The sequence below is a fragment of the Erpetoichthys calabaricus genome, chromosome 5, assembly GCF_900747795.2.
Source record: "Erpetoichthys calabaricus chromosome 5, fErpCal1.3, whole genome shotgun sequence".
Classification (NCBI taxonomy): domain Eukaryota; kingdom Metazoa; phylum Chordata; class Cladistia; order Polypteriformes; family Polypteridae; genus Erpetoichthys; species Erpetoichthys calabaricus.
This window is the reverse complement of record NC_041398.2, coordinates 31,898,877-31,970,965: the sequence shown is the minus strand read 5'-3', so window position 1 is coordinate 31,970,965 and position 72,089 is coordinate 31,898,877. Positions and strand designations below refer to the sequence as shown.

The 72,089-nt window shown below is 39.7% G+C and overlaps 1 protein-coding gene across 1 annotated transcript; it reads left to right on the top strand.

The window, feature by feature from the left end:
- Window positions 1-20,727: 20,727 nt before the first annotated feature.
- LOC114644665 (sodium- and chloride-dependent GABA transporter 2-like) lies at window positions 20,728-67,966 on the top strand. The gene is made up of 13 exons (XM_051928519.1): window positions 20,728-20,854; window positions 32,696-32,836; window positions 38,695-38,782; window positions 40,569-40,701; window positions 40,862-40,996; window positions 44,229-44,332; window positions 45,292-45,416; window positions 45,571-45,683; window positions 45,766-45,903; window positions 52,380-52,482; window positions 66,490-66,590; window positions 67,336-67,506; window positions 67,595-67,966. The coding sequence occupies exons 1-13, from the start codon at window positions 20,728-20,730 to the stop codon at window positions 67,799-67,801; spliced, it is 1,686 nt and encodes a 561-aa protein (XP_051784479.1). The 3' UTR covers window positions 67,802-67,966.
- The last annotated feature ends 4,123 nt before the right edge of the window (window positions 67,967-72,089 follow it).

The following is a 72,089-nucleotide window of genomic DNA, read 5'->3' as shown; positions in this document are numbered from 1 at the left end:
TAAGTGCCACTACAAAACACAACTTAAATGCCTTAATCGCTCAGAGCGCATTCATTTAACTAAGATTTGAACACCGGTGTGGACAGGGCCTAAAGAAAAACAAAAACATATACGGTAGGGTAAATGCCAACCGGATGACTTTTGAATATAAAGGGCAATGTAGCATCTTTAGAAATCAAAGATGTACAGTATTTACAAAATTGGAAAAAAATAGCAAAATAATCCAAAAAAAGGCAAAAAGGATTTGACTAACAACACAAGTTCAAAGGGACCTTCCAGAAGAGAAATCTAAGAATAATTAAAAAAAGATGGAAACAATTAAAAAAAAATCAAACAGAAAAAGTAATATTTACAGGATTCCACAATAAACGAACAATCTCCAGCTGCGGGGCCTTCTCAGCTGACTTAAATAGCCAAGGAGAGCACTTAGGAGGAGTCAGACAATCTGTGGCCTTTCCATCACCACTGACGTACTGCCTGTGTATGTTCTACCGCATCCTGCAAGGAGTTCCACAAGACCAAGCTTTTTCAACAACAGGAAGTGTTGTGATGTGAGATTTTACATATAATTTGATGAATATTTTGGTATGTCTTTATTTGATTTTTAGGCAAAGCAATGCAATTTAGTGTTACTTTGGTGAGAGGCATTCGTGTTTGCTCCCCGTTTTACGGCTGAGCCTCTTTGAATTTTACGACAGGATTTGGGGGAAGATGTGCCTTAAACCGGTTTGGTTAGTGTTTTTGCTTAATTCATTTCTACCCCCGCAAGAAAGACTTAAAGACATATGGTCTTGGGGGTGGCAGGTATTAAGATGTTCTATTCCCCCATTGGTCTGAGGTATGGCTGTTTGGAATTGGCTTGTCTCAGAGGCCTTTAAGTACCATGATGTCCTATTGGCTCTCGGGGTTGGACAGAACATTTATAAATGTATGCGTTTAACCTCAGTATCTCTCTCTTACCAACCAACATATGATGAAGAAGCATCTCTCTTGCTAACCTGTGATGATGAAGAGAACACAATGAACAGCACAGCTCAGCAGCCATTTTGAACAGACATGTGGCTGAAAGCTGAGCACCAATGATGCCTTTACTAGAGACATTTAAGTAACCAGAAGACTGTGTGCCGCCTGAACTACATATCACCATTTAATCAGGTTGTATGGTTGCCAATATTCAAATGTACTTTGCATTTTGTTATTATTTATGAATATTATCAATAATACTAATACATTGTTTAAACTGTAACTTAACCTGCTTGTCTTTTACTATATCTAATTGCCTAAGGTTATAGATATAGAAGGGAAGGTGGGGATAAGTTATATACAATAATACCTTATAAACAGTGGTAAGTCTGTGAGATTAGGCATTCTAAGGCTACATATTAATAATACAATAAGGGAAAGTAGAGCAATATATATTACTCTACCAAGACAAAACAGGAAGAAACTGAAAAATGAAGGCCCTAAAGTCCTACTATTCTATGTGTCTGTGGTTCTTTCTGTGAAGAACTTCCTTCTAACATCTGTGCGAAATCTGCCCTTAATAAGTGTCCAACCATTTTTATACTGAAGACTATAATGACTGGAATTCACTGGACCTGTTCCTTTAAAAATATTAAACAATTCAGTCCTATCACCACCTAATCTCTGCTTAAACCAAAAAAGTTCAACTTCTTAAATCTCACCTCATAGCTCATATCTCTTAGTCCTGGAATCCACCAAGTCACTCATTTCTGGGCTTTCTCTATGTGTTTTTTGTAATTTGGAGACCAAAACTGTACACATTACTCCAAGTGAGGCCTCACCAGTGAGTATATAACCTAAGCCTAACCTCCTTGACCTGAACTCAACCCGAACTGTCACCTAAACTCCTATCAGCTGTCTTGATTGCTTCTGTACACAGCCTGGAAGTATACAGAGATAAGTTGGTGAGGTCCTTCTCATAAGGGATACTTTCAGGTTTCAGACAATCCATTGTGTATTCAAATCTAGAACCAACGAAGTGGAATGAACATGGCACAAAAAAAACACTGCAAAGATTGCTGTAGCCCTCCAAAACTGATGATAAAACATAAAGTAAACTTAGAAGAGAAGGCGGCCCGGGAACAAACACAAGCCTTAAAGGATCTGCAGGAATGTGTCCCATTAATTGTTCACCACATGTATATCACAACCAAGACTGAAGTCACTTCTGATTCAAAAAATCGCGAGTGGTCTCCCCTCGACTTTCTCATATACTCAGATATGGGGATCAATATTTGAGGAGTAAACCGCAAGACAATGATTATAGTTTTAAGTTATGTACATTAAAGAACAATAAAAAACAAATCAAATTAATAATATATTGAACAATTATTATAAAAGTAAAGTTAAATAAATCAAACTCTGCTGCTAAATGAATAAAAGATAAAGTATCACTTTCGGTTAATGGAAATAGGCCAGAGGTTGATAGAAATCTACTGTTTTCACCTAATACTTGTATACAAAATTTGGTTGACCTAAGTGAAACTGTACTCAAGATATCGTGTTTATAAACACACACACACTCACACACACACACACACACACACACACACACACACACACACACAGACACAGACACAAAGACATAATTCCAAAAATGGTATTTTCGGGACTCAGGCAGGTCTAAAACATCAAGATTCACCAAAGTTTTGAAACTGAAAGTCAGGGAGGTCTAAAACGCTGAGATTCATCAAAATCTCGACATTGAATCTTTGGATGACTACAATACTTTCCCTATACTACGTATATAAGAAAGTTAAAAAAATTATATCAGAGCTCATATAAATATTGCAAGTAGGTGAGCTCAGTCTTCCAAAATCATGAGAGAAAATGTGGATTAGTCTTTTGAGAAGTAGGAAAAAAAAACTATTTGATTGTAATTCTGAAAGACCTAACTGAAGAAACCTAAAGATGTTTCCGCCAAGTATGTTGTACTCACAGTTATGCAAATGAAGTATGCATACTTTCTTAACTTAAAAAAAAAAAACAAATTAACTGAAATATATTACTGATTTCAATATCTTATTGATAAGGAGTAAAAATGTCCGACATGAGCTGTCTTAAACAAAACATTCAGTTTCAATAACAGTGTGAAGATTTCTGATATCCACCACATAATGGCAGTGCAGAGCAACAAAGTGCCAACATCCTACAGAAAAAGGAGGTGTGAGAAGCGGATCAAAATTCTGCTCTGATGGAAAATTCCTGGATATTCGGAAGGTTTCAGGCTGGGAAAATACCTGAGCATGCTTTGCATAATATTTGCATAACTTGTGCGTGCAGCTCTTAGGAAACACACATCCAGGTACACCATGTGCTGAGTACGTTGCACCAAACTAAAAACAAGAGCTGTATTTGTATCCAAATCTTTGGCTCATACCAGAAAGAAGGTGAAATAGTCCAAAGCCCTTTATTTTATATTACCTGTACAGATTATTTAGCATTGCACAGCCACATATTTCTCATCTAGTAACACAAACAACAAGGAGAGTACAGGCTACTTTTGAAATGTTTCTTGGTTTGTTGGTGAGCACCATCTTGTGGATTTGAGGAGTACAACACTTACTCCACCTAAAAGAATTTACTTGAAATGAAAATTTAGGAAATGCCTCAAACTTTTGAAACACATAATATCTTCAAACCTGCTTAGTCCAGTTTGGGGTCATGGATACCTGGTAGTATGGGGCACAAAACAGGAGCCAACCCCAGACAGAGCACCAGTAGACTTCTGGGTTGACTCACCCATGTATACTGTACACCCAGACTCCTACAAGGACTAGGAGAAATTGCAAATTACAATACCTGAAACAGTTGTCCCAACTTGCATCTGTTTAGATTTTAATTTTCAACATTTTTTAACATACTTGATGAACTTGACTCACTGACACTTTTCTGGGGCTTTTGTCAGTGGTGCAGTAAGTAGGACAATGGCTTGTTTTACACTTATACAGTCAAAGGTTCTAATCCCTACTTCCAGCCCTGGTGATTCTGAACTCGATGGAAAGTTGATGTTTCCTATTGTTATGACTTACTGCAGTGTCATTTATATATAAAGTGTGTGCCGACATTTGAAGCTAAAGGGCTTTACTGTAGCCAGAACGGATACTTCAAACAGCTATTTTACTTTATCAACATCATAAAATTTTACTTTAAAAAATAACTAATGCTTTTAATAATAATAATGACTCTTTGAGGTAGCTTTGTGCTGCTGCCCAAGTGGGAATTCAAATGTGACAATGACAGGCTTGCCCTTTTTACAGGCTCCTCAATAGATAGATAGATAGATAGATAGATAGATAGATAGATAGATAGATAGATAGATAGATAGATAGATAGATAGATAGATAGATAGATAGATAGATAGATAGATAGATAGATAGATAGATAGATAGATAGATATGAAAGGCACTATATGATAGATAGATAGATAGATAGATAGATAGATAGATAGATAGATAGATAGATAGATAGATAGATAGATAGATAGATAGAACCATGCCACCAGACTGGACTGGACCAGACTGGACCCCCTCCCCTACCCGGCTGTCTATGAAAATCATTAACAGAACATTAGAACACTCTTGATGAGAACAGGGCATTCAGCCCAACAAGGCTCGCCAGTCCTATCCACTTAATTCTTCTAAACAAACATCAAGTCAGGTTTTGAAAGTTCCTAAAGGCCCTCTGTCTACCACACTACTTGGTAGCTTATTCCGTGTTTCTCTGGTTCTCTGTGTGAAGTAAAACTTCCTAATGTTTCTGTGAAATTTTCCCTTAACAAGTTTCCAACTGTGTCCTCATGTTTTTAATGAACTCGTTTTAAAATAACAGTCTCGATCCACCGGACTAATTCCCTTCATAATTTTGAACACTTCAATCACGTCACCTCTTAATCTTCATTTGCTTAAACTGAACAGGATGGGAGACAAAGCACAGCCCTAGCGGGTTTCCACACCCACTGGAAATGGTGCTGATGTTTTTCTAAGAATGTGGACACAGTTCTCACTGTGATCATATGGGGACTGAATAGTCCTTATTTGGGGCCCTGGAACCCCAAATTCTCCCAGCACCACACAGAGTATACCTCGAGGAACATGGTCATACGCCTTCTCTATGTCCAGAAAAAAAAACATATAGATCGATACTCCCATGGCCCCTTCAAAATCCACATAAGGTTAAAGAGCTGGTCCACCATTCCATGGCCTGGACAGAATCCACATTGCTCCTCCTGGATCTGCAGTTCCACTACTCGGTGGAGTCTCCTTTCTGGTACCCTGTCATAAGCTTTTTCAGGGAGGCTGAGGAGTGTGATCCCCAGATAGTTGGACCACACCCTCCTGTCCCCCCTTTTAAAAATGTGGAACACCACCCCAGTCTGCTATTCCAAAGGCACAACTTTCGATGACTGCGCAATACTGAAAAGGCATGTCAGCCCAACAGTGTTCAGAGTCTTCATCATTTCTAGGCAGATCTCATCCACCCCCAGACCTTTGCCACTGCAGAGTTGCTTAAATACCTCAGTGTGCCCCTTCAAATAACAACAACAACAGCATTTATTTATATAGCACATTTACATACAAATAATGTAGCTCAAAGTGCTTTACATGATGAAGAAAAGAAAAATAAAAGACAAAATAAGAATTAAAATAAGACAACACTAATCAACAATAATAAGAGTAAGGTCCGATGGCCAGGGAGGACACAAAAAATGAAAAAAACTCCAGATGGCTGGAGAGAAAAATATATAATCTGCAGGGGTTCCAGACCACGAGACCACCCAGTCCCCTCTGGGCATTCTACCTAACATAAATGAAATAGTCCTCATTGTATTCAGGGTTCTCATGGATGGACTTGATGATGATGGCACATGGACTTCTGGCCTTTACTCCATCAATGTAGGAACATCACGATGCTTTGATTAGATGGTGGTGGTGCAGGTCGCCACCACAAAAAACTGGGAAAAGAAACAGAACAGAGAGCCACCATGAATAGTTATTATAATGAATTGAATATACAGAGTGTCAGGATTAAATTACAGTGAAGTTATGAGAAGGCCATGTTAAAGTAATGTGTTTTTAGCAGTTTTTTAAAGTGCTCCACTGTATTAGCCTGGCGAATTCCTACTGGCAGGCTATTCCAGATTTTAGGTGCATAACAGCAGAAGGCCGCCTCACCACTTCTTTTAAGTTTTGCTCTTGGAATTCTAAGCAGACACTCATTTGAAGACCTAAGGTTACGATTTAGAATATAAGATGTCAGACATTCCGATGTATAAGATGGAGTGAGATTATTTAAGGCTTTATAAACCATAAGCAGTATTTTAAATTCAATTCTGAATGACACAGGTAACCAGTGTAGTGACATCAAAACTGGAGAAATGTGCTCGGATTTTCTTTTCCTAGTTAGGATTCTAGTAGCTGCATTCTGCACCAATTGCAAACGATTTATGTCTTTTTTGGGTTGTCCTGAGAGGAGTGCGTTACAGTAATCTAGTCTACTGAAATCAAACGCATGAACTAATTTCTCAGCATCTTTCAATGATATAAGACGTCTAACTTTTGCTATGTTTCTTAAGTGTAAAAATGCTGTCCTAGTGGTCTGATGAATATGCGATTTAAAATTCAGGTTATAGTCAACAGTTACCCCTAAGCTTTTTACCTCCGTCTTGACTTTTAATCCTAATGCATCAAGTTTATTTCTAATAACCTCATTATAGCCATTATTGCCAATCACTAAAATTTCAGTTTTCTCTTTATTTAGCTGGAGAAAATTACTATTCATCCATTTAGAAATACAAGTAAGACATTGTGTTAGTGAGTCAAGGGAATTGGGGTCATCAGGTGCTATTGATAAATACAGCTTTGTGTCATCAACATAGCTGTGGTAGCTCACGTTGTGCCCCGAGATAAAGTGACCTAACGGAAGCATGTAGATTGAGAAGAGCAGCGGACCCAGGATAGAGCCTTGTGGAACACCATATATAGAATATCATGTGTCTTTGAGTTGTAATTACTACAACTAACGAAGAATTTTCTCCCTGCCAGGTAGGATTCAAACCAATTTAAGATAAATGGACATTGATCCTCCATCAGCTTCTGGCTCTGCCTCCTCCACAGAGGGTGTGTCCATTGGGTTCAGGAGCTCCTCAAATTGTTCTTTCCACCACCAGACAACATCCTCAGTCTGGGTTAGCACTTCTCCACTCTTGCTGAGAACAGCCTGGGTGACTCCCTGCCTTCCCTTTCTGAGTGGCCTGATGGTTTGCCAGAGCCTCTTTGTGCTTGACTGATAGTCACTTTTCATGGTCACTCCAAACTCCTCCCACACCCGGCTTTTTGGTTCCATGATCACCAAGGCCACAGCCCTTTAGGCCTTTCAGTATATCTCTGCTGCTTCGGGAATCTTCTGTGCTAACCATACACAGAAGAAGGCCTCCTTTTTCAGCTTGAGGGCATCCCTCACCTTTGGTGTCCACATTGGGCCCTTGAGCTGCCACCTATGGCCTTCCAGCCGCAGCGCTTTGTAGCCGCTAAAACAATAGAGACTTCAGACAAGATCCATTTGAAGTTTATGTCCCCAGTTTCCCTTGGGATGTGGGAAAAGCTCTTTCGGAGGTTGGAGTTGAAAGTCTTCTGGACATTCCAGGTTCATCCTTACTAGTCACATGGGCTTTCAAGGTCTGTCCAGCCACACACCCCCACCATCTGACCCAAATCACCACCAGGTGGTAATCAGCTGACAGCTCGGCACTTCTATTTGGCTGCAAATCTGATGATATATTATGAAATCGAAAACAGATCTTTGGCCTAAGGTGCTCTGCTACCAAGTACACTTATGAGCCACATTATGTTTGAACATGGTGTTCATTATGGACAAACCATGTCTAGCACAGAGCTCCAATGATTAAAACACTACTTGGATTTAGATCAGGGAAGCCATTCCTCCCAGTCTCATCTCACCAGATATCTCCATCATTACTCATGTCAGAGTTGAAGTCTTCCAGAAGAACTATGGAGTCCCCAGCTGGTACCCTTTTCAGGATCCCCTCCAGTGACTTCAAGAAGGCCTGGTACTCCGAACAGACATTTGGTGCATTGGCACATATGGCAGTCAGAGTCCTCCCATCCATGACCTTGAGCAGCACAGAAGCAGCCCTCTTGTTCCCCGGGACAAACTCCAACATGGCATCGACCAGGCAGGGTCTCAACTCAATAAGAACTCCAGAGTACAGGGGAGTCGAGCCTCTTTGTAGATCCAAGTGAGTGGGTGGGCGTGAGCCCAACTATATCTAGTCGGTATCTCTCCAAGAATTAGTAATCCAACATATTGTGAAAAATTTTAAACAGTGTTTTAAATAAGAAAGAAAATACTGAGGAAAAGGTCAAATATTCAATAATAATTCAAAAACTATAAACGAAAAATAAACTTTCTAATGCAAATGTAAGCAGAAAAAATTAAATAATTACGTAATTAATCTTTAGTGTAAAAAGGCAACAGCAGGCTTATGTTATATTATGGTAACAATATTGATAATTGTTACCATAAAATGATAATGACTGTAATATCACTTTTAAAGATTTTATTATTGGTTTCAGGCAAAATTTATGCAAAAAGTTTAAAAACGTTTTACATTTGGCTGGCGCCTTCATCCAAGGTGACGTACAACATTAATGATACAATTGGTGACATTTCTTTTGGTTCTCAAGCAGGCAGGTCACGTGACTTGCTTAGGGTCACACAGTGTCAGTAGCAGGATTTGAACCCACACCCTCAAGGTTTGACGTCCAAAGCCTTAATCGCTACACCACACTGCCTTTAAACAAACAAAAAAACAGGGATCAAAAGGTTAAACTTCAGCAATAACAATGAAAAGCTATAAAGTAAAGCTTTCAATATAAATGTAAGCAGAAAAACTAAATTAATTAGTGTAGAAGTGAACAGCAGGCACACATTGAAACTATCCTTCACACCTGGTGAAAACCTTGTACCAAAATCTGAAGAGTATACCATCCAGTTCCCCTAATTAAAGCCTAGAAGATAAACAAAATAAATAAAAAGACAAAAAAACAGATTGATGTATTAAAAGAATTGCAAAAACAAAAAAATAAATAAAACAAACAGTGGGGAACTAATAGGAAGCTAACCACACAGCCCAAGCCGCCTAGGAGAATGAAATGAACAACATCGACATCTGACTGAGCTGAGGCAAACTAATTCTCAGTGGATTTAACTGAAGCGCAATTTATTTGACATGATGACAGTTGAAGGAACATTGAATTTAACTCTGTCAGGGCTGATGTCGACTTTTGTCAAAAGGAGGAGTTGACGATGGTAATCAACTGTAAACTGTGACAAAACCAACCGTTACGTTGGACTCTCATTGCTAGAAGGAAAGTTAGATTCATGGGTTTGACCGAGATTCCCTGCGCTCACGTGAGTAGCAAGGCGCACACAACGGCAAAAATAGCACTGAGATCTGGCAAGAGATCAAAGCGAACGCGAAAAGCAAAATGCTCTGTGGACAACGTCTTGCCTATCATTTCTGAACTGGACTATGACTTGTCAGACTCAGATTTTGATACAAGTGATCAAAAATGGATGTTAGGTTCCAGCTTCAGCTGATCGGTTCCCAGCTAGTAGTGGTACTGACAATTTTCGCCAGGTAGGACTGCCACTTAAAAATGACAACAGGTAGAATCCAGATTGTAATGTGCTGCGGCCGTGACCCCCGCCGTTGCTGTCCCAGCCATGTGAAGACAGCCTGGCAGCCACAGCATGCAGCAACAGACGTTTTATGTTGATTTCTGTGTGAAAGCATCATTTTTTGGAAAAAATATTCAGCCCTCAAAGAGTTCAAAATGTGTTAACAGCAATTGCAAATGGTGAGAAACTCTCAGACTTTTCAACTAGAGGTATGGAGTGATTTGGACGCCAAAGTGGCAAGACAGCCAGACTGATGAGAAGCGAGGGTAAGAGTACAGAGGTGTAATAAAACAAGGACACTCATGAGACCGGAGTAACGGTCACAGAAACAAATGAAGAGAGAAGGCGACAGACTTATGAACAAGGAGAAAGGACATGGGGACAGTGGAAGAGGACGGGTAAAAAGGTGCCAGGCATACCAAGCGAACAGAAGTGGCAAAGTGGATCAGAGGAAATACCCATTAAAAACATTACTGAGGGATGCGGTAAATTTTGTAGTTGTATGAATTGACAGTTGGGATTTCTGGACTGTATATCATGCCAGGAGTGAGGGGGAAACCACTGGAGAGAGATCATTGGACCAGAGTGAAACTAGAGGGAGATGTTTGTAAGATGTTTTGCAGAGTATGGAGTACAGGGTGGAGATTTCAGACCAGATTCCTGCAGGAGGTTTAGCAAAGGGGGAAAACGATTCTACTGGTTTGCTACAACACCACAAGGCTCATTTTTATGGGAATGGTTACCAATTGAAAACTAACCTGATACACAGATCTCTACGATGTGGAAAGACAAGCAGAGTATTTAAAGAAAAACAGATACGGACCTGAAAAGAATGGGCAAACAAAATCAGCCAGCCAAGAGGAGTCAGGCACAGGATGCACGAGGAAGCAGTGGCAACCTGCTCTGCAATTTAAACAAGAACATACAACCTGTTATGATTCTAAGCAGATTCTGAGAGTCACTTTCTATTTCCTTAGAGCTGACAGCATGTCCTAAGTGGCAAAAGGGCAAGTATAAGATTAGTCATTGACAAAAATGAAAAAGAGGCTAGTGGGCAGAACACTTTTATTTAAAGCAGAATTCAGCATTTATGTCAGTAGTCATTCTCCAACTCGCTATATCCTAACACAGGGTCACAGGGGTCTGCTGGAGCCAATCCCAGCCAATACAGGGCGCAAGGCAGGAACAAATCCTGGGCAGAGCACCAGCCCACCGCAGGGAACACACACGGGCCAATTTAGGATCGCCAATGCACCTAACCTGCATGTCTTTGGACTGTGGGAGGAAACCCACCTAGACACGGGGAGAACATGCAAACTCCACACAGGGAGGACCTGGGAAGCGAACCCCACACAGCGCTACCCACTGTGCCACCAGCATTTATGTTTTTTTGCGCCATATGAGACACCCAGTCCTCCCAAGGAGGACAAAAGTAATCATCCTGGAGACTCCTGTTTGTCCCACTGACTGACTATATCCTCCTCTTCCTCACTGATTGTCTGTTTCTCCTAAAATGCATATGTGCCCCTCACAAAGAGTGAAGAAGCAGAGCACATGACTGTCACTTCTGCATGGTTTGTTTCATTGAACTTTACAGACTTTGAAGGGTCCCTGCAGTGACTGTTTGTCTCTATAATAGCTCCATCCGTGCTTATTCTTTCATTTTATACATGTTTAAAACATGCTTCTTAAAAACACTCACATACACCTGTATTTTCATGGTATTACAATCCAGATAAAGGTCACGGAACCACAGCCTACACTGGCACAAGACAGAAACCAGGTCTGAAGTGCAAACAATCATAAAGACAACGACATTCACTTATCCAGCACTGAAACAAGGCTGAAATGCGGGATCAGATTATTAATGTAAGCTGGCCATATCAACCCTCGCCTCCGACTCACTGCGTCACTTAAATTGTCTGTGCGCCAACTGTATGAGCGAAAAGGCAGTGAACATCTGCACTGTCCTCTGATCTCGTAAAGGAGCCTGCCAAAGGTCCTAAAACTTGTGTGGCTCATTTGTTTCTGTGAAATCATGAAAATGGCTTAGACAAATGACCTGCCACAGGGGTTATTTAAAAATAAAAATAGTAAAATGTTTAATTTAAAGAGCATCGCTGTATAGTGCTTCACAAATACTGAAAAAGTCATTTCCTGGGTAGAAATCAATATCTGAAAATTTTAAATGTCCAAATAAAATATAAATACATATAACATAAAATTCTTCAAAAATAATAAACTGGGCTGAAACACCCAGTGGTAAAACAGAACGAACACAGAGAACAGTTTGAGCTTCAGACTTCCAGTGTAAAGACCTGGACAGAGAGGTCACAAATGTAAGATTTCACCCACAATGCATTCAAGTTTTGTTTTCCCAGTAACCCTAAAGGAAGGACCAGCACCCAAAGGGGAACAATCATACATTAACTGATTGTACCTTAGCATTGGACCAAATCTTAAATAAACTCCATACAGATGAGCTGAGTCTCCATAGCTGCCCACAATGACATCAAAATGATTTTCTCAAACTTCACAACCAATCATCCATCCATCCATTGTCCAACCCGCTGAATCCGAACACAGGGTCACGGGGGTCTGCTGGAGCCAATCCCAGCCAACACAGGGCACAAGGCAGGAACCAATCCCGGGCAGGGTGCCAACCCACCGCGGTCACAACCAATCAGAGGCAAGCAATTCAATGATATTTGCATGGTGAAAGCTAAATACTTCACCTTTTTAAAAATGTTTTAAATGGCATAACTACACGGTCAATGATTATTTAAATTCAAAAATAAACCTTGGGAGATGGATACAGCTGGACATCTGAACCGTAACGACACACAAGTCTAGCAAGCTAGAAATTTGATTTATTTACATGATGCTTTTCATAAGAAAATCTTAGCAGGCACAGAATACCCAAAGGAATATTTTGGAAAAAGTTTTCATGGCATTTTGCATATTGGGAGTCAAATGCTAAATTAACTCTGGCAGATCACAGCTTTGTTTCCATAACAGCAGGTTTCTATTGCTGCACACTCATACTCTACATTTATAATGCCATCATGAAACTCTATAAAATATTTCCTTACCTGCTTGATTTTCAGTGTTGACTTTTGCTGACGAGCAGCTCACCGGTAAGCAGACCTTCGGCTCTTCTTCTTTGCACTCTTTGCTTTCTTCAGTAGGCTGTTTCTGTCATTTCAAGCTCATCTCATCATGGGGGCTGAGAATATGAAGCACGGAAAAAATCAACTGTCTGCTTTCGACAGGCGGGACTGGGCTGCAGGGTTAGTTATAAACGCAGGCTGTTTTTGGTGAAACATTGTCAGAGTCGTAGAGATACATTCTCTTCTACAAGGCTGTCAGCTAGTGGGTTGCATTACTCCAACTGCTTTATTATATTAATACATTATTTTTCTACTTTGATTGATATAATTGGCAGAGCTGCACCAGGAAATATGAAACCTTGGCATTTAACTTTTAGGTTTTTCAACTTATTTCTAAAGATTATTTTCAGCAGTAGATTAACTTGTCATCAGTCTCCTTTACAAGATAAAATCAGGTTACTTCGGCAAACACTGGACACCCTGTAAGCTGTTGTGGAAAAGACCCTGGTGCCAAAATTGGATGCCATGCTGAAAAATAACCTCCATCTCCTCCAGGAGGCGCTCTCTGGAAGCACTTCAGCTACAGGATCATTCTGTGACGGTGTGCTAAGAAGCGCCTCTGGGGGTCTTTCTGCCCACTGCTATCTCCCGATACACTCTTTATGTCTCTTTTTTGAAATAATTGCACAATATACATTTATTTATTTATTAATTGATTGATTGGCTGTATTATCTGTCCTGTGAGTCTGCATCCTTGATTTTTATTTTTCTGTTGCTGTGTGCACCTGAATTTCCACATGGGATTAATAAAATCTATCTATCTAATCTAATCTTGTAGACTACATGCATATATTTTAATTGTTTTATGTGTTAGTCCTCTTCCTTAATGTCACAAAGCTTCACAAGACAAGATTTTGTTTTCCTTCTTTAAAAATGATCATACCATAAACAATTTCTTTGCTGTATATGTTTAATTTCTGCAAGGTGACACTCCATTTTATTAATTAAATCAATTAAAAATACACCTACAAGTGAAAGAAGTGTTGGCAAACAACCTTTTTGATCTTATATCAGTGTATCAGTATACTGTATATATATATATATATATATATATATATATATATATATATATATATATGGGCGGCACGGTGGCGCAGTGGGTAGCGCTGCTGCCTCGCAGTTGGGAGATCTGGGGACCCGGGTCCTCCCTGCGTGGAGTTTGCATGTTCTCCCCGTGTCTGCGTGGGTTTCCTCCGGGCGCTCCGGTTTCCTCCCACAGTCCAAAGACATGCAGGTTAGGTGGATTGGCGATTCTAAATTGGCCCTAGTGTGTGCTTGGTGTGTGGGTGTGTTTGTGTGTGTCCTACGGTGGGTTGGCACCCTGCCCGGGATTGGTTCCCTGCCTTGTGCCCTGTGTTGGCTGGGATTGGCTCCAGCAGACCCCCGTGACCCTGTGTTCGGATTCAGCGGGATGGAAAATGGATGGATGGATGGATGGATGGATATATATATATATATATATATATATATATATATATATATATATATATATATATATACTGTGGTGGGTTGGCACCCTGCCCGGGATTGGTTCCTGCCCTGTGCCCTGTGTTGGCTGGGATTGGCTCCAGCAGACCCCCGTGACCCTGTGCTCAGATTCAGCGGGATGGAAAATGGATGGATGGATGGATATATATATATATATATATTTATGCATGCATATATATATATATATATATACACAATTTATTGTATTTATTTACACAAATATATATGTATATATATACATGTATATATAAAAGTCAGTGTGTGTGTGTGTATGTATGTATGTTTCAGCATCAGTTCCGAACGGCTGGACCGATTTTCATGACACTTGGTACACATGTTCCTCATTGGTCCACTAAAAATACTGTAAGGTGAAATCAACCCTAACCCACCCCCTTCTCTTGATCTTACGGTCTTGTATTCTTATTATCATCCAATCGACACTCGGAACGACCACCAGAGGGTGAACTGCAGGTGAGTTAAACAATAAACAAATTAATTGCATAAATGTATGTGATTAATTGCATCTAACATTAAAACATGCAATTCTAAAATTAATACATAAATCATAAAATAAATACATACTGAATGACAAAGTTAATTTAGAACCAACACAAAGCACTTTTTTAAAAAAATTCATAGCATAGTTTAAACTTAAACAATGACCTTAAACCTGAACTTTTAGTAAAATACTGCTTGAGTAAATACAACCTGAATTTGAATGCCTTTCTAAAAGGCAAGTTGAAAAGAAGGCAATAAGAAAGCGAGGCCAATGGCTTGACAGTCAGATTGGCACAGCATATAAAACACAGACGTGTCAAATGTAGAAAAAAGAGTGAAATGACCGTTGACTTTGAATGCACTGCTACAGATTGATTTCATTTAAACAATAAGCATTTCTTAAATGGGCATACATTAAAACTTATGCTAAAACTCCGTAAATACTATCCTCAATTGTTCATCATCGTCAACGACTGGATAATTATAGTCTACTCAAGTGTTTTTCAACTGGTGGAGTGTAGTACTCCTGGGTCCAGATCTGAGAGAAATACACTCCTCCAGAGCTCAGTGATTGGCATTTTGCAGACACGGCACTTAGCAGTTTAGTAGCCAGGAGACGTATTGGGGGTCCATCTGCCTGGGTGCATATTTGCCATATTTTTTTTTTGCTGCCCCCGTCTCACCTTTTTCAACAGTTTCACACGTCCAAGAGATTTAATGCTTTTTTGGTTGGTAGAATCTTTAGTATTTTTTGGTTTACAAAAAGTGTGCCACCACAGAGCAGTTGGAAAACACTGCTCTACCTTCACCTTTGTTCCCAGCATGCTAAAAAAAATCTCTGTAGCTACGGTCTTGCTTAAAAACTGACACCATGCATTACTTGGATGGCTATGTTGCATTCTTTGCATAAATTAGTAAAGATACTGCAGACTTGAATCGTGTGTACGGATAATCATTACACTTCTGGCTCATTGAATTTTGTCATTATATATCAGCACTGTAAGCTATCTGGCAGACTGGCGAGTTAAATACAAAGGTACTTAGCGACTTTTTTTGGTTTTAGTGCCACTCAGAGATTTAGCACATAGGTGGCATGACATTGATTCGATCTTCTTACAGAAACAAGAAATGAAAAAAATAAAAAAAAACAGCGTAATTTTTACCTTTGCAACTGCAGCGCTGCACCAGGTCTGCTGCAATCTCCCCCTCTACAGCCCCTTGTGGCATATCGTGGTGAACTGTGTAATACGAAATTTTAAACTTTTAAAAGAAAATTTTATTTCATAAAACTTTTAAAGGTAGTGCATATGTACAGTACTGAAGGATGTAACTAATCCTTAAGGTATAGACTTAACTTTATTTGTATTATTGTTTCGTAATGTTAAAATCAGAAAAAAATAATTACATGAAAATGCCACCCTGACCAAAGCACTGCCTGAGGTGTTTACTCCATTGTTGGTCCTTGATGTGGTAATCGCAAAAATTAATGTGTTAACTTTCCCAGGCTTAATATATATATATATATATATATATATATATATATATATATATATATATATATATATATATATATATATATAAAATATTTGTAGTTGGAGATCCACAAAAGGAGAGAATGAATCTCGTATCATAAAGTAGTTTTTATTCCTGAGCTTTCATTCCAGAGCCGTCATCAGAGGATAATGCTTAGACTTACAAGAATCAAAGGCAATATATAGCTAAATTAGGTAGCTGGGGGAGGTGAGTGCGTGTGTGTGTGGGGGGTTAATGAGGTGGGGTTAGGAGGGTGTTGGTCGTACAGTTTTATTTATTATGAGGATGTTCTTCTTGGGCGGCACGGTGGCGCAGTGGGTAGCGCTGCTGCCTCGCAGTTGGGAGATCTGGGGACCTGGGTTTGCTTCCCGGGTCCTCCCTACGTGGAGTTTGCATGTTCTCCCCGTGTCTGCGTGGGTTTCCTCCAGGCGCTCCGGTTTCCTCCCACAGTCCAAAGACATGCAGGTTAGGTAGATTGGCGATTCTAAATTGGCCCTAGTGTGTGCTTGGTGTGTGGGTGTGTTTGTGTGTGTCCTGCGGTGGGTTGGCACCCTGCCCAGGATTGGTTCCCTGCCTTGTGCCCTGTGTTGGCTGGGATTGGCTCCAGCAGACCCCCGTGACCCTGTGTTCGGATTCAGCGGGTTGGAAAATGGATGGATGGATGGATGTTCTTCTTCTTAAGTTTGCATATTCTGGGTTCATGTCCAAATGTCTGTTAACGGCGTTTTCATTTGATAGCCAAGATTCAGCCAGTTCTCCGGTACTTTTAGTACTGGACTTAAACCCCACCTCATATACTATATTGCCAAAGTATTGGGCAATACACACAAACTTTAATGATATCCCATTCTTAATGCATAGACTTTAATATGAAGTTGTCCCACCCTTTGCAGCTATTACAGCTTCAACTCTTCTGGGAAGGCTTTCCACAAGGTTTAGGAGTGTGTTTATGGGAATTTTGGACCATTCTTCCAGGAGAGCATTTGTGAGGTAGGCACTGATGTTAGACAAGAAGGCCAGGCTCGCTCGTAGTCTCCGCTCTAATTCATCCCAAAGGTGTTCTGTCAGGTTGAGGTCAGGGCTCTGTACAGGCCAGTCAAGTTCCTCCACACCAAACCCTCTTGTCCATTTCTTAATATACCTTGCTTTGTGCACTGGTGCACAATCATGTTGGAACAGGAAGGGGCCATCCCCAAACTGTTCCCACAAAGTTCAAAATGGCTTCATATGTTGAAGTTTTAAGAGTTCTTTTCACTGGAACTAAGGGGCCAAGCCCAACCCCTGAAAATCAACCCCACACCATAATCCACCACACTTTACACTTGGCAGAATGCAGTCAGGCAAGTACCATTCTCCTGGCAGCCGCCAAACCCAGATGGAGAAGTGTGATTCGTCACTCCTGAGGACACGTCTCCACTGCTCTAGAGTCCAGTTGTGGTGTGCTTTACACCACTGCATCCAATGCTTTGCATAGCACTTGGTGATGTCAGGCTTGGATGCAGTCCACATCATGGAAGACCTGCCCTGAGGCTGGTGAAGAAGGCTCAGCAGAGACTTTATTTCCTGAGAGTCCTCAGGAAAAATAACATCCCCCAAAAACTGCTGGTGTCCTTCTATCACTGCTCTATTGAGAGTATCCTGTGCTACTGCCTCCGCGTGCACAACAGCGCAGAAGAAAACACTTCAGTGGATCGTAAAGACTGCCCAGCAGATCATCGGCTTCTCTTACCCTCTCTGGATGAACTGCACAGCTCTTGCTGCCTCAGGAAAGCAGAAAACATCTTAAAAGACTTCTCACACCGCGCTCACGACATGTTCCAACTGTTGCCATCAGGCAAAAGATAGAGGAGCATCAAAACAAAGACTCATAGACTGAATAACAGTTTCTACCCTGTTGCTATTAGGGCACTGACTGCCACCTAATCACCTCCAATGCAGCAGTGCAATAGAGGACATCTTGTGCAATAGTGTTCATGTGAAATTAAGGTCTTATGTTGAATCTTTGTGTTCTACCCAGGGCCGGATTTATATGAAAAGAGGCCCTAGGCTATTCCACTTATGAGGCCCTTTCACCTTCCATTTTTAAGTTTGTAAATTACATGAGAGATAATAAAATACATCATTACTGTGATTAACCAATACATTTTTATGTTTGTTTATTAGTCATATGCGTAGAATTTCTCCTTATTTTCGGTTCAGTGTTTTAGTGTTCACTGTTTTTAGAATAGTGTAATTTTAATTTTGCTAACAATTTGAATGTAGGCCCCTCTTGATCTTGAGGCCCTAGGCTGAAGCCTAGTTAGCCTATAGGAAAATCCGGCCCTGGTTCTACCTTATATTTCTTCTTATCCTTTTTTAATTATGTGTATTTATATTTTGACACCGCAGAGACTGCACCTAATTTCTTTGTATTTGTTACAATGACAATAAAGATACTCTGATTCTGATTCAGATGCTCATCCATGGAAGCCAATTCCATGAAGCTCTCTACGCACCGTTCTTGAGCTTTTGGTGGTCTGGAGCTATTGACTGTGCAGAAAGTTGGCAGCTTCTGCATAGCATGTGCTGTCCCCGCTCTGTGATTTTAGATGGCCTACCACTTTGTGGCTGAGTTGCTGTTGTTCCCAATTGCTTCCACTTTGTTATAATAACATTAACAGTTGAGTGAGGAAATTTCACAAATGGACTTATTGGACAGGTGGCATCCTATCAGGGTACCAGGCTTGAATTCACCGAGCTCCTGAGAGCAACCCATTCTTTCACAAATGTCATTAACTTACAGACTCTAATTGATGCTAATTCTGAAACAGGGTTCCACAACAGACATACCTGCTTAGTCAAGGACAAGCTTCTGATCCACAAGTCTTCCTTTAATAATTAAAGCTATTTTGAAAATGGTACTCAATTACTACCCACTAGTGATGAGTGAAATGATTCGTATGAAATTGATGAATGAAACATAGATTTTTCATCCATCCATCCATTATCCAACCCACTATATCCTAACTACAGGGTCACGGGGGTCTGCTGGAGCCAATCCCAGCCAACACAGGGCGCAAGGCAGCAAACAAACCCCGGGCAGGGCGCCAGCCCACCGCTGGGCACACACACCAAGCACACACTAGGGACAATTTAGGATCGCCAATGCACCTAACCTGCATGTCTGCAGACTGTGGGAGAAAACCGGAGCACCCGGAGGAAACCCACGCAGACACGGGGAGAACATGCAAACTCCATGTAGGGAGGACCCGGGAAGCAAACCTGGGTCTCCTAACTACGAGGCAGCAGCGCTACCACTGCGCAACCGTGCCACCCAACATAGATTTTAATTTCACAAAAAAACTAAATTGTGAAACAAATTGCATCTCATCACAAGCAAACTCTGTGCCACTAGCACATATATTTTTATCTCTAAAGTATGGCAAAATTTATTATGGCACAGAGAATGGAAAGAAGGGCATAGCTGGAGAGCACTAACCTGCAGACACTTTTGGTCTGAGCAAGTGGCCACCAGCGAACAACCTTGGCTTCGATTGGCTTACAGAGTTGGGGAAACTGAGCACAAATGGCGTTACCTTTGACCTTAAATGAGTTGTGTGGGGTGGTACCAGTGGTAGGAGTATGAAGGCAAGCTTTGCACACGGCAGAGGAGAGTGTGTGGACCTGCATGGAAAGAGATGATAAAGATTGGACAGAAATGGAGAGTGGCTGAGAAAAGTGGCAGAATAAACTTTAAGAAATAATATTCTTTACTCTGTGTCCCCAAAAAAAGTTAACAGCTTGCATGACAGGCAACTCACAGGGACGTGGTGTAAGTAATTAAGTGGCACTTTCACCTGTGAAGAAAAGACTTCCAGCTATAGGTTTGATAGAAGAAGAAAAAGAGGCTTTTCTGAGCTCGGAACCACTGACAGTCTCGAGGTACGCTGAAATTAAAGTATTCAACAAAGGAATAATTGGAAATCTGGACACTGCACAGCTGTTAACCTGTGGTTGAAGCTGTTTTCCTGTTAGGCGTCTATCAAGGAAGCCGTTGACTTTCACAAACTTGTCATCTGATTGTGTGGTGGCTTTGGCTCTGCCAGACCTGTCCCTGTCAGAGTCTCTCTTGATGGACTCACTGACACCATGCCTTTCTTTGCAAGATCAGCACCTTTAAGGGTTATAATGGCCTATCTGTCTTTGATTCTTAAACATACCTTTGTCATCAGACCTAAACAAGATATAAAATGAGCATTTTGATGAAACAGCCACATATGTGTTATTGTTATATGTCTCCTCTTACCTGCTGATCTGTTTAACAACAGAAAATATGGAAGATGATCCCCTGCAAGGAGCTCATTTACAACTCAGTCAGGACATCTCTGATCTTGGAATGAAGAAACACAACAGAAATCAGTGGGCCAAAAAAGCAGAGTACTTCCTCTCTGTTGCTGGAGGTATTGTTGGATTGGGAAATGTCTGGCGGTTTCCTTACCTGTGCTACAAAAATGGAGGAGGTGAGAGAAGAAAAGCTATTAAGATATTTAAAAATGGCTTACAGTATGGGCTTTAAAAGTGAAATCTGCTTATTTACTTCAGATGCATGAGTACATCTTTTCAAACCTAAGCATATTTTTCGACCAGCAGCAATGAAAAATGCTAACAGCAATCTCAGTGCATTTACACAAGTTTTATATAATATGTATATATAAGACAGGTCCTGGCAGTAGTGCAACAGTTTTACATGCGCAGCACATTTGTTTTTGAACTGCAGTGCAGGTGTTACCGAGGAAAACATCTCATCGACTGTGTTTCACTGCTTAACAGTACACCAGTACCTGCTGCTTCACGGGGGTCTTCAATCCCCCAAACACTTCGATCGTTGATCGTGTGTCTCATTTCCTCTCAGCATTTGATGTTTTGCGGGATAACCTAATCCCCAGACTGTCAACTGAGTGTTTAAGCTTCACAGGGGTCACGTTTACAAAATTATTGGAATTATAACAGCAAATTGCTCAATTAATATTTAAGTTTTATGAACTGAATTAAAAACTTATTTTTTTAGTTCAATTTGTTCACCGGCGGTACAGTATATGGTTCAAATTCTGGTTCAAAAATTAGAAATTTGACTTCTTCATCTTCAAATATGATAATTCTTTTGTGGGGGGTGGGGGGGGCAAACATAAATCAAAAATTTTCTAGGGATGCAGGGCATAGAAAAGGTTGGGAACAACTGTTGTAAAGTGACCTTTAGTCTATTATTATAATTATTATTATTATTAGCAGTAGTAGTAGAAGTAGTAATAGTAATAGAAGTAGTAGTAGTAGTAGTAATAGTGGTAGAAGTAGTAGTAGTAATAGAAGTAGTTGTAGTAATAGTGGTAGAAGTAGTAGTAGTAATAGAAGTAGTTGTAATAGTGGTAGAAGTAGTAGTAGTAGTAATAATAGAAGTGGTAGTAGTAGTAGTAATAGAAGTGATAGCAGTAGTAGTAACAGAAGTAGTAATAGTATTATAAGTAGTAGTAGTAGTAGGAATATTAGTAATAGAAGTGATAGCAGTAGTAGTAATAGAAGTAGTAGTAGTAATAGTGGTAGAAGTAATAGTAATAGAAGTAATAGAAGTGGTAGTAATAGAAGTAGTAGTAACAGTGGTAGATGTATTAGTAGTAGTAGTAGTAGTAATAGTAGTAATAGAAGTGGTAGTAGTAGTGGTAGTAATAGTAGTAATAGAAGTAGTAGTAATAGTGGTAGAAGTAGTAGTAATAGTAGTATTAGAAGTGGTAGTAATAATAGTAATGGAAGTGGTAGTAGTAGTAATAGAAGTAGTAGTAGTAATAGTGGTAGATGTAGTAGTAGTAGTAGTAGTAGTAATAGAAGTGGTAGTAGTAGTAGTGGTAGTAATAGTAGTAATAGAAGAAGTAGTAGTAGTAGTAATAGAAGTAGTAGTAGTAGTAATAGAAGTAGTAGTAGTAATAGTGGTAGATGTAGTAGTAGTAGTAGTAGTAATAGAAGTGGTAGTAGTAGTAGTGGTAGTAATAGTAGTAATAGAAGAAGTAGTAGTAGTAGTAATAGAAGTAGTAGTAGTAGTAGTAATAGAAGTAGTAGTAGTAGTAATAGTGGTAGAAGTAGTAGTACTAGTAGTAGTAGTAGTAACAGAATTAGTAATAGTAATTGAAGTAATGGTGATAGTAGTAGAATTAGTAGTAACAGAAGTAGTAGTTAGTAGTATTATTAGCGCAGCAAAATGGCCATTTTGTAAAACAGGTACAGTAGTTCAGTGGTACATGTAAGTTTATCAATCACACTGTGTATTTAGGACTCTCTGTTCACTCAGTATGCTAGCCCTTATGTCCCTTTCTTTGTGCTTCTTGCAACCTTTTTTTCAATGGATATTCTAGCCCCTACATCCATCTTTCTTTGTGCTTCTCGCTACTTTTGTTCATCAGACATTGCTGCCCCCTTGTGGGTGCCGGACAACATTACGACTGGGCGCAAAAGTCAGATACTGGATGTTTTGTCATTTTATACATATATAGATTATTATTCTATTGGCTTTATCACATCATTTCTAAGATGTCATTCTCTCTGCAATGAAACCAAATCAAATCTGTAAAGCAAAGATTGTTCTTTTTGTTATCTAAATCAAAACAGTAAGAGCAAAGCACCAGCCACACAGCTGCTCCGACACAAACAATTCATAATGTCTGCTTGTCATATCATGTATACATTTACTTGGCAGTAGTGATGAGTAAAGCGGGGAATTTTTATTCATACAGTTATGTGAATACGGAGTGTGAATGGTATAGTGAGTGGATGGTAAAGCTCCCATTTCTGCTTTTATCTGTGTTTCCTTTGCACAGCTACACAGCAGTAAAATCAGTCCTAATTATTTTGCCTCTCATCTTCATCACTGTGGATGTGCAGTCATTTTCTTTTTTTTTTAATTGTGCCATTCAGCATATTTTCAACAGTGAAACACACCAAAATGCATAGTACTCAATTACTTTCCCCTCACTTCCCTGTTTTTTGAATCCTGCAGATGTTAGACTGCATGGTCTAGGCTCCGTGTAGCTTCAAATTTCATGTCTGTCTTCGATGCATGTTGTCTAGATCTGGGCCCAGAGGGATGCCATCTCTCTTTCCCAGGCATTGTGAAGGTAATGATGGCAAACCTAAGGGCTTTAAAGGTCCAAATCTCTCATCTCAGTACCTAGTGTGGAGACTGTTTAACCCTTCCATGAAAGCCCCAAGGCAGGGGTGGCAAACACCAGTCCTGGAGTGCCGCAGTGGCTGCAGGATTTCATTCTAACCATCTTCTTCATTAGTTTAATTAATTTCTTTTGCCTTAATTTTAATTAACTTGATTCAGGCCCCTTAGTTGTTTCTTTTTTTTTAATTAGCTGCCAAACAATAATGAGACACAAAACAAGGTGCCAAATGACCAGCTCACCTGTGCCCATCACACAACATCTGAAAATAAAGAAAGGTGAAGGTCTCAGTAAGGTTGATCTCTCAGGTCCCCAAAACATTTTGAAAATGTTCTTAGAAAAAACAGAAAATCAACAGTTCTGGAAATGTCTGCTGTGGCAGAATGAGAGCAGCAACAAGCCTTTGAAATAAATGACGAGTTTAATGAACAGCAAGAACTGGCTCCTCATTAAGAAACTGGTTGGAGTGAAATTAGCTGGAGTTTGAAGCCCCAATTTAGCTGGTCATCTGTTAACTTGTTTCACATTTGATTTCTGTTTGGCTGTCATTTATTGAAGTAAATAAATAATTCAGAGCACTGAATCTTTAAAAACAGGGCTATTAAAATGAAGGGACAAAGAAGTTAATTAGCAGTGAAAACTGGTCACTGATTAGGAAAAGGGTTAGAATGAAAACCTGCAGCCACTGCGGCCCTCCAGGACTGGAGTTTGACACCCCTGCCCTAAGGTGACTCCCCCCGACCTGAACCTTCGTGACCAGAAAAATGTAAGGGTCTAGACCACATTCATATTAAAATTGTTTATAAAACACAATGCAAAATACAAAGATTAAATGCAAAATATAATAAAGAAAATAATATTCTTATAACAGTTCAGTTGTCATCATCTATGTTCAAGATGCTTTCTATCTATCTTAGACAATTGTTTCAGGTCATACCATACATTTCTGCTTCAAATGATTTGGATCCTCTTACATCCTAATTAACATGTCCTACACCATTGGGCCCCTGAGCAAGGCCCTTAACCTGCAGTTGCCCCGTCTTTGGTTTGACGTTAATCTGCATCAAGCCCTGCTCGTGCGGTGGGTGCTGAAACATGTTGTAATCAGAGCATGCTCTCAACCAACCTTCTGAGATGCTGTAATACTCTTTTGAAATGAACAGTTTCATTTTATGCCTAACAAATCTTAATCCATAATTAAAATTTCTTTGTCTAAGTAATATTTCCTTATTTTTAATTTTATTTTTACTTCTGTTTGTCCCATGCTCACAGTCAGCCATTCCAGTGTGCTCCAAATCCACCACTTTCATTCTGGTACCTAAGAAACCATCAATGGCGTGTCCGAATGAATACTGCCCGATAGCACTTACAATCATATGAAAAAGTTTGGGAACCCCTCTCAGCCTGCATAGTAATTGACTCTCCTTTCAACAAAAAAGTAACAGTGGTATGTCTTTCATTTCCTAGGAACATCTGAGTACTGGGGTGTTTTCTGAACAAAGATTTTTAGTGAAGCAGTATTTAGTTGTATGAAATTAAATCAAATGTGAAAAACTGGCTGTGCAAAAATGTGGGTCCTCTTGTAATTTTGCTGATTTGAATGCATGTAACTGCTCAATGCTGATTACTTGTAACACCAAATTGGTTGGATGAGCTCGTTAAGCCTTGAACTTCATAGACAGGTGTGTCCAATTATGAAGGTATTTAAGGTGGTCAATTGCAAGTTGTGCTTCCCTTTGACTCTCCTCTGAAGAGTGACAGCATGGGATCCTCAAAGCAACTCTCAAAAGATCTGAAAACAAAGATTGTTCAGACTCATGGTTTAGAGGAAGGCTACAAAAAGCCATCTCAGATGTTTAAACTGTCAGTTTCAACTGTAAGGAATGGAATCAGGAAATGGAAGGCCACAGGCACAGTTGCTGTTAAACCCAGCAGGTCTGGCAGGCCAAGAAAAATACAGGAGCGGCATATGAGCAGGATTGTGAGAATGGTTACAGACAACCCACAGATCACCTCCAAAGACCTGCAAGAACATCTTGCTGCAGATGGTGTATCTGTACATCGTTCTACAATTCAGTGCAATTTGCACAAAGAACATCTGTATGGCAGGGTGATGAGAAAGAAGCCCTTTCTGCACTCACACCACAAACAGAGTCGCTTGTTGTCTGCCAATGCTCATTTAGACAAGCCAGATTCATTTTGGAACAAAGTGCTTTGGACTGATGAGACAAAACTTGAGTTATTTGGTCAGAACAAAAAGCGCTTTGCATGGCGGAAGAAGAACACCGCATTCCAAGAAAAACACCTGCTACCTCCTGCCAAATTTGTTGGAGGTTCCATCATGCTGTGGGGCTATGTGGCTAGTTCAGGGACTGGGGCCCTTGTTAACGTCGAGGGTCAGATGAATTCAACCCAATATCAACAAATTCTTCAGGATAATGTTCAAGCATCAGTCACAAAGTTGAAGTTACGCAGGTGCTGGATATTCCAACAAGACAATGACCCAAAACACAGTTTGAAATCTACAAAGGCATTCATGCAGAAGGAGAAGTACAATGTTCTGGAACGGCTGTCACAGTCCCCTGACTTGAATATCATCGAAAATCTATGGGATGATTTGAAGCAGGCTGTCCATGCTCGGCAGCCATCAAATTTAACTGAACTGGAGAGATTTTGTATGGAAGAATGGTCAACAATACCTCCATCCAGAATCCAGACAGTCATCAAAGGCTATAGGAGGCGTCTAGAGGCTGTTATATTTACAAAAGGAGGCTCAACTAAGTATTGATGTCATAGCTCTGTTGGGGTGCCCAAATTTATGCACCTGTCTAATTTTGTTATGATGCATATTGCATATTTTCTGTTAATCCAATAAACTTAATGTCACTGCTGAAATACTACTGCTTCCATAAGGCATGTCATATATTAAAAGGAAGTTGCTACTTTGAAAGCTCAGCCAATGAGAAACAAAAATCTAAAGAATTAAGAGGGGTTCCCAGACTTTTTCATATGACTGTACTTCTACTATCATGAAGCGCTTTGTAAGGCTAGCCATGGCACATGTATGTAAAGTCCAGGCTTCCTAGCTCTCTGTATTGATAAGACTAAAGAATTCATTGCTGACTTCAGGAAAAAACCCACCCCATCAATATCTCAGTCTGCACCAGTAGCACATTACTGAGGACCTTACATGGACTAAGAAAACCACTTCACAGAAATGGCCCAGCAGAGAAGATACTTTTTTTAAAACAACCAAAGTGAGTAAGCCTTCCATCTCCCATTCACCCCACATCTTCTGCATTACAGTCTGGTATCGAAATGCAGCATGTCTGACCGCAAAGAGATCGAAGAAAAGTTTTCCAAATGTTGTTTTCACAGGGACTGCTGTATTGTGCAGGACCCTTCTCACCCCTGTCATGGATATTTCACACTTTTCCCACCTGGAAAAAAGATACTAGAGCATCGGTTAGGTTATCTAATAGCTTTTTCCCCCAGGCTGTCAGACTCATCAGCACAAAGCGGAATTTCCTCGATCATCCACCTTATTCTAAAATGTTAAGATCAGAAGTGGAAAGGTCCCCCCACACCCTTCTCTTTCAGTTTTAAATTAACAGTGCCTACATGTACAAACTACAAATCCCACAAGACCCTCTGCATTTGTTTAAAGACCCTGACCCAATATATCTGGGCTCCCAGTGTTGTTAGTAACATTTAACAATCACCAAACAGGACATACTATACAAAAAAACACCAATGTGGCAACGCTACAATATCACTCTGTTCTTGCAAACTGCTTCTGGATTACACAGTGGGACTTGTTAGCCTGGGTTGCCTTTTTTATTTTTATCTTTTTTCTGTTTTTCAAATTTTGTGTTTTCTTTGGCTTATTTAAAAGACATTCTCTATTTTATAAAGATTCTTTGTTGCGCTTGTCCCTACAAGTAAGAGATCTTAAGGTACCCCTCTCTAGTGAGGTATATTTTTTATATTCCTCCGGACTATCCTTATTTTTTGAACATTTAAAGTCGGCTGCCCATTTCTGGGGCCTGGGAAGGGAGATGTCTGTAGGTAGCAGTGTGGGGTTCGGCTGCCTTGGGGTGAGCAACAAGCCTCTGAAAGTACACTCCTGTCCCTAAGTTTATGGCATATTCATCGAGGTTTTTATGCCTGCAGCTGTCAGTACGTAAACCCCTGACTCATTTACCTTTGACAGTCCAGGAGTATCACTAGTGACTTATTGTACATGTCACTTGAATAATGAAATTTAATCGACAAAACTGCTTTATATTCCTGCACACAGGGGTGTTCTTAGTTCCCTACTTGTTCTTTCTGATGACCTGCGGTGTGCCATTGTTTCTACTTGAAACAGCTTTGGGGCAGTGCATAAGTAAATCTGGCATCATCTGCTGGGAAGACGTCTGTCCTTTTTTTGGAGGTGAGAATCCTAAAATGAGTTGTTAATTTTGTCTTCCTGTATTACTAACATCTGTAGGTCTACTATTGTGTATCGCATAAATTAGGGGTACACAATTACCACAAAATTAATAATTGACAATTATTTTTCTGCTGGAGTATATGAATTTCCCATATCTATCTATCTGTTTTCTTTATTATTATAACTGCAATTATTAAATACAAAAATGTGTTTTGTGCCAACCACAAGCTGTATTCTGTATGCAAACAGTATAGTCGAGCCTCCATTTAGCAGTTTAATAAGAACCACTTAAAAACAGCTAAATGCTGGATTAGTTGAAAAATTAAAAAGTATATATTTTTAAAACAATAATGTTTCTTTTTTATTGTTTAAAAGAAAGATATGGGCCATGTAAAAATTTCTGTCACTATTTTTATAGTAACGTAAATACACTAAATTACTGATATTCAAATGATTAATAAATAAAATGCAAATACCACACAAACATTTAATTTTTTATGAACTAATGTTACTTCTGAAAAATGAGGCCCATGCCATTCAAAAATATAAAATGCAGGAAAATGTTGAATATAGAAATGTTAAATTGGGGTTCTGCTGTATTAATAAATGAAATCAAAGCCAAGAGTAAAATGTAAATGACAGTAATATAAGATTAATATAAGTTAATGCAAGCTCAGTCTGACAGTTCTATTGTACTGGTATTGTGAAAGCATTCATTATTAATGCATAGCAAGCTCAGGAAGTACGTACAGTATTTAGATGATAACCCATTGTTTGTTAGACGCTGCTGCCCTTATGTCATTCATATGCACACAGCACCATCAAATCAAAAGAAGAACATCACTGTCGAAATTCTTTTCAAGTTGACGATATACTTACGTATGCTTTGCACATTATCAGGCAATGACCTTTTACCTCTACAAGATATGGCAATACTGCAACAGCACAGACACCATGCTATGCACAATGATTAGATTTAGCAAAAATGTCACCCAATACTCAATTGCCAAGTGCAGGCTATGAGCAAAGCTCTTGATTCTGCTGCAAGTCCAATCACTGATAGCAATGGGTTTTGCTCCATTATTTGTAATCATATGAGCTTGCTGATTTTCTTCGAGATCCAGAAGGCCAGTGTAACACTCGGTTCTTCGGCAGTTGCGTCTTTGCAAGCATCCACCTTTACGCCTTAATCTCTCGTCACATTACACACAGGCAGGCTTCCATAGTTATACTCAACACAAATCAGTGGTGGTCTCATAATGCACCACCTGTTGAAAATAACTCAGGAGTCCCAAAATCACAAGTTCCAAAAACACTTAAAATATTGCCCACTATTGGGAATACAGTCAAAACCCGAACTAGACACCTTGAAAAATCTTTATAAGATAAAGAGGTTTATTTTATCAAAAGACTCTGCAATACGCAAAGCTCACAAAGGTCAAAGGGATTGCCTGAAAAGGAAAGGCAAACACAGCAATGTCCCAATGCGGAATCCAGAGGAGTAGTCAAAAACAGAACACAAGTTCAAAAATCCATAAGCGTAGTCCCAATACAGTATCCAAAAAGCAAGAGCACAAGTAAACACAAGAAACTCTCCACTCCCTAGCCCAGAGGTCCCCAACTCTGGTCCTGGATGGCCATGGTGGCTGCAGCTTTTCATTCTAACCCTTTTCTTAATTAGTGACCTGAAGAAATGAAGCAATTCAGATAAACGATAAAGAAATTCAGGGGAAGAAATCTAAAAAAACAAGTCTATTAAAATGAATTCAAAAGATGTTAATTAGCAGCAAAAACAGGTCACTAATTAAGAAAAGGGTTTGAATGAAAACCTGTAGTCACTGGGGCCCTCCAGGACCGAAGTTGGGGACCCCTGGCCTAGCCCATTTGAAATGAACCGCCAGGAACTATGGAAGGCCCTCCCATACATGGAGTGGAGGGCTATATTTGGCGGTGACTGGCAGCTGGCCCCGCCCCTTCTGGAACCACCCACGAAACACAAGGGACGTAACCTAGGCCTTTTCCATTTACAAATAAATACAAAGAAAAATGTCCATAATAAATAAAAGAAACATTAATACAATTAAATGGAATAAAATTAGATGACACAAACAAGACAACACAGCTGTGAACCTCAGCCAGGGGAGAAATGCTGGTTGACACATGAGAGATAATCTGTTCATCCTTTGGAATAAAGTAAAGGTAATGCAGCTTCGGAAACACAATGGTGGGAGGGAATTGCATCTTTTACCCTCAGTTTTGATTAATTTGCTGCACACAGTTTTAATTATAACCTTGCCTTTTAATAATTAAAACATTATAACTTTGGTTATCTGAATCTGCTTTCGATTGCCTACTAAATACAGTCATGCGTAAACGTGAACACGTAATTAACTGTGTCTGTGTCACAGAACTAACATTATTGGGACTTGGAACTGCCTGCTTATCTTCCATGTACAAATATTTGAATGCAGTGATTCAACAGTTTGCAGAGTATGCCTTTTTGTTTAATATCATTGCTATTGAAAACAAAATAATTCCATATTACGGATGATTCTGTTCATTTAGGTCATAAAATGTATAAAAAAATAGTGTCAGGTGATCCAGGCTCGACATCACTTACACTTCTCATCCATATTACTAACCGAAGGTTGTAAACCTGATGGGCGCAGGGCGCATCGAGATGCACATGCACTGCCGCACTGCAATGAGCCCACCCATGGCTACCGACACAGCCACAGAAAACACAGAAACGAGAACGTTGTAAACCGGATGTCACGAATCGCCCGCCTACCAGTGTGATCGCTTTGAAGACCCATATAGATTTTAAATAGCGGTTAATTGGCACACGCACGATGACCCGCTAGACTAGATGTACCAGACTCGGCCGTTTGCTTAGGCTGTACAAATCCGAGCCCATAGCTAACGACACAGCCACAGAGAAAACAAGAATGAAACGATTCAGCGCATATTTGAATCACATTACAGTATTACAGTACAGAATCCACAATGAAAGCGCTCAACTAAATACAAACACAAGCCTGTATGGCTACGACCTGTAAACGAGCCCGTATGGATAAAATGAATGAACGAGGGTGCCCACACAAAGAAACTGCTGTAGTACAAATATGTTTATTTAATTAAATGAAACCTTAACCCTGGCTACAACCTGTACACTAAACCTGAGGTACAGCGTGCACGCTAGAGTGTACAGCTGCCCGAGCGCGACCGCCCATACCACCGCATATACCACGTTCGTTTAGTAATGTAACCCTCCATGCCCGGAACCACCGCCATGGCCACTCCAGCACGCGAATCCGCCGCCGTCAGCAAACGACTTCTCGCTGACGACACAGCCATAGAAAAACAAACACGTGACTGCATGGCTGAAAACAATAAACGAAGGCGCCTACAATTGAGTCACAGCTCCAAAAAGAATCCGCTTTAGTACAAATATGTTTATTTAATTAAATGAACTGTCCCAGGACGCACCCAGCCTCCATGATATTTCATCCCTCCAAGTATCAGAGGGAACTGAAAGTGATTGCCATTCGTGGATTTGCGATTCTTTCGAGAATCGGGGGCTTGCTGGTTTTCTCCAGAGGCTGCTGCCAACAGAAGAGTAGGAAATTCACACTTTGTGAAAGGAGTCAGGCACCTTAAAATGCACTGCGCATGGTTGCCTAGATACACATACAGTATATTGAACGCTCCTCTGATTGGCCAATGTACTTGTGTGTACTCATTTGCTGTTTCTAGCAGTCGGTAAGATCTAACAGAGCAGGACTACTACATTTAAAGTAAATGCAGGCTAAACAGATACCAAAAAAGGGGCACAACTTATTCATCAAATGCTCAAGTAGGGGTCAACAGTTAATTTAGAGTGGGGGTGGGGACAAGCCCCCCCCCCCCTTTGATTTTTGTGCGCATTGTTTGACGTACAGTATATAAAATCAAATAGTGGGGCCCCCTTTGGAGTTTAGTGTGCATTAATTCAGATTTGTAAGTCTCAGCCCTGGAGCCATATGTTGGTGGAGTGACACAATACGCCCGATTACACAATGGCTAAGGTTAGGGTTGTGAGAGGGTTACCTGACTCGAATAATGATGACTGCCGAGTAAGCCAAGTGACACAAATGTGTAATCCAATGGCCAGGACTGCTCCAAGGGGCCAGTCAACTCCACCTACTTGTGGCTCCAGGGTTGACGCTGCAGCGATACCCCTCTCCGTTTATTGAAGTAAGCTGTTAAAAATGGAATATTTAGTTAAATTCCAATGTTTAAATGATATGCAAAAAAATGGGACTGTCCTTTAAAACAAAAAGGGACTTCCGGTCACAATAAGTAATCGCCACTTTTCACAGTTAGTACATATCGCAGAAGTCATAATCTGTAATCATGATAATTGTGCAGCCCTAATATGAACCACCACTTATATCTGATCGCTAATCAGTGCAGATTATATTGATCATGCAGCATTACTTACACTTTACACAACCTAAAAAGTAATTTTACTGTACCCTATTTTGTTAATGCACTGCCTTTTGATATTATAAGAAAGTTCCAGAATACAGCTCAGCAATACATTTATATGAGGTAAATATTATTAGTTATTCCTCGAACTGTGAACTCAGACTTGTACTGCTTTGTCGTTGTAGGTATTGGCTATGCCAATGAGATTGTTAGTTTTTACTCAAGTATTTCATACATCATCATCTTAGCCTGGGCCTTTTTCTACCTTTTCCACTCGCTCAGCCAGGAGCTGCCTTGGGCCATTTGCAGCAACACATGGAATACAGGTAAGCAAAAATCAAAATGGAGTCAAATTAAAAATGAAATGAAGATGTGCATCTGCTAAACTGGAGTATCCCGTGCTGGCTTGTTCTCCACATTTTGCAGAGTGGCGCTTACAGCCACCTGTACATATGAATGGAAGGGACATCCGCAATGAAAAAGAAGGCCTCACTATGTCCAAAAATGAGCCCAGTCACATTCCTTTCCCCAGAAGTTAAAGATCCTGCCATTGTTACGGGTTTGTCAAACTAGCCACCTGCTTTATGTAACAGGGTTATTTTCCCGAAACTGTGAACTCACTCAGCACTTGCTGCTGAGAGAGAAAAGTGAGTCTTCATCGATTTCTTTAGACGTGACTTGCTGTACACTTGAGTTGTACTATAAAGTGAAATAGCTAGATAAGAAAAGAGAGGTCACATATAACACTCTGAAACAAAGCACTTCTCTTCCAATTAATGTGGAAGCTACTTCATTTTTTCTTAAACACAATGATTTATGAGCATGCATTGTTATTCCATCCATCCATCCATTTTCCAACCTGCACACAGGGTCATGGGAGTCTGCTGGAGCCAATTCCAGCAAACACAGGGCGCAAGGCAGGAACCAATCCCGGGCACGGTGCCAACCCACCGCAGGGCACACACAAACACACCAAGCACGCACTAGGGCCAATCCACCTAACCTGCATGTCTTTGGACTGTGGGAGGAAACCCACGCAGACACGGGGAGAACATGCAAACTCCCCACAGGGAGGACCTGGGAAGCAAACGAACCCAGGTCTCCTAACTGCGAGGCAGCAGTGCTACCACTGCACCACCATGCCGCCCCGCATTGCTATTCACAAGCCAAAATTTTAAAGTAAGAGTATAAAGTCTTTTCCAGTGTAATACAAACTGTCGATACTAAACGAGTTTACCAAATCGTCACTATCCATCGCAGATTTCCAAATCACTCACGTCACTCTTTTCCCCCCTCTCTGTTCCTTCTGCAGTTTTACTTTAGGAGCTGAAAAAAACATTTGAACGCCTGAACGGATTGAGCAACTAGCAGTTTTGGTTTATTTTAATCACATGGGTTTAAGCTTAGGAGTTCATTAATAATGAAGGATTGCTGAGACGTTAGAATTGTTGGGGTGCCAACCCGATGACTATCCATTTAATTCTAAAGAAAACCAAACAAAAAAAAGGTTGGAGTAAGGTAACACAACATTAACAGTACACTTCTTGTGTTGTGCAATTCCAATAGTGTTTATGTGAAGAGCTCCATCTCGCTCTCTCTCCTTCCTGGGTCCAAATAACAATCAACACTGTTGCCCCACAACCAAGCTTCGGATAAGAGGTGGAAAATGTAATAAATGACTATTCGGCCATAAAATTATTCGATACAAATCTACCTGCCGCCTTTCAAATAATCAGTGCCTATTAGTGTTATTTCCTCCCAACTTTCAATTTTCTAAATAACTCCCAGTACAGGATATTAGAGTCACAACCTGTTAATTCCGTAGTGATGAGCGAAAAGGTTTCACAAGCCTGACACTAAAATGTTTTAGACTGTTTTGGGAGTTTTAAAGTTTTTTGGGTGGTGAAAATACAAGGAATACAGCTCTCAAAACGTGGATTCTTTTCCTCCAGTACGTAATGCTTGTACACTTGTTAAATCAGTTCTGTTTATTTGTCTGTGAAGGTCCCGTGTGGTTTTTCAAAATGTGACATGCTGCCTATTTTTCCACATCAAGACACACCAAAATGCACCAGTGTGTGTGAACTTTCCTGATTTTTCCTCAGAAAAACCCATTACAAGGGAAGCCACTCCCTCCCCACTGTTACCTAGCAACCACTCTTTCCTGTTTCATGATTCCTACAGATGAGGAAGATATGCTCTTCCCAAGCACAGTGGAGTTTCTAGTTTATTTTCTGTCTTTAATGCATCTTTAGGCCTGTAATCACCAAGACTGGCAACATAACTGGCAAAGTGGGGATTGTACTACCAGAACAAATTGTCTACATGTGACAGGAGATGAATCAGGTTTTGTTTTTTTTTTACTAGTAATCTTTATTTAAATAAATGACAGGCAGATGAATATGGACTTGATTTGTATACATGCTTCCAGACAGGAACTAAACTCCTTTTTTCTCGTCAGTAGCATTTCACAGGAAGTAGAACACACGTCTTTTCTTTCTCTCAACGAAATGCATTTAACAGGAAGTGGTACGCTATTTGTTTCGAAACAAAATATCAATATTCGCTTTGAATCCGATTTCCAATCTCTTATTTCAGTTTTTCTTAAACTATGGGTCATGTGATGTCCGAATTTGGGTAGCGTTGAGTCGTGAGTTACAAAGAGTACTGAACGAGAAAGGGTCATGTATGTTTTGCGGAAAGCGTCACGATGGGTCGCCGCTTGCAAGAAGAAAACTATACCCCCGGATGACTATCAGCAGTGATTCTCCAAAGGCCATAGGACAAGGATCAGTGCAGATTCTCCAAGGGGGATAGATCCTGTGGATGATGCACCGTGGCGACTGCAGGTCGTGAAGACACGCAAAAGGCAAAATTGGGTCATTAGAAAAAGAAAGTTTAAAAACCACAGTCCTGGTTTCATTTTACTCATCACTGCTCATCTATAAACATAGAAGGTAGCATAAATTAATACTAAACCTTCACCAAAAAAAAACAACCTTTCTCCTCTTGGTCACATTTGGCCTCAATCTATGAACATCTACTTGTATTGGTGCTTTTTTTACCCACTCCCTTCCTCCTCTGTTCAGTAGATGGTCACTCACCAATTTATTAGTCTAGAACAAGAAGAGAACCAATTTAAAAGTGACCACAGTTATTTGAGAACAACACAATGCCTACATTTGTCCTCCTGAACCTTTTTCCGGATGTTTTCCTACTAGATGTTTGTTTTACCCTCTAATATCACCTCCCTTACTCCTTTTGAGAATCCCCTGTCCGTAACTTCAAATGCAAATGTTTGCAAAATAAAAAGGTAACAAATGAGGAAGGAAATGGAAAATAAAATGTGTGAATACCATCACAGAAAAAGGTGTAATACAGTGTAATACCAAGAACAGAAAGAGCTACTGGTCACACAGAGCTTACAGAATAAAATCACAATAAAAGGAATCAGTGATATGCCGGCCCATGATTACGTATTTTAAGAACAGGGAGGAACACAGGGTGACGTATAAGAGTGGAGGAAGATGCACACAAGGGGATTAGATTGAATCTGAGAAGATCAGTCTCAAGGAGATCGGAGACTGCAAAGTGGTGTCAGGGGAAAGTGTAGTTAGGCAGCAAAGGATGGTGGTCTGTAGGATGAAGTCGGAGATCAAGAAGCCAAGGATCAAATGATGGAAGTTGAAAAAGGAAGACTGCAAGGTTGAGTTCAGGGAGGAGGTAAGACAGGCAGTGGGTGGTAGTGAAAAGTTGCCAGACAGCTGGGAAACTACAGCAGATGTAGTAAGGGTGACAGCAAGAAGGGTGCTTAGTGTGACATCTGGACAGAGGAAGGAGGAAAAGGAAACCAGGTGATGGAACGGAGAGTATACAGAGGAAGAGGCTGGTGAAGAAGAAGCAGGATAGTAAGAGAGATGAGGAAAATAGACAGGAGTAAAAGGAGATAAGGTGTAATGTGAAAAGAGAGGTGGTGAAGGCTAAAGAAAGGGCATATGATGAGTTGCATGAGAGGTTGGACGCTAAGGAGGGAGAAGAGGACCTGTACCAATTGGCCAGACAGACAGACAGACAGACAGACAGACAGACAGACAGACAGACAGACAGACAGACAGACAGATAGATAGATAGATAGATAGATAGATAGATAGATAGATAGATAGATAGATAGATAGATAGATAGATAGATAGATAGATAGATAGATAGATACTTTATTAATCCCAAGGGGAAATTCACATACCCCAGCAGCAGCATACTGATAAAGAACAATATTACATTAAAGAGTGATAACAATGCAGGTATACAGACAGACAATAACTTTGTATTATTCTAACATAGTGGGACCGAGTTGGGAAAGATGTGCAGCAGGTTAGGATGATAAAGGATAAAGATGGAAACGTACTCACAAGTGAGGAGGGTGTGTTGAGCAGATGGAAAGAGTACTTTGAGAGGCTGATGAATGAAGAGAACAAGAGAGAGAAGAGGTTGGATGATGTGGAGATAATGAATCAGGAAGTACAATGGATTAGCAAGGAGGAAGTAAGGACAGCTATAAAGAGAATGAAGAATGGAAAGGCAGTTGGTCCTGATGACATATCAGTGTAAGCATGGAGGTGTTTAAGAGAGATGGCAGTGACGTTTTTAACCAGATTGTTAAATTAACCGAAATCTTGGAAAGTGAGAGGATGCTTGTGGAGTGGAGAAAAACGGTCCTGGTACCGTTTTTTAAGAAGAAGGGTGATGTGCAGAGCTGCAGTAACTACAGGGGGATAAAATTGATGAGTCACAGCATGAAGTTATGGGAAAGAGTAGTGGAAGCTAGGTTAAGAAGGGAGGTGATGGTCAGTGAGCAGCAGTATGGTTTCATGCCAAGAAAGAGCTCCACAGATGCAATGTTTGCTCTGAGGGGGTTGATGGAGAAGTAGAGAGAAGGCCAGAAGGAGTTGCATTATGTTTTTGTGGACTTGCCTCGAGAGGAGTTGTGGTACAGTATGAGGAAGGTGGGAGTGGTAGAGAAGTATGTAAGAGTGATACAGGATATGTATGAGGAAGAGGTGGGGATATGCTCTAAAGAGGAGAAGAATGAAGATCAGTTGGAACAAGACAGAATACATGTGTATAAATTAAAGGGAGATCAGAGGGTAGTAAGGATGTAGGGAGTACAGTTGGCAAAGGTGGATGAGTTTAAATACTTGGGATCAACAGCACAGAGTAACAGGGAGTGTGAAAGAGAAGTGAAAAAGAGAGTGCAGGCAGGGTGGAATGGGTGGAGAAGAGTGCCAGGAGTGCTTTGTGACAGCAAGAGTGAAACGGAAGATCTACAAGATGGTAGTGCAACCAACTATGTTATATCATTTTGAGACAGTGGCACTGACAAGAAAAATCAGGAGACAGAGCCAGAGATGGCAAAGTTAAAAATGTTAAAATTTGCACTGGGTGTAACGTGTATGGACAGGATTAGAAATAAATACATTGGAGGGTCAGCTCAGGTTGTATGGTTTGGGAAAATGAAGTCAGAGAGGCGAGACTGCATTGGGTTGGACATGTGCAGTGGAGAGATGCTGGGGATACTGGGAGAAGGGTGCTAAGGATAGAACTGCCAGGTAAGAAATAAAGAGGAAGGTCTAAGAGAAGGATTATGGATGTAGTGGGAGATGACATGAAGGTGGTGGCTGTAACTGAGAAAGATGCAGAGGACAGAAAGATATGGAAACAGATGTCTGCTGTGGTGACCCTTAACGGTGAGGAAGAAAATGTTATAATTTTTCCATTATATTTAAAAAGTTAGATGGGGGTTTTCTGCTCATGTTTTTGTTATTTGTCACTTTCTCACAGGTGGGATTGAATTGTTTTTTTTGTTTTTTATATTTAATTTTTTTCCACTGTACTGATTTTGACATACCTGTTATTATAGTATTGTAATGTTATTATACCCACACAATGACTAGAAATCAAAAGAGAATCTACAATCACTCATTATTTTAGTAGGAAACGGTTAAGATTTAATCACAATCTCTGTTCTCCATATTAAAGAAAAAGCAAGAATATTTGATTCCACTGCAGCTTCCATAAAAAATTTAAACTTAGAACAATTCACACATGAAATTACGAAGGACAATCAATCTGTGGTCAAGCAATGGCCTTTCAATCACTACTGACATATTGCTTATATATACTCCACAGCATCCTGCAAGGAGTTTAACAAGACAAAGCTTTTCACCAACTGGACGAAAGTGGACAATGCAACCTCACCAGCACTGGAATTCTGGGAGTAAGCCAGACTTATGTTTTAAAATATGTTTAAGGGGACTTGGAAATGTAATTAATGAGAAAGGGGTGAGTGTCAAGTTCAAACTCATTGTCATGTGGACACTCACATAGTGTGCATAGTACAGTGAATTCTACACTCCTCAGAACAGCTGATGATAGTACAATATCAAACACACACACACACATAAAACACAAATATTTAAAGGTTTCAATATCCATCCATTATCCAACCCGCTATATCCTAACACAGGGTCACGGGGGTCTGCTGGAGCCAATCCCAGCCAACACAGGGCACAAGGCAGGAACCAATCCCAGGCAGGGTGCCAACCTATTACAGGACACACACACCAAGCACACACCAGGGCCAATTTAGAATTGCCAATGCACCTAACCTGCATGTCTTTGGACTGTGGGAGGAAACCCATACAGACACGGGGAGAACATGCAAACTCCACGCAGGGAGGACCCGGGAAGCGAACCCAACTGCAAGGCAGCAGCACTACCACTGCGCCACCGTGCCGCCCCAGGTTTCAATATACAGTATACAATTATATACAATACACACACACTAGCTGGCATGGACTATTAGTGTAATGTTAAAGTGTAGAATCATCAGCAAGATTTTCATCTGCATAGTTTATGCGGTATTCACAAACTGAGAACCAGTAAGGCACTGAAGTCATTTCATCTGCTAATGCAAATTCTTCTTGATCTTTCAAGGTGACAAATCTTTGTTGAATGAGATTTGCGCTCATAGCTGTCAACTCATTATAATCATTTTGAATGCTGATATGGAGTTTATCTGGCGTCTTGTTTCTTTTTTTTTTCTACTTGTTTCTGCTTCACCTTTTGGTAATTTTCACTTCTTCAGATTCATTTGCATTTTGTAATTTAGATGCTGCCATCTGACTTCTTTTTTCCACTGTGAACATTTTCATTGCTTAAATTTGTTCTTCTTGTATGCTTTGCTACAGCTTCTCAGTCTAATCTTGTCTTTTACTGATCAAGCAATTCATTTGTCAAGCTTGATGCCCTCTATGCACAGTGCTTTTTCTCATATATTTGTTCTTATTTAATATTATTGATTGTTAATTTGGCCAGCATGCTAATTTGAAAATTTGTTTCCCTGAAATTCAGAACTGGTTTCATCTGGAAGCAAGCTACCGTTAATTGTAGCCAAACTTCTTTCACCTGGAAGCAAACCCCCTTTTAGACAGAAAATGACTTACATACTCTCCCTCCATATATATTATATAGGCATATATTTATTTTTCTGCGGTGGGTTGGCACCCTGCCCAGGATTGGTTCCTGCCTTGTGCCCTGTGTTGGCTGGGATTGGCTCCAGCAGACCCCCGTGACCCTGTGTTCGGATTCAGCGGGTTGGAAAATGGATGGATGGATATTTATTTTTCTGTTGAACTTTTCCTGAACACACAGCGGGAATTACAAAATATTCCAACAGACGGTGCATCACTAATGCTAAGTCTGAATTCTGAGTGTTGTCGGTTTATATATATAACCCTTGCAGATCATTTTACTGACTTTGTTTTTTTGACTCATTATGATGACCAAAGCATGCAGAGTATCCACAAGGATGTCAGTTCAATGCTAAGCTCTGCTATGATCATGGCCAAGTCATTCTAGTCGCCAGGGACCCTACGATAGCAGTAAGCAGTACACACACAAACAGATTTATATGTTGCTTTAGCAGTGAGTGTAGTTACGCTTGAGCAGAATGACACATGAAGATAAGTCCTGAACATGAAAAATGTGTTCTGATCTCATAGCAGGCGGGTGTTGAACATCTCTAGAGGGATTGACAAACTGGGCAGCGTGAACTGGGAAATGGCACTGTGCCTTCTGCTCGCCTGGATTATCTGTTACTTCTGTATCTGGAAGGGTGTGAAATCTGCAGGAAAGGTGAGGAGCTCCTCTAATTCTGTTGGATTGGACTTAAACTAACATACACCATTCACTGACATGCAATTACAGAAAGACTTTTCAAAGCACAGAGAGTTTGAAACAAATTACAAATAAATATTAAATAGTCTTGTGTCTCCTGTGCCTTTGCTTCCTGCAGGTGGTGTATTTTACGGTCTCATTCATTTACATTATGCTGATCATCCTCTTGGTGCGAGGACTCACTCTCCCTGGGGCCAAGGATGGCATTATTTACTACTTGTATCCGGAGCCATCTCGACTTGCAGACCCTCAGGTGCCAAAATCTACCTATATTTCTTTTCAAAAGACAAAATCTCAAACCATAATATGGGAGCGCTACTTGTCTAACCCAGGGCAATGTCAGGGGCGACGATATATATTGCAAAACCAACAGACCCTCAGTCCTAAATATATAAGTAGCCGAGTCCTGTCCATCAGGTTGGGTAGTTCATCCATTTTCTCACCAAAGAAGAGCAGTGGACTCTCTTCCTTACATCAGCACAGTTAATCAGTTACTATATATATTTATATATATTTATTTGACAGTAAACTATTTCAACCATTCTATGATCTGCTCTTCACAAACTGAGGGCACCGTGGCGGACGTTAGCAGATCGCTGGCCAACCACAAGCGTTACCTGGTAGGTAACCACCCATACAATCAGATTGTGACACAGACTACGAATGCCGTGAATATATCTATATATATATATATATATACAGGTATATATATATTGTGAGATATGCCCGAACACCACCAGACTGAGTCCACATCTTTATAAAAAAGCACACGTTTTTTAATTTACAGACAGATAGATAGATAGATAGATAGATAGATAGATAGATAGATAGATAGATAGATAGATAGATAGATAGATAGATAGATAGATAGATAGATAGATAGATAGATAGATAGATAGATAGATAGATAGATAGATAGATAGATACTTTATTAATCCCAAGGGGAAATTCACATACTCCAGCATACTGATAAAAACAATATTAATTAAAGAGTGATAACAATGTTAAAAAAAATGAAAAAAGTTAAAAAATGCAAGGTGGAGAGTGCGAGGAAGGTATAACAGTCAATAATCTTGTATAGTGTTAACTTTTAACCACGGTGGAATTGAGGAGTCGCATAGTGTGGGGGAGGAACGATCTCCTCAGTCTGTCAGTGGAGCAGGACATTGACAGCAGTCTGTCGCTGAAGCTGCTCCTCCATCTGGAGATGATACTGTTCAGTGGATGATAGTGGATTCTCCATGATTGATAGGAGCCTGCTCAGCGCCTGTCACTCTGCCACAGATGTCAAACTGTCCAACTCTGTGCCTATCATAGAGCCTGCCTTCCTCACCAGTTTGTCCAGGCGTGAGGCGTCCCTTTTCTTTATGCTGCCTCCCCAGCACACCACCGTATAGAAGAGGGCATTCACCACAACCGTCTGATAGAACATCTGCAGCATCTTATTCTAAGGTAGTCGGCTCTGTCCTCTTTTACACAGAGCATCAATATTGGCAGTCCAGTCCAATTTATCATCCAGCTGCACTCCCAGGTATTTATAGGTCTGCACCATCTGCACACAGTCACCTCTGATGATCACGGGGTCCATGAGGGTCCTGGTCCTCCTAAAATCCACCACCAGCTCCTTGGTTTTGCTGGTGTTCAGGTGTAGGTGGTTTGAGTCGCACCATTTAACAAAGTCATTGATTAGGTCCCTATACTCCTCCTCCAGCCCATTCCTGATGCAGCCCACGATAGCAGTGTCATCAGCGAACTTTTGCACATGGCAGGACTCCGAGTTGTATTGGAAGTCTGATGTATATAGGCTGAACAGGACCGGAGAAAGTACAGTCCCCTGTGGTGCTCCTGTGTTGCTGACCACAATGTCAGACCTGCAGTTCCCGAGACGCACATACTGAGGTCTCTCTGTAAGATAGTCCACGATCCATGCCACCAGGTATGAATCTACTCCCATCTCTGTCAGCTTGTCCCTAAGGAGCAGAGGTTGGATTGTGTTGAAGGCGCTAGAGAAGTCTAGAAACATAATATACTGTACATAATAATATGCAAGCTTTTGAGGCAATTCAGGCCCCTTCTTCAGGCAAGATGGATTACACATTGAAATCTTTTTAGTTAGCCAATAAAAGGTGTCATTTTGCTTGACTTCTCATTACATCTGTAATGGCTAACATGGTACAACATCCTAGTACTGTACTCATAGGAATTAAAAGACAGGTGACTGTCTGTTGTGTTCATTCAGTAATTATGTCTCTGCTATCCAACAGATGGCACAAACAAACATTAGCCCTGCTTTTACGAATCTTATACCAAATGGTATGTAATAAAGACAATTGTCAATGCTGAGGTCTATGTTGATTACTTCATTTTTGACCCTCCTTAGACAGGTAACAGGTAGATATAATAACACAAGTGGGTATTGAACACTGGATATTACACCTTAAGAGAAATCTCTAACAGCTTTTTAATCAATGTTAATAGTATTGATTACTTAATATCCATGTGTTTTGTGGGTGAATCCTCAAGAGGTGGGGTCACCTGCACATCAGCTTCAGCCCTATAAAGGTGGGTGTAACCAATAGCTCCTTGCAGTTTATTCAAATGCGTGGGTGTTGGCGAGTGTTTCTTTATGATGAATTCTGCGCCTTTGTGATTTACAGGAGTTGTGACTTTTTTGCTGTGTTCTTGACTACTCTTTGGATTTCATATTGAGACCTTGTTCAACTTGGACTGCATTTGCTAACAACTCCTTTTTGCCTTTTGTACTCTGTGGAGTATATATTTGTTTCAGAGCATGTTTTGAAGAAAATATCTTTTATTTTAAAAGATTCTCTGTTTGTCCTTGTTACTAGGCAGTTTTGATGGTTTCCTCATATAGGGCATTTTTAGAATATTTCGAGTTTCACAACAAGACCTACTAGAACAGAGTGGTATGAGCTATGGAGAGAGACTGAAGGAGCTAAATATTTTCAGTTTATGCAAATAAACTTATGGATACAATAAAAATGTTTAAAATTAATCAGGGAATTAGTAGGGTAGATGCCAGCTGTTACTTTAAAATGAGTCCTACAGCAAGAACAGGGGGACATGGATGGAAACTGGTTAGAGGAAAACTTGCAGACATATAAACTATTTGTTAAGCAGTTACAGAAAATGGATTGTTGGATGATGCTTGTGCAGCCACCTCACATAACACTTAGCCAAAGTTATAATTAAACAAATATATATGCAACACTGCTGATATTATTATGTCATATTAACTTAGTATCAGCAAGGAAAACAATGCCCATTGCCAGTCACCCTGTACAGGGCTGCTTTTTGCAGGCTTCTGCCAGGGGCTGCTGAGATCTGAGTGGCTCTGGCACCCCGTCATCCTGAACTGGATCAAGCAGGTTTGAGAATGTTATCTGGATGTTATACCACAGTTAACTATATTTCCTAATTTCCTAAATGTCAGACATAATTGCAGTATATCTCTTACATGTCAGGTCTGGATGGAAGCTGGAACTCAGATTTTCTTCTCATACACTCTCTGTCTTGGTGTCCTAACAGCACTCAGCAGTTGTAACAAGTACTCAAATGACTGCTACAGGTAAGCCCCCCAATCTTCTTGCCTTTAGCAAGTGTGTATTCTTAAGATTTTGTGGTAAAAGCTAATGTGTCAAGTTGTTGAGAAGAGCTTCCTGGAAAATAATGAAATGATAAAACAAACAGACTAAATACCGTATTTACTTGTGTACCACGCGCCCCCGTGTAAGACGCGCACCCTAATTTTTACAAAGAAAATCACGAAAAAAATTTGCCCCGTGTACGACGCGCGTTGTGATTGTATAGGAAGAGTTTAGGGCACGTTTTCCACGAAATGCCCTTCTGTTTTTGCATGACGAAAGAGCGAGCGAGAGAGAGAGAGAGAGCGTGAGCGAATGAGTAAGAGAGAGAGAGAGAGCGAGAGAGAGAGCGCGAGCGAATGAGCGAGTGAGAGAGCGAGAACATGAGCGAGAGAGAGAGTGCGCGCGTGAGCGAGCACAAGAGAGAGAGAGAGAGAGAGAGAGCGAGCGAGAGAGCCCAAGCAGAAGAAGTAAACATTATAGAAAAAAATTTCCTTGTGTATGACGCTCACCTGATTTTCTAATGCTAATTTTCGGGATAAAATGTGCATGTGGTACACGGGTAAATACGGTAATAAATTAGTTGACTGAGCAATCAATCAATCAAATAAGTCATTAATTTCATTTTATACAAAAGGAACTCCACTTGGGAAATGCAGCAGGTGGAGTGTTCACCTAAAAGCCTTTGGACCTTGTTTCAAATCTGATCGGGTGCCTTCTGCATAGATTTTGCATGATTTTCTCTTGTAGTCCAAATTATTATTATGTTGATTGGCTACTTAAATTTATCAAGCACTGGAATTCCATCCATCCAGGGTTGGTTCCTGTGCTCTACTCTTTGATGCTGGAATATAAAACAGCTCCATCAGACTTGCAGGGTCTGCTGACAGAATTCCTAGATAGTGACATACCAGACAGGTTGGACTAATTTGTCTTTTTTTAGGGATTGCGTTTACTTGTGCCTACTGAACAGTGGCACAAGCTTCTTGGCTGGCTTTACTGTTTTTTCTACATTGGGCTTCATGGCATATGAACAAGGAGTGCCCATTGATGAAGTGGCAGAGTCCGGTAAGCACACAACAGGGCTGAGCATTTGTAGCTCTGAAACTGCTCTGTGTACTACTTCATTCTCTATTTTGGCCCACCTTCAACCTTATGGATACTTACGTGGTGCCTTCAAATGAGAGCCCCTTTATAGACCTGTATTGATTTTTCCTTACAGGTCCAGGTCTCATCTTCATTGTGTACCCACATGCTATTTCTATGATGCCCGTCCCTCAGCTCTGGACATTCTGCTTGTTTATTATGGTCATACTTCTTGGATTGGACACTCAGGTGCTTGTTAATTCTGATGCTACCACTACCTGAATTCTTATTATCATTTAAACAACTAAGTGATTTTCTTTTTATTTGACAGTTTCTTGGTGTTGAAAACATCATGATAGCTGCCAAGGACATGTTTCCTCATTATTTCCAAAAGGAAGGAAGGTTACAGGCTTTTCTGCTGGTTTTCTCAATTTTTGGCTTCTTAGTTGGACTCCCAATGGTTGCAGAGGTAATTATGAAGAAAAATAAATAAGTATTTTGTACCTAGCACTTACCACAATATTAGAAAGTTCAGAGCACCAAGCACACCACTGACTGTCATCACAAAAGTTTACATTTTTTTACAAAGTGGGCAGTGTTGTAATGCAAATCAATTTTAAAGTACTACTTGTTTTCATGAGTTAATGTACAATAGTGATGAGTGAAACAGCAGAGGTTTGTTTCACATGCAGATTTGCAAAATTGCCCTTACAATCGTTTTGCATGCAAATTCGCAATTACTAAACATAAAACTCCCAATTTGTTTTTTGGGTGGAAAGCAAGGGATACTGCTCAGAAAGCATCATTCCATTGAGAACATTGATGTATTTCTTTCTCAGTTGCCTCCCACTCTTTCAGGGCTGCTTCCATGCAGCTCCACACACTCTCATCGGCCTCATGCACTGCCTGTCCAGACATTCAGGACACCGGTTCTGTCTCACACCACAACGTCGTCGGCAAATAGCATGCACTAGGAGGACTGCTCTCTTATCCCAGGAGTCAATATGTCTGTAACCAGATCAAAGAGGTAAGGACTTAAAGAAGACCCCTGGTGATCTTGTCAAAATATTCCAACGCTACGTCTAACCCGAGTCCTCACTCTCTCATACATAGCCTGGGCAATTCTCACAAACTTCTTAGGTCCTCCTGTCTCTCTCATGCACCTCCAGACCTCTTGACGTGACACTTGGTCATAAGACTTCTCCAAATCAAAAATCACCACATGCAAACCTTTCTGTTCTTCTCGATTCTTCTCTAAGAGCTGTCTCAAAGCAAAGAATGCATCAGTGGTTCCCCTGCTTGTCATAAAACCAAACTAGTCCTCCACTATTGTGGTCTCCTCCCTGAGCCTTCTCTTTATAACCATTTTCTAAATTTTCATTGCGTGTTACCTCACCTTTATCCCTTTATAACTTTTCACAATCCTACATATCTCCTTTCTCCATGTAACACTGTTCCTGTCTAAAATTTCCAAATACATTTGTGTTAATACTTTAATTAATTAATAATAAATAGATGAACAAAGGAAGAAGCCACAGATAAGGCACAAGTCCAGTTCAGGGCACATGCATGTAAACACCCACAGGGGGCCATTGTCATACATGTTTTTAGGATGTGTCCAAACACAGCGACTGGACAGGGATTCAAAATGATTTGCCAGTCAGTAACATTAACCATAAAATCATTCTAAATAAATATGTCAGACTCTTTAGCTAGTTGTGTGTCAGCGGAGACTTTGACCGGACCATATAAAACTTACAGTAATAATTAATGCAGTTTACAAATGTTAATGCACTTGAAACCAGAAGATGTCTAAAATGTTTTCTATACTGGCTACATAGGTAATAGAATAAAGCTAAAAACATTTGATATTGAATATCACTTGCCTTTCATGCACTGTCAGTATTTCTTTGGTATCCTTGTGTGTCTCATGTTGTCTTGCCCGGTGCTATCGTCTTGCCATAATGCCTGCTTCTCAGACCCTGTCATTTTGATGCACCTTGCTCACCTTCTGTCTTCTCTTTTACTACCACCAATGGCAGACAGGCCACATTGCCTGTTGTGAAAGCATCATTGATATTGTTGTGAATACTTCCTGTCTCTGAAAAGCAACCATCACCATTCCTCCTACGCCTTTTCTCAGTATCCTCCTTTGTCTTGGCCTCTTTTTGGCCTCACTTCCTACCTTGATCATGTTTGACTGCGCGATTAAAGTGAAACTGACCAATCAGGCCAAATCCAAACTGAACAATCAGATTGCTTGGAGTGACTGAACAAAGCACAGAATAGTGTTTTATTTTATGGTAAAAGATTTGGCAGTCAGCATCATATTTAACTGATAAAGAACTGGATGAGTGGCATGATAAGATTTATGCTTTGCATTATTAGAGCTTAAAACAAATATATAGCGCCATTTGTGGTCAGAGGTAAAACCATCTGCGCTCACAATCCCCAACTCTGTAAGCTGATCCAAGCCAGGATCCTTCTGGAGACTTCGCCACATACGCAGACCAATGGATTTTAGTAGCAAGTCTGAAATGCTTGCAAGTTCTGTGCTCTTATAACTGTTTTCCACTCTCTGCAAGAACAAATTATGTCATGTTTTTGCACACGGAGAAAAGGAATACAGAGCAGAAGAAAACATAATTAGTAACTGAATGAATTTCACATTTGGTGAAACATAGTTTGTTTTCTTAAATTAAATTTTCTGCAAACTGCTTTGCTCATCACTAACGTTCTCCATTTTCAAAACCTACTATGTCTGGATCTGTCACAATTAAAACTGTCACCTGGATGACACTGCAACCAGTCCTTTAGCTTCCAATCCGTGTATGAGTGGTGAGCCCACATTGTGCTTCCTCACTCAGCTATTTACATCATGAGATGTTAGGCAGAAGTAGCTGAAATAAGATTCCTACTTGGGTTCACTTTCTGTGACAGGGTGAACATCTCAACATTTCTGGGCAAAGCTGCTAGTCCTCTTAGTTAAAAGGAGACAATTGAAGTGGTATGGCCATGTAAACTGGACACATTTTAGATTTCTGTTACTTTACATGTTATAGAAAGGAACCTCTGGGAGAAAACCTGTGACACACTGGAGAGTCTAGCTAAGGTGTACTAGAGGAATTCCTTTCTCTTCCTAGCATCACAAGATTGGCATGTTGCTGATACTTAACAGAGGTGATCAAGAGTCTTCTACTCTTGAAGGATCATCCATGTTGAACAGGTTTAAGGCAAAGAACAACACAACACATAAGTCCTTAGTAATAGACCAGGTGCAATGTCTCAACAGATGGCTCAGAATGGCTGCAGATCTCAAGATCTCTTGTGGACCCCGAATTCACCAGACAAAAGTCACTAGCTTGACAAAATCATGTGGATGTTGTTTACTCCTCAGCATCCTTAGGTTTATCAATTTAACAGAACATACTGTACCATCACTCTACTCTGAGATTTGTGGGACAGGGTAATGAATTTAGAGCTTGCTGGAAACAAACTGACACATATTCAGCCATCATTAAAAGGTCATCTTGTATTTCAATTCCATTTATCCCCAGATTGTTCTGCTTCTGACCTAGAAACACCTTCCTCATTCAGATCAAGTATTGGTTTGATAGAATTAAGATTAAGATGATCATCATTATTAACCTTCTGTACGCAAATGACTGTGGAATTTTAGCACTCTACTGAAGAACTCCAGCATACTCTAAAACACTTTGAGAGGACGACAGAGCTCTCACAAAAAGATGATGTCCCTGGTCCCAAACTGTCTACATATCTGGAGAAATTCTATAAGTTGTACAGCACTTTTCACAACTGTTCCCAAAATTATCCATTAAGGAAGAAGTTCAAAAATGCATCAATTTTGCCTGTATATCTTCAAGGAAACTACACCATTGGATTTTTGAGAACCATAAACTTAAGGTGGAAACCATGCTAATGGTCAATTAGGTCAGAAAAGGAAACATAAACAGAGAACAAGTCAAAGTCAAAACCAGAAAGTCACCTAAACCAAATTACAAAGCCACAACATTAAGCACAAAATGTAGCCGAGAAAGCCAATCAAAATATTCAACTGGGAAATCCTAAGCAAAGAAACACACAAAATAAAAAATCTTTAGTGGAATCTGCAATCTCAGATAACCAGGAGCTGTGTGGTAATAACTCATTACAGCAAAGGTCATCAACTCCAGTCATACTTGGGTGAAACCACCCTTGCAAAGGTATACAAAAAAATGTATCAAATGGCAGCACCCATAAAAAACAACAAAAAAAAAATCATGTTGTAAAAACTGCAAATACAGCGTAAAAAATATAACAAAACTTCAAAACATAAAATGAATATCAGAAATTGATTCAGCAGCTGCAAAAAATGTAATGGAAAATACAAATTTTAGAATAATGAGATACAAATTTAAAGTGAACCCAAATCATCGCAAGTGACAAGTGAATTCACGTTGTGGACGAAAAAGAGTGCAGACTGACAGCAGGCGGGTGATATTTTGTTAGTTCTCTTTTATTTCACATTAGGAGTCACAGGAAGTAAAGATTCAGAGAGCACAGTCTATCGCTGCAGGGCTCGTCTGAACCCTGATCGACAGCTTGGGGGGGCTTATATACCCCTTTGTCTCATGATTAGTGAGACAGAAAAACATCCTTATCATCACAATTTTAAAGTTAGGCAATATATCTGAGCTAAACATTATCTATGTCCCCAAGACTGATCACAGGACAGACGCCTTGCACTTGCAGCCTGCAGTCTTATGACCCTGAGTCATTCACTTTGAGGAAGTTAATAAAAAAGGCAGTTTAAATCATGTAGAAACCATTTTCCTGAGCCCTTGGGTAACATAATTTTGTTAGTTCGTAAATCAAGTTTTCCTACTGGCAGGGTTACAAGCATTGATATAAAACTTAGTTACCAAACACACAGGGTACGTGGTGCTGAGGAGAACATTCTTCTTCTACAACGTCAAACTGATTTCACGGAAAAAAATAGAATTGTTTGCCAAAATACAGCAAACTAAGGATAATGGAGGTAAGAAGGTGAAAAAACCTCAAGAAAGCCAACCAGAAAAGGGTCCATCCTATCTTTCTTCAAGACCTGTCAAAAAACCAAGAACCGAAGTTGGAGCCAAAAAGGGGTGTCTAAGTTTATTAAAAAGTCAAAACAGCGAGGTTTTTTTGGATTTATTTACAATCTCGGATGAGGAATGGCCATCAGGGGTATGTAAATGATGTCAAATGCTGTAATCTGAGGGGTCACACACCCAACAACCAGCAGTGTGCCCTAACAAAGGGATACATAAAATAGTACAGCTCAGAAAAAATGAACATGGTATCAGAAAAAGATGTTATTACCTGATAAACACATTCCAGCAAATAATCAATGTCAGAACTGAATTCTGTGATCCGAAAAACCTATAAATACATAAAAAAAGAGCATAATACATACAGACAAACATGTAAAAAATTAACTAACAAAATTCTAGAAACAAAAGGAGTTCCACTTCCAATGAAATCTGTGCCATTGACACATGAGAAAAGAAGTTTCTTTCCCATCTGGAGCAATGTCATGCATTGATTCTGCTTGCACCTGGTTGTTATTTAGTACAGCATTTAAGTATATAACAATAACCGGACTAATTTCCTGTCATGTGTAACATTTTGTTGGACCATCAAACTCATGTTGTGTTTGTGCAGGTAAGAAGACAATCACTTTGTCAATTGTGATAACAGGCTTGGCAAATGCAATCCTAAAGATGCATTAAAGACAGAATGGAAATTTGAATCTACACGGCGCATGCAGCGTGCAAACCCTCATCTGTGTAGTAGTCAATTTTCCTGTGGAAGAAACTCAGAAATGTTCGTAATGGTGCAAAATGAAGTGCACCTTCATGGTGATGTGAATGAGAGGAATAAACTAGAATTAATTTTGCGGATATGCAGATGCTTACCTGCATTACACAGCTACAGATAAACACTCAAGTTAACATGGAGGTGTAAACAAGTGTTTTGGGAGCAATAAATATTATTTTCTATTTCAAATTTTTTTTTAAAAAATGACCAATAACTCTTTTTAATGAATTTCACATTTTACAATTGCAAAATCACCTGTGAATCAGATTTTAGTGTCAGTTTCGCAAAACTGTATGTGAATCGACTTTCCTGTTTCTCTAATCACTATTAGTCACCCAAGTTCATTTTATTCTAATGTGCAGGTCTCTCCTCATTTGGCACTGTGGACACAAAATACAAGCAAGGCAAGGATGTTCAATAATAGGTTAATGCCACATTCTACCCACTTTCTGACTTTGTCCCAGCCTTTCACCTTTCTTCTTCTTCCTTTACAGGACTGTAAACCTTTCACCAGAGATACAGAGATTTTCCCTGAGAAGCAGATTATTGAACAATATCCATCCATCTTTAATCAAATTAGCTCCTTCTATTTCAGGGTTGCAAGATGCTGTAGCCTATGCCATCAGTATCGGGCACAAAGCCATTACAGGGAACACTTAGTCTAAACAGGGCCATCTAAGAGCTGCTAATAAACTGAACATACAGTTACACAAATAGATAGATAGATAGATAGATAGATAGATAGATAGATAGATAGATAGATAGATAGATAGATAGATAGATAGATAGATAGATAGATAGATAGATAGATAGATAGATAGATAGATAGATAGATAGATAGATAGATAGATAGATAGATAGATAGATAGATACCTCCATGGGTACAGGTAGACTGTGCAGACTCTGTTGGTGCCCGGCTTGTAATTCAATCTCTGGAGCTGTGAAGCAGAAGTGCTAACAACAGTGCTGCTGTGCCGCCCTAGCATGAACAGTTCTGGGCTAATAACTCCTAACCTGTATATATCCGTACTCTAAGGCATGTATGTTTCGGTTTTCATTTAACTTCTTATGTGTTTTATTCTGCAGGGTGGGATTTATATCTTCCAACTCATTGACTACTATGCCTGCAGTGGGACCTGTCTCCTGTTCATCGCCAGCTTCCAGTGCATTTGCATCGGCTGGGTATATGGTGAGCAGGTCAAAAAAGCAGCTTTACTGCTCAAACTTGTACATGATCAATCTCTCTGCCATCTTATACATCTCTTCATATTTAAAAAAAAAAAGTCTGGTTAAATTATTCTTTAAGCACATACAAATTCAGGGACCACCTTCAAGTTTACATGTATTGCTATATGTATAAAGAAAACTGAAATTCTTACTTGCCTGTCTCCTATAGATTAGATGCCAGTCCCTCCATGACAACTGCAATCAAAATTTTCCACTTTAACAAACAATATTTAAATGAAAAAGAAACAGATCTTTTAAGGAAAAACTAAAAATGCCTTTGACACCTAAGTGATTTACCTCCAAAGTAAAGGTGGTTTGATTAGTGTGACCCACAGGGAGCATAGCAGTGCCCCCAACCCCAGACACAATTGCACAACACCACGTTCCAAATAGAAATAACAGTTTATTAGTAAGGAAGAACCTCTCAACAAGCTTCTCTTCACAATACACAACAGAACAGTCCACAGTTGCTTCTCCCTGTACGTTCCCCGGGAGTTCTTCCGGTGCTCCAGCGTCACACCTAGGAAGCACTTTTAGGTCTGGCGTGATCTCCTTAAATAGGACATGATAGCCCTCTACAGCTCCAGCTGGTGGTCCCCAGGTACCCCAGCAGGGCAACTCACCAGGACTACAGTGCCCAGGTTTGCCCTGTGGGTGCACCAAGAGAAGCCCCAGCCACTGAATGCCACCCCACCGTATTGGGGGGTTATCTGTCCACATAGGACATTTCCTTTCTGATGTTCCTACCCAACCAGGCATTCCATCCATCCCTGCCCTTCCATTATAAATTCATTCTGCCCTGGTAAGGAGCCATCCATATTATGTCCTCTGGGACATTAGTCACATTTTACATCACCTATATGTGTAATTTATCATCACCTGACATCAGATCAAATGAATCTGAGTAGCACTAAAAAATGAGCCGCTCATGTAGGATTTCAAGAAGGTTACTTTGTTGCAAAGTGTACAGATTAGCATGATCCAATAATTAACATAAGACCTACAGGATCTTACAATTATCAGATACAGATCTAGGGGGGATAGAAAAAAAATGTGTAAACATTCCATACATCATTTCAAACTGGGAAGACCATCATTAAGAAGTGAAATGAATATGGCACCATCAGACCATCACAAAGATTGCCATAGCTCTCCAAAACCGAAAATGAAGCAAGCATAGTAGGGAGACAGCCAAGAAAGCAACACAAGCCTTAAAGGATCTGCAGGAATGAATGCATGGCATTAACCTGACTATCAGAACTAAGTCTGAAGTAATCTCTCGTTAAAAAAGTACATCCATGACCACATTACTTTTGTAAGAAGATGGTCTCAATCTTAGAAAAAAACACGAGAAAGTATGTTGTGTTAAGCAGATGAAAACTATTTGGTTGTGTCGTGGCGAAAAATTATTACCAGCAGGCTTTTTACCTGAAATGAAGGCTATTAGGAGTCTCAGGATAGGCAAACAGAGTCTATAGTTTTATTGCAATAAAATAACCATAATAATAACATGGACTCAACACAATACGGCCAAACTGAGCTGAGCCCCGAACAGTTCAAAACCCAAAACTTATATTATTTCTTATCACTCTGACCTCGTTCAAATTAGCTCATTTGCTCATTTTCTCTGACTCCCCTCTACTCCTGTCCGGCCGATACCTTGAGTTCCCATGGGAACCGTCATCTCCTGACTTCACCCTGCAGCTGGCCCCCCCTGGTATTATCACTATCTATTGTTCATTTCTAGTTTCTGTTTTGCTTATTTTTTATTGGTCTACAGCTGGGCAGATGCCTTCCTTTTACCATCTTTGGGCTTTTCTTATGTCATTTCCTTTCCTAAGCCTTTCACACTATGTTATAATGGTGGCCTGAAGCTAAACTTTAATTTAAAAAGAAATATGGTATGTGCCTTTATTTAATCATTAGCTTGGCATGCCTGACTTGCATTTACAGTATATCTACACTAAGGTTAATGCTTATATATTTGTCTATATTTATTTATGCTAATACAGGAATACACCAATTTTACTTTCCATACATTACATCATTTTGACCTTGTTAGTAGCAATACCTTTTGCTGTTTCTGCTGATTCACTATCCCAGCTGGCTTCTTATGTGCCTACTAAAACCATTTTTCCTGCATTTTGTTACTGGTATTGCTCCTTGTTTTCTGGCCTCCATGAGAACAGATGTTCTTATGCCTTCTTATCTTGTCCTCGGTTAGTTTCTGTGCGTCATTTATGTCCTGTTCTCTTCTTGCTTTCTTAATACTGGTAACTTTCCTTCAAGCTTAAAAAATAATGCAATATGACTGATGTTTTAGTTAACCATTTGCTTGACCTATCTTATTTGCTTAAAATTCTATTTTATGCTTAATCTTAATGTTTTAGAAGCTATTAATTACTTTTATGCCTATTTATGCTAATATGCTATTTATGCCTAATATATAAAATGTTTTCCTTCTATAGTTGTAATTCTCAAAGCCCTAATGGAACAAACGCATTGCATGCATCAAAGTGAAAGATGTTTACACCAAGTATTGGATGGAAACCGAAAATTCATGGAATTGTTAAAAAAAACAAAAAAAAAAACATTATTATAAAACTTACAGCAATTCCCTTTTAGTCACCTTCACAATGCTCTCCTTGAGATGCAACACACTTGTCCCAGCTCTACTCTCATTCCTGGTAACATCTCCTGTACTCATTGAGTTTTTATCATGGATTTTTCCTTCAATCTCCATTTTAACTTCAAGAATAGAAAGATGGTACAGGGAACATGATCTGATGAATACGGGGGGCTGCAAAGCAAGAACCACATCATCATATAGGATCACATAAGGTCATAACTCTTTGAAGGACAATGCAGTATGTGCATGTTTGTTGTCATGGTGAAGACTGCAGTTTTAGGGGTGTCACTTCTTTGGATGTTTTATTTTTCATAATACTCTCCCGTAGACACTTCAGCAGTTCACTGTCTGTTCAAAGAGAACAAACTTGTTATGAACAAGTCCATTATCGTCTCTTGAAAGTCTGTCATAGTGGCTTGCAGTAAAAAAAAAAAAAACTGCCAAACCCACCAGTACGACAATAGAATAAACAGCGGAAAAATGCACTCAATTTAACTCCGCACAATGCCACTCAGTGGACTAATTAACCAGACCTATGGGCATACAATGCACAGCAGCATATTCAGGAACTACACCCATGCTATTGACAAACGCTGGGAAGTTTAGGGTCCCCCCTCTTATTTCATTAAAAGATGGACACAATTTTTTTTTTACTTTAAATTAGGGTATATATCCATCCATCCATCCATTATCCAACCCACTATATCCTAACTACAGGGTCATGGGGTTTCTGCTGGAGCCAATCCCAGCCAACACAGGGCACAAGGCAGGAACCAATCCCAGGCAGGGTGCCAACCCACCGCAGGACACACACAAACACACCCACACACCAAACACACACTAGGGCCAATTTAGAATCGCCAATCCACCTAACCTGCATGTCTTTGGACTGTGGGAGGAAACCCATGCAGACACGGGGAGAACATGCAAACTCCACGCAGGGAGGACCCGGGAAGCAAACCCAGGTCTCCTAACTGCGAGGCAGCAGCGCTATCACTGCGCCACCGTGCCGCCGTGCATATTAATTTAATTTAATATTTCTGCAGCTCTTTACCTGAACAAGAATGTAGGAGACACACATCCAAGTATACTATGTGCTATCTTTTGTTTGCCAAACTAAAAAAAAGCTCATTTTTTTATATGGAAATCTTTCGTTTTGAACAGCAAATAGGTGAAATAGTCCTAAGCCTTTTTATTTTAGATTTTCTATAGAAATATCATTTTATTTAGCATTGGACTGGCACTCTTATTTCTTATCATGTAACAAATACAGCAGAGTACATATTACTTTTGAAATGCTTGTTGCTAATGGTGAGCACCATCTTGTGGACTCAGGCAGTACACTTACTTCATGATCAGGCACATGCTGTAAAAAAAGGTTCTCTAAATGAAAGCTGAAAAACACGGCTTACAATTTTTGACATAACGTGTAATCCAATTAATCACAGGGAACTCTCTTCCCAGCTTGCTTTATATGGGCAGGAGGTGGCAGTGATGCAAAGGATGGCCCTGGTGCCTTGGGGTTCCACCCACAAAATGTAAGGAACACAGTAGAACATGATGTTAACACATAGAAACAAAATAATACATAAACAAAATAAAACTAACAGAAAATGATTGTAATTAAATAATCAATAATGAAAGGAAAAAAGCAACAAAAAAAAAAATGAAACACAAGGTAGGGGAGGAAGCCTGACTTAAATATGCCAGGAATCAGTTGCGGACACGGAGTTATTAAATTGCAGGGTGGACTCGTTTATGCATACTATACACCTATGCTCATACAAATCACCAAAACCCTGCACCAGTTACCCTAACCTACATCTGTTTAAAATGATTTAAATGTAATTACCGGTATTTATCCAATTCACTGCCCTAGTCTGGAGCTTCTGGGGATGAAGTTAGATAATGGCTTGGCTTGTGGAGAGTCATGGGTCCAGTCCTGGTGATTGTTAACTGGATAAAGTGGGCTTAGATGGATGGATGTTTCCGATTAGTATTAACTAGAGTCATTTACGTAAGCATGTGCATACAGCATATTTTATGGTAAAATGCTTATTTTAGCCATAAGAGATTTTCTTCTCAAATAATTATTCTACTTTGTTAACGTCTTAAAATTTTATTTAAAAAAAAATCAGTAATACTTTTATACTTTTGGTTTTGTTCTCCTGTTTATTCTTTTTGGTCCTGTCATTTATTATCTGTATCTTTCAATTATAATTTTCCTCTATCTCTTCACTTCACTTCACTTACATATCTTATTAGATATATCTAAATGTGAACTGTCCTCTCACCAATCTTTATTTTAGGCACAGTTGTGCCAAATTGTTGTTAGTGTTCAGATAGAAACCTGTGAGTTTTGTTACACCCTGTCACTGGCTTTCCTCATTTTATAATCTTATTTATTTAGAGTTATTTGCATCTCATAATAATCCTTTAAACTCAGCTTCATTTTGTCAGCTTTCACCTACTTTGACTCAACTGGCTACAACTTCATCATCCTTCACTCAATTTTCATGTTCCATCTCTCAAAGTAAAGGTCAGATGTTTTGGTTTCTGAATTGTGCCGCTGGAAAATTAGTTATGTTGTACAGATATGTTATAGCAGAATAAGTTACAAAATTCAGTAATGTTTTTTTACCAAATACTGCATTTTGAATGTCAGGAGCACACAGAAAGAAGAGAAATATCTACAAGTAATATGTCTAGTTTTACTCTTCTGAAGCAGTACAAAGCAGGATTCCTTTTCTCTCTTATACTGCTTTCAAGCAAGTATCCATAGCACATATATCCATTATTGAAAACCCATTCAAACACCAACAGTTTCAAGATAAAAGAACATTTTTACAATAAATAAATAAATGCATACATAAATATTCTGAAATATAGAAAGTGGAAAAAAGAGAAAGTGGAGTGTGGTGTCATTTTAAAACGTTGAAACAGCAGTCACATTTAGTAAATAGTCTGTCCACCACATTGTAAACACTGAAATATTTAAGAATTTTTAAGATGTTTAAGAAAGCCAGATTGAATGATTTGATGCATTATTTTTTAATTCTGCACACTGATCCAGAAAAATAATTTTTTACTTAAAGGCATATGCCCCAGATCAGTTATTCATTCTAAATACTCTTAATTTTCTTTAAAATTGTCTTTAAATAGTGTCTAAAAGCCTTGCTAAAATATTCTTTATCTTTTACATCAAAAAATCCAAAATATAGTGAGAGGTTCAAATACAATGCCCCTTACTGGTTGAATTTAAAATTGTACTAAAACACAAATAAAAACAAAATTCAAATAGACACTAAAATAAGACCTAAAAATTGAGTAACAAGTTAGAGCATAAAGTTTTAAAATAGTCATTAAATAAGACACTTTAAAATATGTAAGTTTTTAAACAGGTAAATATATAGGTTAATAATTAATGGCCCTGAAGTCTAATTTTTAACACCAGGGCGCTAAATAATTTTTAAGATTAGGGACAAAAATTTTACTAATTTTAAGATTAGGCTTTTGGATAGTTAGGGTTTTACTAGATAATTGTCCATGACTTTTTGTTTCTCTCTCTCTACATGAACTAGGTGAGATTAGTTTGGCAGGGCAAGGGAAGTTTCATTATATCTTGTGCGACCACTAGGGGGTGTTGCAGTACCCCAATCCCATGACACAACCTCACAAACACAAGTCCAAGGTGCAAATACACATTTCATTTATGCAAATACCTCTGAAAGTCTTCTACAAAAGTTCACAAGAACAATTACAAAAAGTCTCTTTCCTTCCCTTTGTCTCTTCCCTGTCCTCCACTCTTCCTCAATGAGCTTCATCATCTTCCACCTGACTCTGACTCCCCAGGTGGCTTCTTTTACACTGGGCCTGGGAGGACTTCCGGTGCTACCGCACTGCATCTGGGTAGCCCTTCCAGGTCAGGTGGAGCCTACTTAAAATGAGGAAAATGCCTCCCCACAGTTCCCTCTGGCAGCTCCCATGAGACCCAGCAGGGCTGCCAAATAGAACTCTAAATCCCATGCAGCGCGGCAGGTATATATATATGGTGGACCACTAGAAAGCTGCTGTCACCTATCGTACTGGGGGAGCACATGGCTCTAGGAGACGGTCTCCTTCCACACTTCCATATCCAAAGTACCCTAGCCGGGTAAGAAACTATCTGTCCCGGTTGGGATGCTATTTGGTCTTAGTGATCAAATTTCTCACTGTATATGTTTGCTCAAATAAAAACTGATTACAGTAAAAAACAAAAAAGCCAGTAATGCTTTAAACAAAAAGTACTTAAGCTGACTAAAGATAATATGGCAGTGCTGTCGCCGTCCACAGCAGTGCTGAGTGCCAATGGCTTCTTACCTTTCTTATAGCTTTTTTAGGTAACTCACAATTTCTAGAAGGACCGCTCACCACTTCTGCGTTAGCTGAAATGTTTGAGAATTTGGCTGCCTTGCTCCTTTTACAGGCTCCCCTGTGGCTGACACTGAAGCTGCTCATTTGAATGATGAAATACTCGCTCACACTGTAGGTAATTCAGGCTGATGCAACTTAAAGTGCAATTGCATTTGACCAAAATTACCAAAATTCAAAAGCAATAGTGTGACGCATGTGCAAGCAATTCTGCAGTCCAAATATCCTCATTTTTAATGTTTTAGTAAAATTCAAAGCAAAAACTGTTCATATGAAAATAAAGAGAAAACCCTAAGATTACAAAATAAAAGAAAGTTCTTGAAAAGCCGTTTAAGGTATCTTGTTACATTTCTTTAACTTCCTATCCTATACTTGCAGGACATACAGTAGGTCAGCTAGGCCATACGTTTAAATGATCATACGTTTAAATGATCATACGTTCATAAAATGTGACAGTTGTCTGCAATGTCAATACATAACAAGAGGAACTGACAAGGTGGCCAAGGACTGTCAGAAGGGGCAAGGCTACCTGGAGAAGCCGACCTCAAAAACATCTTCAAAAAGGAATCTACCTTGATGTGTCAAAAGCCTTTGATTGGGTGTCGCTCAAGGGTTTGCTACATAAAACAATCCAGTTAGGGATTCCAGGCAACCAAATACACTTAATGTCATCCTACCTTAGAGACAGGAACCTCCAAGTGTAGCTGCCAAGATATACAGTAGGTGTGGTCAAGCACGGGTAAGACGCACGCCAAAAGAAATCTTAAAGTCCAAAAGTTCATTTTAAAAATATTTAGTGAAAGTTAAAAGCAAGTAATCCACACAAGAATAAAAGAAAAAATAGTTACACACGTAGAGTAAAAGGCAAAAAAAAAAAAAAAGGGAAAATGTATCTTCTCTAAACTTAGCTTTCTTGAGAAACTTTAGTTATTCCTGTACTTAAAGGTTCTTTACTTTAAGATTCTTAAATTCTTACATACTTAAAGATTCTTAGCTTCTTCTTCTGTACGCTTTAAACGTATGGCACAGCACATAAATTAAGTGCTGTTTTCTTATATATTTACTTCACACACTCAAAGGGCCAATAGACCAGTTGGCACATAGGCATGTGCCCAGGCACGGTTTAAAACCTTATGCCTTCCACACCTTACTCATGGCAAGGCTGTCACTAACTAACTGAAGAATAATGTTTACTCCAAGCTGTTAGAAATGGCAAGAATATACCAATACAATTCTATTTACGGGGGTTATAGGAACCTCCCATAGATTATGCGTTGTCATCTAATAAATATTCATAAATCTTATATAACTAGGAAAATGGCTGTTACACCAGGCAAAACTAAATGCCACAAAATCAATTGTAAAAAAGATCGCTGCAGGTTTTTCTTGGGGAGCATCACCATCAGCACTGCACTATTTAGCATCTACACAAGTGACATGCCTAAAATTGGAGACTCAATGCTAGCTCAATATGAACAAGTCTACCGAACCGTTGGGTAATTACACATAAACTTCCAGAAGCAGCAGATGCCCTGGAAAACTGGTTTCACACATACCTCAATAAGATCAATCCAGAAAAGATTCTCCAGAGCAAAAGACAAACAACCCACATCAACAAAGTCACGATTTTCAGAAAAGAAATCCCTTGGTAGAACTCAGTCAAATATATAGGAGTTACCCTGGATAGTCATCTCACCAGAAAAACTCACACTAAAGACAACCCAACCAAGGCAAAAAAATACACTTGAACAGCTCTACTCACTTTTGGATGGAAAAAGAAAAGTGAGCTCAAAGAACAAAGCACTGCTCTTCAGAAGCATAATTCATTCACAGCTTCTGTTTAGGGTCATGCAGCATATTCACTAGTTACAGACATCCAAATCTCTTAAGACTTGCAGTAAACATCCCACAGTATGAGGGGGGACCCAAAAATAACGAGATTTTTTTTTTCCGGAGGCTGGAGGGGCGTTAGTTCCAATGTTTGCCACTAAGTGCATGTACTAGACTGCCCTCTGCATCATTTGGCCAAGCCTTGGAGAAGGTCACTGTAATTTTTTCTTGAGCCTCTGTTACCGGCTTAGTCGATTTTGTGATGGCAGACTTGAAAGAACGTGTTTGCATCAAGTTATGTTTTCTTTTGGGGAAAACAGCAGCAGAAACTGTCACTATGCCTCAAAGAAGCTTGGAGGCAGGCAAGGGTTTTTACCTTGAAGTGCTCAAGCAATTGCATGATGCAATGTGGAGAAAACGACCCAAATTGTGGCGATCAGGCAAGTGGCTTCTCCATCATGACAACACTCCCGCCCACATAGCATTGAGTTTGTGGAAGTTTTTCATGAAAAACTGGATGACAACGGGTTTTCCACCCCCTTACTCCCCAGACCTTGCACCCTGAAATGTTTTCTTATTTCCAAGAATGATTAGAGACCGTAAAGGAAAGTTTTTTTAGGATGTAGAGGAGGTCAAGAAGCAAACGACGGAGGCACTGAAGGCAATCGCTTTGCAAGAGTTTCAGAACAGTTTTGAACAATGGAAAAAGCGGTGGGACAAAGGTATTACGTCTCAGGGAGAGTATTTTGAGGATGATTAAATTTTGGAAATGTTCAGAGAAATATACGATTTAAAAAAAAAATTCTCGTTATTTTTGGACCCCCATTGTATGGGACAAATCACCTAATCTATCTAAACTCCAAATAAATCCAAAACCTCAATGTGGACATCTCCACTAATTTTTTCATATAGCTAGAAAAATCACTAAAATACTATAGCAAAGGAACTGATGATGTACAACAGTACCCAGCACAAAAACACAGAAGATCAAAAGCAGTATTAGATAAACTGCTGATTTTGAACTCATCACTTTAAATATCTTTCTGTTATATTAACAAAAGTTTTCCATCATATCTGCGACTTTTAGCCTTGACCACTCCCCTCCACGCTGCTTGCCCAATCATTACTCCTTCTGTGCACATCCTCTCTCCAGACCACCCTGTGACACTCTCAGTGCTGTTAACTCAACCTTCAACCCAGTTGGGTTTTCAAGGCAGAAAAGCAAATTATTTATTCAAGAATGTCAAATTTTAGGTTGCGATAGAAAAAGAGCGGCAACAGCTGATAATGAATGTCGAAAAAAAAGGAAATGAACAAAAAAGTGCAGCATATAATAAAAATCAAGAACAAAGAGAATCGTCCAATAAACGAGAAAGAGAAAAGTATTGTGAACAGAATAATTTTTTATTTACTTTTTGTTACATTTTACTTTTTTACACCTACCTTTTTACTTTTATTAAATTTTATTATTCATTGGTATTTAAAGTAGATAGCTGTAGTGAAATACTCAAGTAACTGATTTTCTGTTTATAATAACTAAGGACCAAACCGTCTTCCTCCTGCACCCCACATACTCTTCCAGATAGATAGATAGATAGATAGATAGATAGATAGATAGATAGATAGATAGATAGATAGATAGATAGATAGATAGATAGATAGATAGATAGATAGATAGATAGATAGATAGATAGATAGATAGATAGATAGATAGATACTTTATTAATCCCAATGGGAAATTCACATTATCCAGCAGCAGCATACTGATACAATAAATAATATTAAATTAAACATTGATAATAATAATAATGCAGGTGAAAAACAGACAATAACTTTGTATAATGTTAAATGTTAAGAGGCGTCCCTCTTCTTAATGCTGCCTCCCCAGCACACCACCACGTAGAAGAGGGCGCTCGCCACAACTGTCTGATAGAACATCTGCAGCATCTAATTGCAGATGTTGAAGGACGCCAGCCTTCTAAGGAAGTATAGTCGGCTCTGTCCTTTCTTACACAGAGCATCAGTATTGGCAGTCCAGTCTAATTTATCATCCGGCTGCACTCCCAGATATTTATAGGTCTGCACCATCTGCACACAGTCACCTTTGATGTTCACGGGGTCCATGAGGGGTCTGGGCATCCTAAAATCCACCACCAGCTCCTTGGTTTTGCTGGTGTTCAGGTGTAGGTGGTTTGAGTCGCACCATTTAACAAAGTCATTGATTAGGTCCCTATACTCCTCCTCCAGCCCATTCCTGATGCAGCCCACGATAGCAGTGTCATCAGCGAACTTTTGCACGTGGCAGGACTCCGAGTTGTATTGGAAATTGCATTGTATTGTATTCTATCTATCTATATATATATATATAGTCTATATACCACCTCTTTAAATACAATCACTTTCTCTAATGGAGGTGCGCTCTGATGCCCTTCGAGAGGCTCAGCCGTGAGATACAATTTGGTGCATACAGTTATGGAGTAATACATTAATAATGCATTTTGGAAATTGTTTGATTCCTTTTGTTTCAACACACAGTACATACAGAAATATACTTTACATATTCATTCATCAACCCCTTGTTACTTTAACACAAAATATGGCATTATGTGCATATACTGTACCATGTATGTATTTAAAGGTCATTGTGCACTTTGGACTGTCTGCTGTTGGGTCACGTCGACAAAAACTGAATATGACGTAGTAAGTCTACAAACCCATGATCCCCTGTACCACTGAAAACAAAAGAAACAAGCCACTTCTGAGCTCCACACACAGTGCATTCAGAAAGTATTCACAGCGCATCACTTTTTCCACCGTTTGTTATGTTACAGTCTTATTCCAAAATGGATTAAATTCATTTTTTTCCTCAGAATTCTACACACAACACCCCATAATAACAATGTGAAAAAAGTTTACTTGAGGTTTTTGCAAATTTATTAAAAATAAAAAAACTGAGAAATCACATGTACATAAGTATTCACAGCCTTTGCTCAGTACTTTGTCGATGAACCTTTGGCAGCAATTACAGCCTCAAGTCTTTTAGAATATGATGCCACAAGCTTGGCACACCTATCCTTGGCCAGTTTCGCCCATTCCTCTTTGCAGCACCTCTCAAGCTCCATCAGGTTGGATGGGAAGCGTCGGTTCACAGCCATTTTAAGATCTCTCCAGAGATGTTCAATCAGATTCAAGTCTGCGCTCTAGCTGGGCCACTCAAGGACATTCACAGAGTTGTCCTGAAGCCACTCCTTTGATATCTTGGCTGTGTGCTTAGGGTTGTTGTCCTGCTGAAAGATGAACCGTCGCCCCAGTCTGAGGTCAAGAGCGCTCTGGAGCAGGTTTTCATCCAGGATGTCTCTGTACATTGCTGCAGTCATCTTTCCCTTTATCCTGACTAGTCTCCCAGTTCCTGCTGCTGAAAAACATCCCCACAGCATGATGCTGCCACCACCATGCTTCACTGTAGGGATGGTGCCAGGTTTCATCCAAACGTGATGTCTGGCATTCACACCAAAGAGTTCAATAGTTCAATCTTTGTTTCATCAGACCAGAGAATTTTCTTTCTCATGGTCTGACAGTCCTTCAGGTGCCTTTTGGCAAACTCCAGGCGGGCTGCCATGTGCCTTTTACTAAGGAGTGGCTTCCGTCTGGCCACTCTACTATACAGGCCTGATTGGTGGATTGCTGCAGAGATGGTTGTCCTTCTGGAAGTTTCTCCTCTCCTCACCTCCCTGACTAAGTCCCTTCTCCCCTGATTGCTCAGTTTAGATGGCCAGCCAGCTCTAGGAAGAGTCCTGGTGGTTTCGAACTTCTTCCACTTACGGATGATGGAGGCCACTGTGCTCATTGGGACCTTCAAAGCAGCAGAAATTTGTCTGTAACCTTCCCCAGATTTGTGCCTCGAGACAATCCTGTCTTGGAGGTCTACAGACAATTCCTTTGTCTTCATACTTGGTTTGTGCTCTGACATGAACTGTCAACTGTGGGACCTTATATAGACAGGTGTGTGTCTTTCCAAATCATGTCCAGTCAACTGAATTTACCACAGGTGGACTCCAATTAAGCTGCAGAAACATCTCAAGGATGATCAGGGGAAACAGGATGCACCTGAGCTCAATTTTGAGCTACACGGCAAAGGCTGTGAATACTTATGTACATGTGCTTTCTCAATTTTTTTATTTTTAATAAATTTGCAAAAACCTCAAGTAAACTTTTTTCATATTATCATTATGGGGTGTTGTGTGTAGAATTCTGAGGAAAAAAATGAATTTAATCCATTTTGGAATAAGGCTGTAACATAACAAAATGTGGAAAAAGTGATGCGCTGTGAATACTTTCCAGATGCACTGTAGCCCAATTGCATTAAAATCTCATTGTAATCCTGTTTCTCCCTATTGCTCTCCTTCCTCTCTGGTGTTTTAGTAAAATTAACATGCATTTTATTTCAATACATTGTATTAATATATACATATACATATATATATTCACGGCATTCGAAGTCTGTGTCACAATCTGATTGTATGGGTGGTTACCTACCAGGTAACGCTTGTGGTTGGCCAGCAATCTGCTAACATCCGCTACGGTGCCCTCAGTTTGTGAGGACTAGATCATAGAATGGTTGAAATAGTTTACTGTCAAATAAATGCAAAGAGTACGCGTACGCCTGATGAGCCCATAATGAGGGCGAAACACGTGTCGCGTACTCTTTGCATTTATTTGACAGTAAACTATTTCAACATATATATATATATATATATATATATATATATATATATATATATATATATATATATATATCTATAGTGTAGCAGCACTTTTGGGTGTGGAGGAAATGCCGCCAAATAGGGCCCTGCAAGCATTCAGGAACCCCCAGGCGGTGGCTACACTTCCATGCTCATGACCAGTGGCCCTGTTGAAAACCAATGGGGCTGCCTTCTGTCGCTCCAGGGAGAAACTGTCCTCAAAATACTAAATTTTTTATAAAACTAACTGGGTAATACTAAACTATTTTATAAAATCAAATGCACACAGTTGTATCCTGTTGTTTAATGTCAGGCATACTGAATATTTTTAGATCTTATCAATGTCTTTTCTTTGCAGGTGCTGATCGCTTCTATGACAACATGGAAGACATGATAGGCTATCGGCCTGGACCCTTCATTAAATACTGCTGGACTTTCTTCACGCCTGTTATTTGTATTGTAAGTCCTGTATCTTACAGCATGAACAAATATCCCTAATCTGGAGCTGTCATTAAATATCAAGTACACAGCTTTAATGACTTAGCACCTTTTAGAGATAAAACAAAAAAAAGTTTGCTGTAAAATCAGAATTCAGGAATCTTATATAAAAGGACTCACTTTTCTACAAATTATACATCTGTGTGATATAAGTTCATATTGATTTATTATTTATTCATTATTATTCTTACTTTATTAAATTATTTTTCTCTTTTTTAGTAACTATTTCTTTAATATCTTGTAAAGTACTTTGAGCTTCACCCTGTGTATGAAAATCAGTCAGGCATTATCTGACATGCTTAGGGTTGTGGTGGGTTGGGGGGGGGGGGGGTCTCGAGCCTATCCCAGCTAGCACTGGGCACAGGGAAGTATCCCTGGACAGGGTGCCAGTCTATCTTAGGACAAACACACCGGCCAATTTAGGATCGACAATCCACCTAACCTGAATGTCTTGGGACTTTGGGAGGAAACTGGAATACCTGGAGGGAACCCACAAAGACAAAGGGAGAACATGCAAACTCCACACAAGGAGGACCCGAGACACAAACCCTGGCCTCCTTACTGTGATGCAGCACTGCTACCACTGTGCCACCATGCCGCTCATGTATGCAAATGTGCTTTACAAGTAACTGTTGTTGTTTTCTTAGGCTTTCTCCCCTGGGTTGACATTCTTGACTTTTGTCTGTCTGTCTTTCCATATTTTCAGGGTACGTTTATTTTTTCCCTGGTAGATTACACCCCATTAAAATATAACAACACATATGAATATCCAGAATGGGGATACGCCCTGGGTTGGCTCATCTCATTGTCCTCTATTATTCCCATGCCACTTTGGATGCTTTTCAAATTACTCCGGGCAAAAGGAACACTGTGTGAGGTAAGTGGAAGAGAAACGTGTTCAAATGATCAAGAATGTTGACCTGAGATGTGCCATTTTTATTTATTTATTTATTTATTTTTTCCAGCGGTTCCACTTACTCTGCCAATCTAAAATTCAACCAAGAAAATGTAAAATGCTTGTGAAGTTAGACCCAACGGTGCAAAGAGATGGACAAGAACAAAGAACACCCAATAATCAGGGGGAAGTAAAACCAAAAAGGTATTATTTTATTTCATCTATTTTCCTAACACACAGTCATGGGGAAGCTGCTGTCTACCCTGGTAATCAATGAATGCACGGCAGGAACATCTCCCAGAGGGAGTGCCAACTCACTGCAGGTTTAACTCTTGCCATTATAAATTTTATATAATTAAGCTTGGCATCCAGAAAAATCCAAGAATTTCAAATGGTTGCAGAAAATGGAACACTGTACTGAAAGTTGAAAGGGTTAACATTAACATTAACTGGCACCAAGTTAACATGACTTGGATGGCATATGCCCTTTTAATTGCAATCTAAAAACTGTAAAAAAAAATGTATGAGAGAACATTTTGCAAGGAAAAATAAGCAATATGAGAATGAGAGGGTGGATTGGATAAAAAATAATAATAAAGACATAGTGTGGCTAGGACACAGTTAATTAATCTGATAAATCATAAACTCTGGCTGACTCTATTTAAAGCAGTAGTGAGTTACACTCTTAAAAATAAAGGTGCCAGAGTGGTTCTTCACTGCAATGCCATAGGGGAACCATTTTTGTTCCCAACAGACTCATGCACATGAAAAATCTTTATGTATGTAAATCTGTAACTGGCTATTCAGTAAATAAAGAGGAATAGATTTTAATAGATTTGTGAAATACCAATGAGTCCGGACTTTAAAAAGGGCTCCCACTGCATACAGTAACACAGGCTGAGTTCAGGTTTTCTTAATCTGTTAGTGTCCTGCTAGATAGCCTACCATACATTAAAGGTAATAACCGCAGGTCAGCAGAGAATGCTGTCTCCCATGTGCGGCACGCCAGCCTTACACACATAGACAGAAAACCTAGAAAATACACAAGACTGCAGTTCAACTCAATTGGGCCTCACAGGCTTTTCATGAAGCTGAAGGACTTGGGCCTGAACATACATATACCTCTGTGAATGAACGCTAGACCTTCTGACAGGCAGACCACAGGTGGTCAGAGTGGGAAAACACATCTCTGCCACCATCATCCTTAACACTGGAGTCCCACAAGGATATGTGTTTTAAACCCCCTGCTGTACTCTATGCACACTCATGACTACGCAACCACATTCAGCTCCAATTCCACAATAATGTTTGCTGAAGACACTGTGGTGCTGGGTCTCATCTCAAAAAATGATGAGGCAGTGTACTTGAAGGAAGCAGAGAACCTGGGTACATGGTGTCAAGCAAATAGCTTACAGCTAAATGTTAGTAAAACCGAGGAGCTGCTTGAGGAATGCAGCAGGAACCAGCAGCGGTCCTGCACCCTGCTAACCATCAATGGGATCCCAGTGGAGAGGGTAAACACCTTCAAATACGTTGGCGTTAATATCTCAGAGGACTTGAGCTGGACTTTACCCGCACAAAGACTGATCACAAAGGCAAGACCGCGGTTGTAGCCATTGAGGAATTTGAGGGCATCCCCAGTGATACTTAATATACAGGGGCTATAGAAAGCATACTCACCCAGAGCATCCAATCCTGGTATGGCAGCTGCTCAGCGCAAGACCATAAAGCCCTGCAGAGAGTGATTAAAGTAGCAAAACGTCTCACCAGTTGTGCTCTGCCCCTCTACAGGACATTCATAATAGCAGATGTAGAACTAGAGCAATCAAACTTATTAAAGATCCTTCACAGCCCATGAACTGAAATCAGGCAGACTTTTCTGTAGTCTTATGGCCAAAACTGAGAGACTGAGAGCTTCTAACCTCAGGCCATAAGACTTCTTAACAAGGACGTGCCAATGCTACTCAACACTTATTTATCGAAGTATTTTTTAAACTTATTGACACCAATACCCCTGTCATATTCTCTATGTGTGGTGTGTGGTGGCACTGAGGTTGGGATCTGCACTGGCAATCGGAAGGTTGCCGGTTTGAATCCCGTAAATGCCAAAAGGGACTCTGCTCTGTTGGGCCCTTGAGCAAGGCCCTTAACCTGTAATTGCTAAGCGCTTTGAGTAGTGAGAATAGCGCTATATAAATGCAAAGAATTATTATTATTATGTATGTGTATCTATATTATCTGTTTCTTATATTATTTCTCTAATGCACAGTCTTTTGAGCTAATCAGGCTTACATTTCACTGCACATTGTACATGTATAATACTGTATCCTCTTTAATAAAACCCCTGTGTGCGTCCATGTGTCCGTGTGTGTGTGTCTTCTGGTGAAGTGCGCATGCACGGGGCATCCTAAAGGACATCATTGCTGAAGAGAGTGCTGATTGGGTAGTCGCGGCCAAGGCAGAAGTACAGGGAAGGGCAGAATGAGTGGCAGAGTCACCGGCCTCTAGCAGATGCTTCAAAGGCCGCCTGACGCGTCACAGAAGATAGACAGGGCGGGACCTATAAAATATCGCGCGGCCGATCCAATCGGATTTCGGTAAATGAGGTAAGCAACATCTCCTGGAGGAACGATCAGCTCAGCAAGTAAACATTAACAAAAAAAGGCTGAAAGACAAAGAAAAATACGAGCAAATAGATCGATTTAGGAAAAAGAAAATGAGCGTCAGAAAAACGCTAAAAAGAGAAACACTCAGAAGAGCAAATAGATCTATAGAAGAACAGGAAAATGAGCGTAAAAAAATTCTCAAAGAGAATACATTTAATATAGACTGTAACTACTAATGTTTAAGCACTACTGTTCTAGCGCCCATTATTGTAACGGGCTTAATGTCTAGTGTAAAAATAAAATGAATCTTGATTTTTTTTTCTACAAATTTGGACATTTTTACAGCACAAACTACCAACTTCATAAGCAAAGAACCCATCCCAGAATGACACGGTGCTTTGTTAAGCAATGGCTCTATGAGGAACCACACAACCCAGTGAGGAACAATCAAGTGCCATTAAAGAACAGTCGTTTTTAAGAGTGTACCTGCTTGAATTAGTAATGGCATAGCTGCCTTTATTTCAAAGTTTCTAATATTCTGCACCTACTGAAAAGGTTCATGGCTTGAGCATAAGACATACGCAAATATTAGCGAAATTCAAAGAACACACTATGCAGTCATCTGTAAACTGTCCATCTTTCTATTAACTAACTTTATATCTTTCTACTAATTAATTTATTGGTTCATAAGAAATATAGCTGAGTTTAAGAATTTTCTATTAACATGTTGATCTATAGGGGATAAAACATGAGTCTTTGATTATCTAGGTTGCTATGTTACCTTATATCTTGCCTGAAGAAAGGACCTGAGTTGCCTTGAAAGCCTACATATTGTAATCTTTTTACGTAGCCAATAAAAGGGGTCATTTAGCTTAACTTCTTACTACATCCATAATGGCTAACACAGTACAACACCCTAGTACTATAGATAGCTATGTGAAACTTACATTCAATTCTTGAGCTTGGGAATGGAGCTATATAAATAAAATGTATTATTAATTATTATTATTATTATAATATTCTAGCGAAGCAAACAAGAACAAAGAAAGTTGCTCTGTGAAATAGTATGTTGCTGCAGCCTTTGGATGGTGTAATTTTGGATTGTTGATTGATCTTATTTTTTAATACTGTGAAAGACTGGACTCTTTTGGTACTGTGTCTCTTCGGAGAATCCTTGGGTACCGCTGGTTTGACTTTGTGTTAAATGAGCGGTTGCTCATGGAGTCCCAAACGAGGCACATTACCTGCATTGTGAGCAGGGCCGGATTAAGACCCTTAGATGCCCTAAGCACTAAGTAATTTTGGTGCCCCCTTACACTAGTAATTCAAAATATTAAAACAATAACAAACTAGAAAATACAATTTTATTTTATTATCGAAAATTCTAAATTAAACAAAACATACTTATAGTAAGAAGGAAAATAATATTTATTTTTGTATGGTTCATTTTATTTTTATCTTAATAATTTTCTCCTACTTTTTTTCCTTGCAAACTCTTTGATTAGATCTTCATAATCAATCTTACGTAACACATCTGCTTCTATACATAATAGAGATAAGGCATCCAGCCTGCCTTGATGCATAGTTGTTCTGAGGGGATTTTTAATATATTTCAACCGAGAAAATGAGCGTTCATCTGAGCAGTTTGTGACCATTAATGTTAAAAATATACGAAAGGCAATGTCTACATTTGGAAAAGCACACTCAATATTGTCTTCTAAAATTATTTTATAAAATTCTTCATACGGTGGCGCAGTGGGTAGCGCTGCTGCCTCGCAGTTGGGAGACCTGGGGACCTGGGTTCGCTTCCCGGGTCCTCCCTGCGTGGAGTTTGCATGTTCTCCCTGTGTCTGCGTGGGTTTCCTCCCACAGTCGAAAGATATGCAGGTCAGGTGGATTGGTGATTCTAAATTGGCTCTAGTGTGTGCTTGGTGTGTGGGTGTGTTTGTGTGTGTCCTG

Excerpts from the sequence above, each read along its gene's own strand:
- LOC114644665 (XM_051928519.1), top strand. The coding sequence starts at position 20,728 with ATGGAAGATGATCCCCTGCAAGGAGCTCATTTACAACTCAGTCAGGAC. Across the intron at positions 38,783-40,568 it reads CCAGCACTGGAATTCTGGGA|CAGGCGGGTGTTGAACATCT; the intron begins GTAAGCCAGACT and ends CTGATCTCATAG. Across the intron at positions 66,591-67,335 it reads TCACGCCTGTTATTTGTATT|GGTACGTTTATTTTTTCCCT; the intron begins GTAAGTCCTGTA and ends CCATATTTTCAG.